The sequence below is a fragment of the Sipha flava genome, unplaced genomic scaffold (assembly GCF_003268045.1).
Source record: "Sipha flava isolate LNK unplaced genomic scaffold, YSA_version1 169_pilon_pilon, whole genome shotgun sequence".
Lineage (NCBI taxonomy): Eukaryota > Metazoa > Arthropoda > Insecta > Hemiptera > Aphididae > Sipha > Sipha flava.
Genome location: NW_020271881.1, coordinates 775,115 through 843,024, shown reverse-complemented (window position 1 = coordinate 843,024; position 67,910 = coordinate 775,115). Strand labels below are relative to the sequence as shown.

Genomic DNA, 67,910 nt, shown 5'->3' with positions numbered 1-67,910 from the left:
ACACACACACACACACACACACACACACACACACACACACACACACAAAGTATTATTATAGTTGTTTATACTCGTATTATACACAATTCTTTTTTAGTAATCTAACCAGGGAACGAATTAATAACATGTTTATCAAAGCTGGGAAAGTTAGTAATTTTTTTCAACTAATTTAAGTTAAGTTACTTTAATATTAAAACTAACTAAGTTAGAATATAAGTTATTTTCTGAAACTGTCTAAATTTTTAACTTAGTTAGAAGTTAGTTTAGTAAAAATACTAATTTAAGTTAGAGTATAAGTTAGAAGTTAGTTTTTTTTTTATAGATTAAAAAACCTTTTTATTGAAATGTAAATAATAAAATAAATAATAAATTATCTAACTTAAATTATTGATTAAAACTGAAAAATTGAATTAAACACATAGAAATTTGATCAAAATGTTCTAATTAGGTAAGTAATAATTTCAATTAATTATTGGTATATCACTTATGAGTTATTAGAACATAAAGGATGAAACAAAATAAAAAATACCTATATATAATAGTATGATAACTTAAAATATTAATATTAAATAAGAATGCATAATATAATCTATATAACTATATTCTAGTATTCTAGTATATTTTATTCAAAATATTTGTTAAATTTCAACAAAAATGACATTTCAAAGTTATCGTCAGACATAGACCCACGCCTTTTATCGAATAATTGTCCTCCTGGCCAATTATTCCATAAAAGTCTCTCGACGTGAGCAATACTTAGTACCTATACAATTTCTGTATTCCTTCAGAAAATGTTGTTAATGGTAGTTTAGGAGAAGAGTTTGAGTATTCATTAAATAAATTTTGAAGTTTATCTGTTTCTGGATTTTCTATAGAATCGAAATGTAAAAAATCATCATATGTGACACATGTGCAAGTGGTGCATGTGTGCGCGATTCTAGAATAATCACACATTGCAACAGTAAATATTACTGATATTGTGATATTATAATATAGTTATTAAATCTTAAATATAGGGAATACTATAATAGTTAAATAGTAATATAGATAAACGGGTAAACGTAAACAACCAATAACACTACCACGAAAATTCGGCATTGTGTCTTCACTAATTGGTCAAGCCACCCGTATAGATATTATTTATATCTAGTAGATATCAACATTCTATAAACTACGCGGAAAAGCCGTTGTTCCTGTGGGTGCATTATTATAAATATTAATAATTAATAATATATATGAGCCAATAATTTATATAGGCATATATGAGCATATAGCCAAAATATCATGATTGAGGAATAGCTTTTGGAATTATGGAATGAAAAAAAAAAAAAATAATAATAACTAGTCAGTTTTTTTTCTAATGAGCTAGATTAGACTATTTTACACATTAAATTTAACTAGTTAAGTCAGAAAGTTACTTAAAAAGTAACTTTCTAACTTAACTTTAACTTTCTAATTAGTTAGTGTCCAGCTTTGATGTATATTAACATATATGGTTTTACTCAGCATTTTGTTGCCAATTTACATGTTAGGCATTGTTAATATTATATTTTAGTGTTTTTAAAATTCATTATAAAGTAAAATGTGTGTGTTGATAACTTTTAAGTAATTGTTACGCAGCGTTTTAGTATTTTTTAATATTTTTAATCCAAAACGAATACAACTGATTAATGATTAAAATCATTGGTTTCAAATAAATATAAATAATTAGAATATCAAACAATATTTATAATTTATACAATTTATCTACATACAAATTATTAAGTCAGAACGCAAATCTTAGTTTAGAGTTTTGATTAATTACTGCTTAAAATTAAAGAAACAATAGTTATTAGTAGTGGCTTGAAATTAAATGGCTCTTATTTACTCTATTTTAATTTTAGAATTGTATTCAAAATATTTTACTACAAAATGATTAAACGATTTTAACTTAGTATATTTATTCTAAATATAAATAGGTTCATTCAATTTTGAGGGAAGAATTCCATTAAAAATAATAATTATTAGAAATTACAAGGAAGTTACAAATATTCTAATAAGAAAATTAAACAAAAAAATACGTTTGTCATAACAGTATATATAGATTCGACTAATTCGAAATTGGTAGGAATTATAAAAAATTTGAATCACCGAGAGATCGAATTGCTGAGTAGTTTGAAATGCAAAAGAACAAAAAAAAAAAAAAAACAATTATAATTACCGAGTTCAAATTGTTTAATAATTATAATGTTTTATCAAATTTGGTAGTATTACAACTATGCAGAGGCTTTCTTAAAGGCTTTCTCAATACATTTGAAATATGTGGTAGTAAATCTATTGAATCTTTAAGAATTTTTTCATTCCAACAATTTTGAATTTAATAATTTGTTTGTCTTTTTTTCTAAATATCGTACCCAGATAAATCTGTTTATCGTTAACTTCAATAGATATGTGTAGAATGTACTAGTGCACATAATACTGTTAAAATCCAGGTATTATGTAAAACCGTTTTACTGTAAATGTAATAAAAATAATATATAAATAAATAAATTATTAGCCTGGAGTATGACCGGTTTCGAATTTTCAATTCATCATCAAGTTTGTACAAAGTCAATAAAATCGCTACTTTTTATTTATTTATTTACCTTAGGTGAAAAATTTTTTTTTACAATTTATTTGAGTTGCGATTTCATTGATTTTATGCGAGGTGAATTCTTAATTCGAAATTGGTTGTACATTATAAATATAATAATACACCAGGCTAAGCATTTATTTATACATTAATTTTCGAGTATTAAACATTTACTAATTTGTATTTTATTTTTTATTATTTTATTAATAAAATTAAGTATTGTACGGAAATAAAAAAAATGAAGCCATGATTGGTGGCAATTGAAATCAAATTAAATTTAGTAAACACATACAATTAATAATTTAATCAAAATACACTTATCAATATCTTTAAAAACAAATTTGTATGACAACGTATTCAAGTGCAGGCTGGAACATTCAACTTGATCTGTTATTATCACATTTCAACTAATAAATATTTTTATTTCATAGCGCTCAATAAATCTTTAAAACCCCATAATAGCATTAATAGTGGCATAGCCAGGAACTTTGTATGGGGGGGGGGGGTTCAGCAAATTTATATATATTTAATCTTATTACTATCATTTTGACTACTATTTGTGTTGATCTCGGTATTTTTAAGTTTGGTTGGTATTAGTTTTTTTGACTCAAGTTAAAAAAAAATAATTAATTTTTCTATCCTGTTTATATGTTAGAGAATTTGCCTTAATAATAAATAATAATAATAATAACAATTTAGGAACTAGGAATTAATTTAGGAACATAAATATTAGATATTAGATTATTTTCTGTCCAATCACTTAAGTATACTAAAAATAGGGGGGGGGGCTTAGCCCCCAAAATCGAAACTTTGTTAGAAATGTTATTCGTTGTTTTATAATCTGTTGGTTTTTTAAAAATCGTAAAATAAGAAATAATAAAAACTGTTTACAATAGCATAAACAATACCAATTAGTTCGGCTACTTACGAAAGAAGTTTCTGTGCAAAGAAAAAATAAAAACTTGGCTAAGGTTCAGCGATCTTTTAATACTATAAATTGAAAATTATGTATTGAAAAATATAAAAAGCGATGATATTTTGAATATTTTTGCTGATACAAATATATATATTTATCATTAAAATAAAATGTTAATTATTTTTAAATATACGTCATTTAGTATTTTTTTTAATACAATTTAAACTTATCTATATTTTTAATAGTAATAAGTCTTACTTGTGTATGAGAAGGGGGTGTAGAGGCGTAGCCCCTGCGGGTTATTTTACATTGAATTATTATAGCCCCCCAAATATTCAACCAAATGTCCGCCTATGATAGGTACAATATAATTAATAAATTACGTTATTTATTTATTTTTTTTAAATTTTTTAATTTGTTTCAAAAAAGTTACTCAGGAGTTAATTTTGTACTATATACAGAATATCGATTAAAGTATTAATTTTTAAAAATAAATTCATTCGATAGTTGCGCCAATGTACGTTTATCGATTTGCATTATACGAAACAGCATTTGGTTCTATTGTATAAGTTTCGTATGAACGGAGGAGGAGGAGGAGGAGTGAAGTAACGAACATACACATTTTGTAAGGACCAATGATTGCTGTGTTTGTGTGTGCACGTGTTAGAAGTGGGTAGAAAGTAATTCCTTCAACGTTAGGGCGAATGTGTAGACTAAAATAATATTGACGATGTAGCTCGACCTTTCATCAATTGGATGCTGACGAAAGCTGCGATGGACAGTGTGATTAAGACGGATCATTTTCGGTTTGCCGATGATGTGGGATCGCAATGGAGAGGGAAAGAACTATACAGCAAAAGAACATACTGTATGAAAAGACCCCTTTTTCCGTATGCAGTCTAACAGGGTCGTTCACAACCCTCGGGCTTTGCGGTGCTTTTACGCAAACGAAAATGCCGGGCTATGCATCTATGCGGGAAACGGTGGCGATGATGTCACCAATCGAAAACCGTTACGCAACAAATATTCCGCATCAGATCGACTAAATTAGAGAAAACGTAATGACCGGAGTGCGTTAGTGATATTTTTCAGCCCGGAAAATATAACTTATAACGGCTAACAACAACCTGTATTTAAATGGAAATTGCGTATACTTCGTATACTCGAAAAAGATAAGAATATAAACAATCGGGAAATTTCCCGGTTTTCCGATTGTCACCCTTGTCGGCCTTCGCGTGATTCTCCCTTCGTATTTTTATTACGTATTCGTGTACGATTATTTGACTTACTTGGCTGAACAACAAATTAATCGGCGAATACATGTTGACGGAAAGTAACGACAGTCGTTGCGGCGGATGATGGCAAAATACATGTGTGCTTCTTACGACGGTCGTGGAACAATGTCGAGCCGCCGGTTGCCGAATCCGGTGACGGTGACGGTTTGGCGATGGCACGAAAAAGCAGTGGGACGCGCTCACGCAACGGAAATGACCGAGTGTCAAGGACTCGGTATGCAAATGTCGCCGTGATGGTTATTGTATAATCGAGTCGATAATTATGTATTTTTTGTACTAACACACACGCACAATTCACGAACATACGATCGACGAATGCCCAAGTAGAGTACTTATATAAGACGGGTACAGTTGTGCGTGAGAGAGAGAGAGAGAAAGTGAGAACAAAAGAGCGATCATAAAATGTTCGAACGGCACGCGAAGGATAAGTGAGGAAAAAAGAAACTTGGAAATAGTTCACTTGCTGAATCGCGCACTTATCATAATCGGTCGGTGTTTATGCTATATTCGCGCGCGTACTAATCATTGATTGTTATTAGTTACCATCTGCTCGTATGCCTCCTAATGATAATACATCGACAATACGTGTCATTTTTTTCACTTTCGATGATTTTTTTTTTCTCACTGCCCACACCGACGAACAACGCGCACAAGAGTCGTTCCCGAATACGTGCACAACGATAAAAAAAATAACAAAGTTTTTGCGCACCGTAGCTGCCGGTCCTAGGGCAAAATATCGACTAGGCAGCGAATGTTACCGATACCTCGGGTTGCATACAGAGGTGTCCGAATCATTATTTAGCTTACCGAAATTAATATCAACTTCTATTCAGGTTTTATATTAGCTATTACTAGGGCCCGGATTTTAATGCAAAGCAGTGGCGCACATAGGATTTTTTTTTTTTTTTTTGGGGGGGGGGGGTCAAGGTAAAAATATAACACATTTTACAATTAACAAAAATTATGCAAATCCTTAACATATTTTGACTTAAATAAATAGCATTGATAATAGAATAGACTATTCTATAATCAATGATACTAGGTATTCAATACTAGCTCTTCATATTTCAAACCTGTAAAATTTGTAAATTTTAACCTAGACATCGGAGAAAATTTCGGGGGGGGGTACAACCCTTTAATCCCCCCCGCGTGCGCCACTGATGTAAAATGCATATTTTTTTGGTTGATCATACATAATGCTTTCTAAGAACATAATTCATTTCATATAACGAGGGTTTCAAAACTACAAATTTTATTTTGTATTTTTTTTTGCATATTTCGACGTTTTTTTTATTTTTAGAGCATTTTTAGTATTATTGGGTCATTTTGTTGGTTTTTAATGCATATTTGTTCAATATACTAAACAAATTTAGACTATTCAAAATAAAATCAAAATATAAATTATTTTCTTGATATTTTAGTAGGTTTATCGGGTTTTTCTATACACATTGTCAATCTTTATTTTTTGATTCAGTTTTTATCTTATCTTAATTTATTAATGACTGTGGAACGTCACCAGTATTCGGTCAAATAAACAGTCAGTTCGTGTACATCGCAGACGTTTTTTCATATTATGTGTGTTTGTGATTTTAATGTATTAAATAGTGTGTTAAATAATGGCCAAAATAAAAAAAAATATGTCATTTTTGTGGTAAAATGCATTTTTTAAAGAAATTTTTGGTTATTTTTTAGAGCATATTTGTATCGTTTTAAGAACATTTAAATCCGGGCCCTAGTTATTACTATTAAATACAAATCATTCTATGTCTCCGAGGGTTAAAAATAAAAATTTGACGTTATTTTTCAATTTTGACCACCTTATTGTCAAAATGTTTGTGATTTTTAATAAGTTTAAAAATATTCGAATTTTTTTTATAATAATTTATTTAAATTTTATTTTGACAAACAATGATAGTTATTGTATAATATTTTTTTATATAATATTAATTTATATTCAACAATCTATAGGTTAACTATTTATACTTATAATTAAATATATTTTATTTAAATATATCTACGTATAATAATTAATAAAAATTAAAATATTTATGCAGTATTTGAATTGGAATTTGCAGTATGTATTATTTCTTTCTGAACGTAAATCAAAAAAATATAATGAATATATATAAATTAAAGTTTTGAAATAATGTGGAATGTATTTTTTTTTTACAGTTAGTTTATTACTTGTAAAGCAGAATAGTGGAATAGATAAAACTAATAAATAACGAAACAAATCTGTATTTGAATGTAATCTTCAATCTTTTCTTGTGCGGTGCTCAATTTAAACCATATTATCTTTGTTTTTAAATGCTTATGCTATTTTCTGATAATTATCTTAAGAATAGTTAATACTTTTAATAGAATACTACCTTTCATTTTTTTTTTTACTTAATTAATTATTTATAGGTATAAGCAGGGGCGTATTTAGGGGGGGGGTGATATGGGTGTTAGAATACCGCCCATCGACCATATTCTATGGTATTTCATTAAATTACAAACTTACAGTATAATTTGAATAAACGTTGTATACAACTTGTCGATTTTACATACACTGTCTTAATATAATCATTTTCATTAGTATAATAATTTATATAAATACACGGTATTTATTTGTGTAACATAGGAGGGAGCAGAGCCGTTCACTTACCATAAGTCTATTACATTTTAAGACACCCCCGTTAAATGAATCCTGGATACGGCACTGGGTATAAGCACATTATTTATTACATCCAATATTACGAAGACAAATTGTATGGACACTTGAAGACATGTCAAACTCAGTAGTTTATATCAGTATATATCAGTATATATCAGTATATAACGAGACATAAAATCTAGCCATTTCAAGACAATATTTTTCAAATTTATCTGATATTTTTCGTTTAATTTAATATATAAATCAGTACGTGTTGGGACACCGAATCGTCTACACATTAATTTCGCGAATCGTTTTTATAGTTTTCCATAGCAGTATCAAACGTTTATGCAGCGCCGCGTTTATCTGGTATGTATAGTAACATTTTAATTAAGTCTAAAGCACGCCAACACGAAACCGTATAGTTAGCAACTGCCACACACGGGCGAAAGCCCGTCAAATATTTATACACAATATATGTAAAAATGGATACAAATCCAAAAGCATCTATATCAAATAGTGATGGGTCGAACTGTTCGAATCTCTAACCGAACCCTTGATGTTCTGTCTGGTTCGAAATTTGAACTCCGCATGAAAAAAAATCGAACTGAACAAAAATCTTTTACTGTTTGAAAATCGAACTTGAAAATATTTTTCGAACCAGATTTACTGGCCACGATAGTTCGAAAACCAAATATTTGTACAATTCTTTAAAAGTTATTTTGGAAAAATAAAAATTGATAATGATTATTTAGAAATAATTAGACTATTGGCAATAGAAAGTGATAATCTGTAAAGGGCACGTTATGCATTATTAATAATAATAATAATAATAATAATAATAATAATGTTATTTTTCCAGTCACATGTTACACATCCAACCTCCGCCGACAAAAACATTAATAAGTTGTTTATCACCAATAGAGACAGTGTATCTACATTCATATATTAGCTATTTTTATTTTTATCATATTTATTGTATAGGTTAAAATCTATTTTGAGTAAATCCATGGTAATATTCCGCCGCGCGATTGTGCTGTTAATAACATGTTTACAACTTACGTATTACATAATAAATTCTACTAATCATTTTATATTTGTGAATTATAGTTATTATTACTATTTTTTTTATATATTATTAAAATATATTGATTGTATTGTCATATTACACTCAATACTCAATACTCAATGAATATTTTATAAGCTATAAGACAACACGAGAGAGCACAATACTGGTTTTGAAAAATAATAATAATAATAAGAAATTTTCTAAAATTTAAATGTATTGTAAATAATACAATTACTTAGACTTAAAAGTTAAAATGTAAAACAGGAAACACGAAAACTTAAAATACAATAGTAATTAATAATTATGGTTGATTTAATTTGTAGGTAGGTACATGATAAAAAGTATTGAGTTCGAGTTCGACTTAAAATCATAATAGATTCGGTTCGGTTTGGTTCGGTAGAAAATATGAAGGTTCGGTTCAGTTCAAGTTCGAAAAAATAATTTAAAGTTCGGTTCAAGTTGGGTTCAATTTAAAAAATCAGGGTTCAACCTATCACTAATATCAAACAATGATAGTTCAACTCAATCAAACAAACAAAATAGTCAAAAAGTTGTATACAAAAAGTCCAGCCTCTTGTCATAAAAAAAAAAAAAAAACAAACTCCTCTCAAATCAAGATGACTCAAACTCACTACCTCCAAATCCCGATGACGAATTTAGATCGCCATGAAAAACTGTTTGGGCACGTGACTCATCACTTGAAAGCTCATCTTTCTTTCCCACACAAAATCGCTTCACGCCATTAGAAATAGAGAATTCGGATCAAGTTAATCCTTTCCCAAAGTTAACCAAGAATAGTGATCCTGAAAGAAACTCTTATCATTCATAATCTAAATCCAAAATGTCACCAATTTACGTCCACAACATTTCGGATTACAAACAATTCCACAAGTCGCTAAACAATATAACAATCGACGATTCCTCCATCACCGACACAAAATCTGCTTTACAGTTGAACCTGTGCTCAATCGTTGATTACAGAGCTACAATGAATTATTTTGACAAATCCAAAATTGACTATCATACATTTCAACTTCCCCAAAAATAAATAGTTATCAATAATTATTAGAAACCTTCCTGTAAATATTACTGAACAGTGCATATTCAATGAGCTATTAGAAATAAAATCGAAGTCATATCTATACACGTCTTCAGAACAAATTCAAAAATCCGTTACCTATTGTAGCCGTACTATTTTCGAAACCATCCACAGGTATTTACTCTCTAAACAGACTTTTCCACTGTGTAGTAGTCGTTGAACCAAGAAGGCCATCAAAGGACATCTCTCAACTAACTGCTAACGTTTCTCATACACGAAAATATTACCAAAAATACCATCCATGTGTGTAAAATACGCAGGTTAATATCTCATAAAAACGCTCTCCTAGCCTTTCTCAGTCATCACAACATCGATATCGCGTGCATAACAGAAACTTATCAAATACAGATAAACAAAAATTCCCGGATATAAAATGTACCGGGCGTGTCACACAAATACCCGATGTGGGCGGAGAAGCTATCTTAGTCTGTAATCAAATTATTCAATAACAAAGACCTACACTAAACCTATTTTGTCTAGAAGCCGTGGCTATGCTAATTAAACTCTATAATCGATTTGTTACTCTAATCAGTGCTTATCAACCACCCAGCCGTCATATGAATATCTCAGATTACGAACAATTATTGAGTAGTAATAACTCAATTATAATAGCCGGTGGTCTAAACTCCAAACATACAAATTGGGGTTGTCGCGTCATAAATCCGAACGGCAGTAAATTACAATCATTCATAGCCAACACGTTCTACACGGTATCCGCCCCAAGTGTACTTTCCTTCGAATATAAATCGACTTCCCGACATCTTAGATATTCTAATACTCAAATCAGTCCCATTCACTTGTGTACATGAACCCCAAGCAGAACTCGACTCTGACCATGTCCCGGTTAAAATAACAATAAATTCATCTCATCAAATATACCAGAAAAACAACTCGTTAATAAAAGGCAAACCAAATAGGATCAAATTTTCTAACCGTGTGCATTCAAGTTTAAAAATATCTAAAACTATTTCTACAATTCAAACTGCTGAACAAACCGCCGATCACTTCACGGAAGTCATTACAGATGCTGCGTGAGCTTGTTCAAGCCCTGCATCGTTAAATCTACCTAGTTTTGGTATCTTACCACCATCCATTTCTTCATTTATATGGCACAAGCATAACATTAGGCGCATTCGATTTCAGAGTTAATCATGAACTGGAACAACCTGACTATTCAGTTAAAAAATCTATTGATTATGAAACACCAAACGAAGTTAAGCAAATTATCAAAAATTTTCCTAATAAAAAAGCACCGGGTCACGACAAAATCACGAATCTCATATTTAAAAAATGACATTTAAAAGGATTCATTCTGTTGTTTATCTTATTTAATTCACTGTTGCGTCTTGGTTATTTCCCACTTAAATAGAAAATTATCCTTAGATATAGATAGCCTACGGCTAAAAATGTCTTATTTTTATATATAATAAAAAAAAAAGTATATATATAATTATTATTTGGACACAATATTTCGGGAATTAAGTTGTTCTCTTTCTCTTATTATGTTGAAAAAATCAAAATTGGAAAAAATAATGTTTTTTCACTATTTATACCTTTATTTTAAATAAAAAATCACTATAAATGCATATGCGATTAAAGGTATATACATTTCATATATTTTAAAAGTTAAATTATAATACTATGTTTTCTATATATTATCAAAGTGTAAAAATGTACATTTTTCGTGATACCACTTTCAACTAAAATTACGTAAAAAAAAAAAAATCATATATATTTTTAAAATAAAAAACATATTACACTGTTACTAACATATATATTATTGTGGGAAATGAATGAATTACTTGCTACTTGATTTTCTATATAAGGAAAAAAATATAAGCAAAAGAAAATAATTGTGAAATAACTGTTCGACTATAAACGTAACTCCGTAATAATTAGTGTTTTTCAACATTCAATTGATAATTTATCATACTCAGATTTATTTCTACAACTCATTACCCACACCGCATTAAGATATGGATCGTACGAAGTTGTTACTTAAATTGATATGTTTTAAATTCTAAAAAATGGACTCTATGCAAAATGAATTAACGATTCGGACCACTGTGTTGCGGTCCGAACGATGTAGGCTACCGTTACGATACAGCAGTCATATCTTCTTCCAGCAGCACTCGTAATAGTATCACGTGACAACGTGTTCGTTATCATTAGGGCTCAGACTTTATAGTATTAAAAAGTATTGAAATATGCGCTGTAATATGACAAAAAAAAATTTAAACTATGCACTATAATATGCATTAAAAACATTAAAATAACAAAATATAACAAAAAAAAAAAAAAATTTGTAAAACAAAATTGTATTAAACTAATTATTTTTAACTGACAGTTTTTTCGTCTATTTAATTAATATAGTATAATCCATGAACTTCTGTTAACAATTAAAAAAAAACTTAACATGGTACAAGTATACATTAAATCAATAATTTTTATGTAACTATTCAAAATTATCTGGATTTAAGAATAAAATTCAAGTGATTATTATTTATTAAATTAATAATATTCTAAATTATCTTACCTGAGTTGCACTGTATGATTAAATGTTTTGCCAAATTTTCAAATTTGAAACTTTATATTAACATATTAATATATAACGAAAATGTGGGGTTTTTTCTTATAGATTCACATTAACGAAAATATTTTTCTATTTTTCATTCAATATAAACGAGATATATGAAAAATACAAACTAAACCATTACATTATGCATATTAGCAAAAAATGGTAACCAAAAACTTAAAAAATATCATTACAAATCTAAAATACTTCAAATGTGCAATAAATATTAATATAAAATTTCTTTTTTGAGTCCTATGTGCATAAAACGAATTTACAACTCACTCTGCTATTTTTATCTATATCCTTTAATAATTAGCAAATGCTATAAAATCCGAGCTTTGGTTATCATCAATATTCGCATTACCGTCATCGTCGTCAATACCGTAAGCTTCTTAACAAGTCACTTTTTAATGATTGGACTTTAGAATTATTTTTTTTTTTTTTTTTATATCAGTCACTTGAACCTTTTTTTTAATCAATTTTATAATTGTATTGTTCCGTCGACTTTGTCATATAGATAACTATTTTTCTCAGGCTAATAATCGATTTTCTTCTCTACTTCGGCCCCTATACATTACATTATACTATACATTATACGTCGGTTGTTTGTACATTAAACGTGTAAATATTCAAACCTTACTGTTTATGTGTACTTTATTTGAAAATTAACCGAATTTTACATCTGTATACTAATTGACCAGCGGCGTCAAAGCAAGTTTTCTAAATAGGATCTTTTAAAGAAATAAAACCCATCATGGTTTACCGACAAGTTTTTCCGGATAGTTGAACTATTAAAATCTATAAGAGTATATCATATTCTAATCAAATTGAAATAAAAAAAAAAATTAAATTATTAAACTGGGACGTGTTATCGATTAAATTGAACAATTTGTTTTCATAAAGTTAAAATTATCTGCCAAAAATTAAAATTAAATTTAACCCAAATTTAACCCTAAGTCTATATGGTTTTCTAAATATTATTTTTAAAATTTGATAACATTGATTTCTTAAATTAGTTACATTATGTTCACTGTATTAATTTATGATATATCTAGGTAAAATATAAATAATTTCAGTCTTTAGTGAAAGACTTAAAATTTGATATTTCTGAGAGTTTAATGATTTGTAATAGATATCAACAAATCTAAAATATGTGATTCTACTTATCATATAATATTTTTATTCTATATTAGTTGAATATTTACTATTTATACATTAATAATACACATCAAAAAAATTCCATAGATTATAATTTTTCATATAAAATATACAAATACATAAATATGTATATTTCAGTAACCATCAGTAATCATACTGTAATATTATATGTTACTTTAAAATGATTTATCCTTGTCACTTATTCAAATTAGATAGATCATGAATTATAATAAATTATTCAATTCTTAGCATAAGCATATTTTCGAAACTATTAATGGTAATTTGATAACTTATACTTGAATAATAAAAATTTGTTTTAATTACTTATGAATAATGGAATGACTGAAAATATTAACAGAGATGTAACTTTTAATTATATATTATAATTTGTATAATTAACAAACATAATTTTCAAACTATGATTGATAAAACGCTCCAACACGATATATGTCCTTTAGAATCAGGTTAACATTTGTTTTAATAACATTTTTTTTTTGGTTTTTTTTTTACGCAGAGCTTTTGTTTGTTAATATTTTTGATTGGCTCGTGTCGTTTTTTTTGTTTTTTGTACAGCTTAGTGACCTAATGTAAATTAGATTCTCTGAATTTATATCAATAATTTGATACTAAGTCGGCATTGTAGTTTTTTATGATCCGTTTATGAATTGCAAAAATATTACAAAAATTGGTGTAGTATAATTTTATTTAATAAAAGTATATGTCCATTTAAAATTAAGTCAATATTATATACAAAAAATGTAAAAAATTAATTTAATGATAATATCATTGTCATGTATCTCATCGTTGTTTGTTTAATTTTATATTAAGGTTTTTTTTTTTGTCCGTTCTATGGTTTTTAAAAAGTAATTTCTACACTTGGTAGATATTTTGAAGTACCTATTTAATCTCTATCAATAATCTCATTATCTATGTATTCATTGTCATTTTCTATAAGTGCTGTTAAATTTAGTTGCGATCAAAATAAAATCATTCCTGTTATCACAGACAATCAGTAAAAAAATATTAACATGTTTATTATTTATTTATTATACATGTTTCATAAAATATCCGTAGAGAAACCCAGCCGTTTATCGGAACCACAGTTGATTAATGAATAATCGTTTTTATCAAATGAAATTTTAAACGTTCTAAGGTTAAGAATTTCGGAGAAATTTAATATAACTACTAAAGATCTGCAAGGGCCATACATTTACGGTCCAGCACAGTCTAACATTTTTTTTTCTAAAGCTCGTACGGACTGGTCCAAAAAATGTTTGTGAAAAAAAGCCCAAGCCTGGCCGGAAAATCATCAAAAGCTCTTAAAAAGACCGTTCTGGTCCAAATATATTTTTTATAAACCCGGTCAAAATATTTTTTGATAAAAAAAGCCCAGGCCCGGCCCGAACATCATCATAAATTCTTAAAAAGCCCGGTCCGATCCAGTCCAAAATATTTTGTAAAAAAAGCTCAAGCCCAGTCCGAAAATAATTCCAAGCTATTAATAAAATTTTGTTCTGTCTGAAATATATTTTTAGCCCTAAAATATCATATTTAACTAATAACTATATAATAAAAATGTTTGCGAGTAATAATTGTTCATGTACAAAAATTTTGATCTATCCCCTCCCTAAATATTATCAAATGATGCCACTGGAGTTTGGTATAAACAAACTAAATCAAACAGAAAGTACTTAAAATTTCTTATTGAAAACCAGACACTCAATTTGAAAAATAACCAGTAACTTTACAAAGTATATCTAAAGATGATTAAAAATGTTTAAAAATTAAAATAGGAAGTCGGTAAATAATATGTCGACTTTTTTCCTGAATGGAAACAATTTTTAATACTTATTAAAACCTATATTTTTTATAAACCATAAATATTAGACTAAGTAATAGGTAGTAAGTACTAGGTAAGAGTTAAATTCAATGTTTGGATTTAAAAACTTATGTGGACACTGGGTGCTGCGCAATAAAATGTTAATAAGATATTAAGTATACGAGTGTCAAGTAGGTACCTATACTTTAAAATGAGTAATATATAATATATTTAATATAATATTTCTAAAAACTATAATATAGGTAATCAAATAAAAAATAATATTTAAAATCAGTCACTGTTTATTATTCATAAATATAATTTAATTACCCATTCGTTATAATTTTAAAAACAAATCGTTGTGATACCTACTACCTAGGTAATTATTTTAACAAATAATTAATATAATAAATTGATTATTATTGTATTTTTAGAAAGGTGAAATAAATCTGCATGTATATTGTATATTTTAGAAAGCAATAGGTTCCTCAACAGTTTTTTCTTTAATGTTATTACTTTTTAATAATAAATACTTGATAAATTATTAAAGTGAAAAAAAAATACAAATAAATATTAAATAAGTAGGTACCATTAAAAAATTTACCTTACAATATTGATTCAAACAAACAAATGTAGGTACACAAAATATGTTCACTGGTACACTAACGTGGAACATTAAAACTAGGCAGCTGAAACCGGCTATACTATAGCTAACTATAGCCGCTATAGTATAGTATCCTATATTAGTGTTAACAATCTCCATAGTGTAGCGAGCCGGCCTGCGAGAGGACGACACAATGCATCGTTGACGAATAAATATTTGAACGGTTCACGTCTGTGATGTAGAGATGTTGGAAGGTGTTGAAATGACAACACACTATCGTTTAATGTTATATAGATATGTATAATAATAAATAAAAATAAAATATACAAAATATGTGATTAATACAAATTAAATAGTAATCGTAATTGGAAGCGTGAGGACAGAGTATTTAAGTTCTGCCCGAGAATAATAAAGGTTGACTCTCAGAGCTGGCAGCGATGTGAGGCGCGCGGACTTCACTGGTCGATGAGCGTCGGTGCAATAAGCGGAGTGAATAAATGAACACTAGTTTAAATCATTCTACTATTCTGAATACATGGGTAAATGGATACCGTATTTATAGGCAGCCATTTAGGATATGAGTAAAATCGATAGGGATTCTGACGGATGTGAACAAGGAAACTTGCTTCTGTGATATCAAAATAGGCCCTCTTCCGTGGGAATTGCGTATCAATACGAATAAGTATTGATATTGGTTTCCGTTGCGGTTTTACTACATTAGTATCCACACATGATATAATGTTAGCGGATGTCCGCTACCCGATGGTTTTCTATAATAGTCAAACTTCAAATTACCGTTTCTATTTAATATTGGTACTTGGTACTATGATATTAGAAATAATAATCTCGCTAATAGACAAGTACCTCAAGTACCTCTACCCCGCTAATAGTATGCCATATATTTTGGTAGTGTTGTTACTTATTAATGACATATTTATGAATTATATATAAATAACTTATTATACCTACAACTCAGTACCCACGTTCCTCGAATTACATAATATTCGTGATTATTCCTACGTCGTAATGTGAATTTATCATTTTTATTTTAAATAACAATTATTTGTCATACAAAAAAAATCCATAAAATGTCCAAGCGTGGCCAGATGTAAAAATCCTTAAGCCCGATCCGGCCCGAAAAGTTTTACAAAAAAAAGCTCGATTTATCCTTGGTTTTATTATTTTGAGAGTCCAGCCACGCTCAGCCCGAAAAGTTCTACCAAAAAAGCTCAGCCCGGCCCGGCCCAGTCTCAGTACGGGCCGGGCTTTTTGAGGATCGGGTTGGGCCGGCCCGGCCCTTGCAGGTCTTTAATAACTACCTAACTAAAGATTAAATGCGTTTTAATTCTTTATAAATATGATAACGGCATTTTTATTATAAATAAATTTGCGTGTGTATTTCAGTGGTGTAGGTATCGGAATACAGAATTTAGTCTGTGTGTTTTGTATGCGCATTGATTCAGTATTATTTGGCGTTAGTTAGTATTTCAAGCGAAATATTATAAAGCTTCAGCTCGTCACGTACAATTTTTTTTTTTTATTAGAAGTATTGCAATAAACCAAACCGATGGGCATTCGATCGTTGGCATGATATTATTGTTTCATAATGCCAATGATGAAATCTTCCGTATTGAACTGAATAAATTTTTTTTATCAATATTAATGTTTGTACTTTATTATACCAGGAAACAACTAAAATAACTTAAATGTTCGACTCTGTCCTGGCTTTGTTTCCATTTGTATAAACCACGCAATTGAAACAACCGTAACTTACATTAAATAGCTAATTATTATCACTGATATTATTTTAGATCCATAGAATCTTTATTTATTAAATTGATTTTTAAAGCATTTTATTATTAAAATATCTGTTGTATTTTATGTTAAAAACTCATATAATTAAAATTATTTGGATTTCAAAAATGTAATAAAAATAATTTAACACTTGTGTACATAATGAACACATACTTAACTTTTGTGAGTTTACAAAGTATCTTCCGGGAGATTTGGATCTATTATGATAACTTCTTGATTGTTATGATAGAAATCCAACCAGTTCTGAATATGATAGTGTATTCTGTATGAAATAACTAGGGATATTAAAAGATCCACAAATATTATTGTCGTGCAAACGCCCAGTGATATTATTCGATCGATTAGGTCATTAAAAATCTAAAAATATATGTTTATTTTTACAATATTGAATTATTAATATTTTTATATTATTTTGTAAATTCAAATATTAAACTATACGAGTATGCATATTACTTGGAAAATTAAGAATCACTTGATCAAGAAAATTAAATAAAAATGTGTAGTATTCTATTTTAAGTTATAGTTATAAATTAAAAATACCAAATTATAGATATACAATATTAAGCAGAAAGACTTAGTGCCGGTATTTCAGTGTCTACTTTGACTTAAGCTAAAGGCTAGATGAAGCTGAGTCATAAATATATGTATTTAATGATAAATAAGTATTAATCCTAACGTTACTTAAGCTCAGTTGGTTTTAAGGAACACCATAGCCATACTTAAATCGGTATGTTCCATAAATTATTATTATTATTATTATTATTATTATTATATTTTTATTATATTTCAAATTTATTGACTATTATTTCTTTTATTTTCAGATGTAGGTTGAAATGTTTCAAGTGAATTTTTGATCGAATAATTTATCTCAATTACATTTTTTTATTCAATCAAATTATGAATATAAAATAGTTTCTTCGAGTGATGATGAAAAAATAATTCTAATTTATAAAGAGGCTTAATACATTGAAAAAGTTATATGGTACCTATATTCAAGCCTGGGCATTAACGAGTTAATAAGTTAAAAGTTATGTTAATTTAATTTATTAACTTAACTCATTTTTTTATGGATTAACTTGAAATGAGTGCAATATTTTTTCATTTATCCCAAATAAATTAATTTTGATTTTCAAGATCAGAAAAATATTTTTGTAAAATACTGCGTTCCATAAAAAGTTCATGGAATTTAGAAAAATATAAAAATAAAAATTTTGGCAGCTTTACAATTTTTACAGCTGCAGTAATTATTATTAGTTTTCATACAGTTATTGAACATTAAAAAGAATATTTTTTTTCAATTATATTTATAAGAAAAATTAATAAAAAAAAAAAAACCATACATAAATTACCACAAATCTGACATTTGAGTGTTTACAAACAATCCCAATGAAGAAATGTATATTTTTCTACTCTAATTAGGGTTAAATAGAAAATATTCTAAAATAAGTTTTTTATGCATTTTCATTATCATTAATGTTAATTGAGATCTGTTGTAAATTGTTATTATATATATATCACTTAAATCAGTCCTTAATGTAAATAATTTTTTTTTGTAATTAACTTAACTTATTAATTGAAGTTAAGTTAAGTTAACGATATTTTTTAACCTAATATTTAACTTAATTGAACATGAACTCAATTATTATTTACTTGCCCAGCCTTGCCTACATTGTAACCACGTAAGTATTATGTTCATTCATATGTTTTAAATTGTTTTTGTTTAATAAAAATATATTTCAATATTGGTATTTTAGTTGTACTAAGTACATTTAAAATTAATTTACTCCTTAATCGGTAAGAGAAATAAAATTGATAAAATTCTTGTTTAAAACACATTTAATATTAAATGATCTATTGCAAAACAATTTTTTTTTTCAATATTTAGTGGGTATATCTTTTATTTTAAACTAGTAATTAACGGGTATTATTATAACTAAAAAGCAGTACAGTTTAATAGATAAATGTTTCAATGATTATAAAATTAATAAGTGCTTGTTTGAATACCGGGTAAAAACCAGATTCTTACGGAATATACGATGGAACTTATTTATTGCTTATAGCTGAGCGTCGCATATAAATCCGTCGAAATACCGATGTTTCAGGTCCATTCTTAGTCAGTGGCGGATTAACCATTAGGCTCGTGAGGCTCGAGCCTAGGGCGGCAATTTGTAGGGGGTGGCAAATTTTTTATGTATTATTTTTTTTCTCTCGAACAAAAATGAAAAAAAAAATTAATGACATTCAAAAACTCATTAATTTTGGTATCAGAAAATTCATAATTTAATAATTTAAACCCCTGGAGGGAGCCTATTCTTGAAACGTCGATTTGGGTGAACGATCGCGGTAGTTCGAAAACACGTAATGACAAACCGCCCGATGAGAAATGATTGGCTACTTTTTTTTAGTTATAACTTGCATTATTATGCATTATGCGTAACGCATGAGAAATACGCAGCCATTAAATAAGAATAAGCCAAAATCGTCGAGTTTTTCTCACTAATAATACGACTGAGAATATTAAACATTATTGACAGTAATATTGTTGGCGAGTTCGCGGTAAATATAAATCAATTTATCGGCGAAAATGTTTTAATATTCAACGAAAAGATAATTATTTTCAACCCATATTATACAATATACGTATTTAATAATTGACACAGTGACGGTCGTAATCGTAATGATATTATTTGGGTTTATTATTATGACTACAAATTGATTGTGTTTAAACACATAAGTACCCATCATAATATTATTATTTTTCAATTTATTTTGCTGTGAACATCTGAACACATTGGTCACCCTTGCCTTTTGTAATTTTGTATACCTACTAAAGACAGTGGTTGTTTCTCTGCAGCGTAGTTCGAACAATCACAAGTACAACTTTATTTCTTGGAGATCTATTAAATTATTCATAAGTATATATTATGATTTTATTGTAATCAACCTATATTATATTATACTTATTAGGTGCCTATAAGTACTTTTACTTATTAAAATAAAATATGTGTTATAAAAATAATAATGTATATAATATATTTTACTGCATATTTTTACGTAGGTAGTGGCGTATAAATGAGGGAGGGGTTCGGGATAATTCCCCCCCCTCCAGGACAAAAAAAGATATTGTCCAGTTTTGAAATTATTAGAATAATAAAATGAAAAATATACACGTCATGAAAATAACGCATAACATGTATATAAAATCTAGTAGTCATCAATTCATGGGCGTATTTTAGGGGGGGGGGCGAAAGGGCGATCACATTCCTGAATCCGTATTCAAGGAAATGATTATATGTGAGATACACATTTCAAATTTTTTTAATGTGGATCATTTTATAACGAAATCAAATTACGCGTGGCTATGAATACTGAATTAGGCTTTTTTTCGGATCCATATTTGGTAAAAAATCAAATGAAACACAAGCGTAACATTCTAAACACAGGTGTTAAAAAAAAACTATAAAAAAGTCGATTTTAAGTGGATCCGGCATTAGATTAAAAACAAAAAGTCACAAATATTAAGGATTCACCTGATTTAAATATTGTCGAACATTTTACTTGTACATTTTGAGCCTGAATTAAAGAAAAAATTTGATTCACCCTCCCCCCTAAAAGTAAGTCTATATACGCCTCTGCATCCTGTGTTTATTTCAGACCTATCCGGGGGGGGGGTATCGTAAATTTCCAAGGGGGTATGCCTTAGAAGTAAATAATTAAGGGAAATAAAAGTATCGTTTTAAGCTCAATTTATAGGTATTAGATAGATACCTACGAATTCGTAGATTATTAAAAATCTAACTTTGGTTTATTATATGTATACAAAATTTGAATTAAAATGTGGAGTAATAATTATTCAACCATAATACCTTTGAACCATTTCTCACTCCCAGGACGGCTATACCCGATTACCGATTTTTGGGTTGTTACCAATCTTAAATGTAGTGGTGCAAAGATATGTTTTCGCACAACCAGAAAATTATTGAAATTTGTATAGGTATCTATAATATTATTTTCAAGAGCCAAGGAAATCAGCGTACTAAAAAAAAAAAATTGATTGTTTTTTTATTAATATTATTAGGTTTTACTGCTAAAATAATTCAAAATTTATTTATTATTTAAAGAAATATATGGGAAAATATTTAGTTTATTGGAAAGGATTTTACTTAGGAAATTGGAAAATTGGTGTGATGGAAATTATAAGTTGATAATATGTCCCTGCACCACCAGAAATTGGATCTAATTTACGCCACTGGTTGTTACAGTACTTAGAAAAAAGGGCGGTAATCATTAAGCGTGCCTAAGGGCGCCGAGAAGGTTAATCCGCCACTGTTCCTAGTGACGTGCGTATATCAACTAACTTAATTCTTACTCGAGTGACCATTGAAATGCCGGCCCCAAAAGTCGGCAAATACCGTATAACAGTCAATCGCACTCAAAAATGATGTCGGTGAACCTTTGCAGATTGCTCAATTATACGATTTTCGCCAACCTGTCTTTCCGCTCCACGTTGTATAGTATTGCTATTATTATCGTCGTTATATTTCTCAAGCAGTGATTATTGTCCGTCACGTGCGCATCGATCGCACAACGTTTGGGATATTTTTCCGCGCGTAACGTAACAACTGTATTGTTTTTAAATGTTTTACGGATTGTTTTCGAATTAATCGCATCGCAGAAGAACATAGGCGTCACTAAGGGGTATCGAGGGGTGTTTTTGCTACCTCAGACATTGTTGTGGGAATTGCAAGGGTATCTTTTTGCTACTCCAAATAAGTTATAGATTTTAAAAATATATTCGAAGTTAATTATTCAAGTGTGTACGAGGATAAACAATCTATTATTGTGATTGTATCCAAAATCATAGGCGTGCGCAGACTTTAATTGCAGATGCAGTATGTAAAATTAAACAGCCCATTTTTAACAATCGGCCAAATTAATATTGAGACAGTTAAAATTATTGATCAATTTTTACATAGGCTGTGTTATTGTTACCAAAGTGGCTATAATAGTGTAATAATTTTTTTTTAACAAATGACGAATGTAAATATATTTCCTTACATTTATTCACTGCTTTTGAAAATGCCAAATTACAATTACTATCAGATTTTAATAGTTGTATAACATAAAATCATAGAATAATTAGTCACTACGTTGACACCCACGAATACGCGGCTTCACGAAGAACACAGTCACGGTTGTCTGAAACTCTGAACAAAAACAATATAATTCATAATTCGAATACTATCACGCCATGATGGCTATATAGTTAATAACTCAGTCTGAGATTAAATTAATGTTAAACATTATTATCACTTATCAAATAGAAATTTAATATTTTAATTATTGAGATTATTCAATCGATTACTGAATTATTTTTAGAACGTACGTAGGGTTTTCCAGCGGAAGCGGCCAACGCGCCGGCTAGGTTAGAGCTAACTTGCTAACAGTAATAACACTTCTAACCACTACAACTATCACAATAACATAAAACTGATAGCTTTATCTACACTCTACTGTAAAAATAATTATTTATTGATTCACATCAATTTTATTTACTTATAATTTATATTAAATTATTAAATAATGAATTGGCCAGACCGGCCCACAGACCAATCAATTGGTCCAAAAAATGTGGCTGATGCAGCACATAAACCTTCTGCTGTACCCGTGCGCACGCCTATGTCTAAAATAATTATATTTTGTGATAAATCCAATACGAACAATAAGACATTGTACAAACTATACGTCATACCAAGATTTATGAAGTAGAGTTAACCCACAGATATATACAATAACTAGCACAACATTTGGAAGTCAACCGCAATATGTGTGGTAGTCAATATTTACATTAATTATTGTTATTATTTCTTATCATTATAAAATATAATTTAAATTAAAGTGTTATAGTAATTTAATATATTTATTATAAAATTATAAAATATACAATATAATTTTTAATTACATATGACTAATGTGTATAACTATGTAATATAATAATATATAAATGTATATATGTTTGGAAGCTCCTAATAAATGTACAGTTGATTGAATCTTCTACACAGTGGCCTCTCGTAAGTGAGGCAAACCCACAGTACTAAAATCCTGGGTTCGCCACTGGAACCATACCAAAGAAATGAAACAAGTATAACCAGGTAAAAACAATTAGTATTTGAAACTTAAAAAACATATTATTTACTATTTAATATGATAACAAATTCAAACTGATAAAGTGATAACAAACAAAAACGTTGACTACCATGCACATGGCTTTCGGCTTCTTAATCATAATACGTCAGACATAATCAGTTACCATAATCTAGTTATTGTACATATCTGTGAGTTAACCAGTATGCCAGTTATCATGTTAAACCTTTAAAAATGTATTTCTTAACTTTCTAAAAATAAACTTTGCCACCCCGAAATTCGGGCTTTAGTGACGCCCACGCAGGAGGATAATAAACACGAATCAATTGAATTTCACGGATCAGAAGAGACGTGTGTTGCGTCAGTACGGAAACGCCTTGCACGGCACAACCGAAAAATCCGCGAAATCGTTATTCGTTTCGCGATAAACGCGTTGTGCGCGCGCACGAGGCGGGGCTTAGATACGCTCGTAGTGCGTTCGTGTCTACTAACCTGTATTTTTGCAATAAAAATATGATTGGCTATGTACATCCCGGCGAACGACAGGAGCAGTATGAACGGCGCAGTTTTGAGTAGCAGCCATCCGTCGTTCACCATTTCCCCGATTTCGTGTTGGTTCTCGCGGTTGCAGTACCATTCTTTAACCGAGCCCAGCAATGAGTACCTAGCGTGTCAAACGGATAATGTAGGCGCCGTCGAGCATTCGTTTCCGCTGATTCCTCGTAAACAGTTTTAAGCAAATCATTTAAAACCGTCACACTTTCGCTGCATTTATTTAAACATCCTTGTGCACCTGCACGAGCAAGACCGGCGAAAGCTATGGGCGACCCGGGCGATTGCCTAAAATTGTTTTCATCTAATTCATCTTTTAACACGCATTAACGATCTACAGGAAGTAAGAATATAACAGTTGTGCTTTCTACTTCAGCGCTGCTTTTGATGTAAAAATAATGCATGGAAATATACCACCGCATTTGTCTGTGTAAATAAATAGACAATCATAATATTTATTTTTATAAAATATTTACCCGTTCACAAATAAATTCATATAACTAGATGATTACGTAAGTAACGCGGCGGTAAAACCGTTCGGACCTTACGGCGAAAATACCGCGGTGTGTGGCGTGAATCAAAAAGAAACAGTTGCCTGACACACACGCACAATTTATTGTTTTTGACGAGCTCTCGCTACGTACGATCTGCTGTGTAATGTCAAATGTTTAAACTAACAAGTTACAGTTAACAAGAAATCAATGTTCATATTTTTTTTGTTAATTTCTATATAATATTTTGGTTCCTTATTAGTTATTTACAATGAACTCCGTTCTTTGGTTGTCTTAATAAATGAGTTGTTAGTGAAACACAGTATTCCTATATTGCAGGCAGTGGCGGAAATAATATGTTCCCGGAAAAAACTTTCAAAAAGTAAAAAAACGCCAAGCTCAAAATTAGAACTATTATATTCTTGCAACGAAAAAACAAAAACCTGTCCAAAAAATGCGTTGATATAATACTAAGTTATTATAGTAAATATGTACTAATTTTATTTAAATTCACTAAAAAGTTTTATTTTATTACTACTCAAATTAAGTTAGTTGGAGAGAGGGGGTTCAAGGGCGCCAAAACATGGTTTCACCCAAGGTGCCAATACTTCTAGCGCCGGACCTGTCTGCAAGACCTGGAAGTTATGTGATAAGTGTTCTCACGTATCTTGTACGCAGTGGCACCCACAGGTTTTCCATGAATCAGTGCAATTATAATTATAAGGCATAAATATAATTTATTTTGGTTTACATCCATATGACCATATTTGTTTGACTGAAATATTTTTTTTATACAATAATTCCTGTACAACTTTTTTTAATAGAGGTTCGAACTTAAAATTTTACAAAAAAAAAAAAATCTTCACCGGTTGGTATTGTTCAGGAAAGTTTTTCAAATACAATAGCTTATTAATTATTGAAAATTTCAAAGTTAATATTACAACATACATAATAATTTTGATCAGTGATTTAATTTAAGAAATTAAATATGTGGTGACTTGCTTTAAAAAATGTATCTATTACTTCATCATAATTTATTTCTATATAGTAGTTACATAACATATTAACATAATATCATATAAATATTGGGGTGGCTTCCTGAGCCCTGACACCAACACAATCAACATTATTATAGTTGTCTGTATTAATTATTATATATCTATATTTATTTGCATATTTGGCACTACCAACTATTTACGCTTTATTCAACGATCTAAAGATCCAGATAAATAGTTATGTATTTATAGTATTTACTCCAGAGACCAGGGTGGGGCTCCAAAATGTATGTAGGTCCCGATACTCATGAGAAACCAAAAATTTGGTACCTTACGCCGTGGGTGCCACTGCTTGTACATCTTAACAAATGATAATTTTGTATCTTTGCACGTTCGCGTACACGACACTACGTAACGTTTTGTTGAGAAAATTAATTAATTTACCTCGGTGCAAAAAAAATATTTAACAGTTCGTCGGAACATATTCGTCGAAGATTTCTTTTCGATTTCACGCGCGTGAAAATAATCAATAAATAATATTATTACTTGTTATTCCGTTTGGTTTTGTATTGAAAATTACAAATTTCACAACCGTTTGTGTCAGAACGTACAAGCCATTTTTCTAAGCACTCTTTATGCACTTTTCCAATACTTCCTCGGCAATGGCAATGCGTAATGAATTTATTTAGTTCATTTGAACCGGATTCTAAACATATTCTACAGATATCAGTGATGACTAATAGTTGTAAGGAATAAACATCAGATCAGTTAAAATAATGATTAACAATTTAATGTGCAAATTTACGTGGAGTCTGCTGGGGTTCTTCGCAATTACACGTAGATTTAGACTTGCTTTCTTGTGTTTCCATCAAATTCCAAAATTTTTTTTTTTGTGTATTTAATAACTTGATGTGTTTCGAACTTCTAATTAACATTTTTTCGCTTGGTACATTAATAAATATTATTTAATTAAATAGAAATTATAATACCTGTGTTAAAGTGTGTTTTAGTAATTTTATAAATTTCTGTATTCAATTAAGAATTTGTATTTTTAAAATTGTTTATTTGTTTATTTTAATTTCAAGCAGATGATTTTTATTAGTTGTTGGCATAGAAAGATTAACAAGCCCCAGATTTTCCTAAAAATTTAAATGAAGCATTTCTTAAACAATTATGTATTATTACCGCTATAATTTAATGTTTAACAACATTTTGATTTATCTTGATATTGAAAAGTTTTTACTGAAGATAATATTGTTATCATTTATCAGTTATTTATCTAATAGAAAACGTACAATAAATGTTTATGTCGTTTATGTACATTTTCATAATAATATAATCTATATACCAATTTTACTATATAAAAACATATTTAATATCATTTTCCTGAAATTCGGGAGGGGTTTGAACCCTTAAAACCCCGCCTTGTGTACGCGCCTGGTTACAATGCATAATATGCATGTTAATACCGACTATTTTGCTATTGTTTATTTATCTGGACATGGCTTATAATAATTATTATGTGTGTTTATGTAATAATATTTATATTTTGTGTTCTTATAAGTAAATTATTTTTAAGAATATTTTGCCACGTTATAAGTAAATTAATATTTTTATCGGTAAGTTGGAGGTACGATTATGATAACATAAAAGTGTAATTTATATTTTATAAATACACTATGTAATTTTAAAAACATAGTTGTTAAACTATTATTTTCTACTATACGCTTACATATTTTAAGGTTTTTATCGTGGTCTGCGATGTATTAAATTTTATTGTAATTTTTTGTCCGATGGTTGGTTAGGCGGCTGTTTATGATGTATGTATTGACTGATTTCCTTCCGTGATTGTTAATCATGTAGAATTTGTAGTGTATAAAATAATTTATAAACATTATACAATGATGGTTTTATTTCTATTAAAATTCACAAAAAATACGAGTATAACACGTCCTACCATAACATATTATTCTGCTTTTGTACTGTCGTCGTCTTTTAGTAGGTATACTGATAAAATCTATGGCATAACAAATAGGATAACGCCGCGACGTAAAAAAAAAAAAGATTAAAATATTACTAATTATAGTTTCAGTTAAATCATGTATATTGATTTTTTTTCAAAACAATAATATCGATTGAAAAATTGATAGAAAAATGAATTAAAAATAATTTATGCATCGGATTTAAAATAGAAAACTAGATATTTCCATAGAAATAATAACTGTTTGAAATCGCATTAATTTTAACCTTTCTTTACCAATCAGTTAGTAGTACTCAATAGTCATCATCGTAAATTTGTATAGTTAAATTTTACAATCGAAAGTATTGTACCATCAATTTTGAATCAATAATAATTTTTTTTTAAATAAAATATGGCTCGACAACACCAAAATGAAGTACGCAGAAGTGACGCGGTTGTAAACAAAACATTACAAAATTTTAAAACTAAGATAGGCAAAGAATATTCGACCAAAGGTACTAGTGCAAAATAATATTTTCGACGATAACAATACTACCTACATTAGAACATTAATAATTTCATCTTGACAGTGGCGCCAAAAATGTACTTTTATGAGGATGTTCACTCCTGTATTTAACTTTGAGTGATGGTTGCATTTATTATAAAATCATTCATTAATCTGCTTTAACCTAATGGTTGGTGGTGGTAACAGTGACGGCGCTAGAGTTTGCGAGGCCCTGGGCAAAATAAATGTTGAGTCTTATAATTTATATTAATAAAATATTTTAAGTTCAGTTAAATCAGAACCGCGGGGCCTTAATTATAATTTAAGGCGCGGGGTCCCGGGAAACTGCCCCTACTGCCTACCCCTTGCGCCGTCTCCGGGTGGTAACTCATTTGTATAATTTGCTTCACTAAATTAAATACAATTGGACACTACTGCATCTCGAAATTCTGTAAATCAGTGCTATTTTTATGTTTGCAGATGTCATTAAAACATGGGATTGCATTTCCAAATGGATTGAAAATAATTTAAACCAAAATAAAGTAAATGTTTTCATCGCAACACTTGCATGTTACTATTATTTTTTTCCCCGGTTACAAATGTATATTTTTTATTGTCCTTACCATCTCTGCTTTTACATATTAAACATGGTAATTTAATGCGTGTTCTACGTGTAGCGTGTGGAGCAATCTTATGATATGAAAACAAATTATATTTTGTCATTAAGTCTGCTATTTATATAAAGTTTCTGTCATCACATTTAGTTATTATTTTTCAACTAAAATTACTTCAATGAAGTACCCGATCTCAAATAGACCTCATGGTATTTTCAAAATCATTATTACATCGTAAGATCAATGTTTACGTTATAAATATATAATAAGCCTAAATTATTCTGTGATGCACGTAATTAATTTAGCATCAAATTATCGTTTCTAATCCTATTAAATACATTTTTTCGGATTATATGGTCGACAAATATTTATTTACGATTTGATTTTATTTATAATTTAAAAATAATTTTCGAGGAAAAGGAACCGTAAATTAATTTCGTATAATTTATTTTATTAAAAAACTAAATTTGAAATAGTTACTGTGACTTTAGACTTGTGACTAATATTATAGTGAATTAGAATTGTATTAATTGATTGTATTAGGGAATATTATTAAAAGGGATTGGATATTTTTCTATTGTACATTGGGACATAAATATGAGAAAGCCGATATTCGTCATTGATGAAAAACTAGCAAAAGACTATAACCTTCAAAGAAGAAGAGACTTTAATTCAGGAAATGTGAGTGTATAATAATAATTAAATATGAATAACAATAATTTTTATAGACATTTAAATCAAATTTTTATCATCCAATTTTTTTTTTTTTTTTTTTTTATAATTGTAAACTCATAATAGATACAAGAACGATATTTGAATTTAATATCAGTGGCCCATGATTATCAACTAAATATAAATATGGCCACCCACTGTTTCAATGAAGTTGTAACTGCGTTTAGAAAATTATTGTTTGAAGAAAAAAGATTGTGAACTTCCCTTTCCGAAAATTGGAAAATTACAAGTAAAAAATAAAACTGTAGTAATGAAATTTTACCAGGAGTTTTTAGAAAGACAAAATCAATACTTGAAACATCGTACAGAGGAAGAGAAAAAAAAGCTTCAATCTGCAAATTATAATCCCAATTGGAATGCTGACCAATTTAAAAATCAAGTACATAACTGTATATTATGGTTGAATTATTCGTTTTGTTTTCAGAATGTAATACCTATACATAATTTCTACCGGTAACGACTAGAGAACGTTCATTGCATCGCTCGAATTTCGTGTTTCAACGGACTGCACTATTTATTGCGTAACATCATTTCGGGCATTATTATCATTGAATTTGATTTGTTTACAGTTAGATATAAACTTCCTCTTTCATAGATTATTCTCGTTACCATCATAGTGTGCTAAGTTCATTTTCATCGGTATTTTTTAAGTTTAAGTTATTTATTTAAGTTTTTATTTTATTTTTAGTTATCTTTTAAGTTGTTGGGATTGCTTTCTGGACCTCTAATTTGTCTAATTTGATCTGAACTATAACTTAACCAGGCCACTCCAAAAACCATTTCGTAATGCAAATTATTTAGGTTTTAAATATTTTTTTAAAATGGGAAAAAGCGCTAAGTGTGCAATTTATTGCTAACGGAAATTTTGAAAAATTAAATTAATAATGTTCGTAGCAACGACCATGTTCAGCAATGTCGGTTATTTCTCGACCAGCGTCTTCGTTATCACAATACAAACCAGGGACCGGTTACGAAAGCGTGCTGCCCTGGGACGAAGAAAATATAAACAGACCCCAATCCAGTTTATCTCAGAACAGACCCATATCTAGGATGTCTGTTAGACCTGGATCAAGAATGTCCGATAAACCCAATGATCAGACTAGACCGGGATCGAGAATGTCTATTCGATCTTACGAGCAGAATAGACCCGAATCGAGATCATCAATAAATTCAAACGGTCAGATAAGACCAATATCGAGAAACTCCATCAAATCTCGACCAGCGTCTTCGTTGTCACAATACAGGCCCGAGTCAGAGTATGAAGGCGTACTTCCCGATGTTAATGACAATTCGGACAGACCTCAGTCCAATTCATCCAATCGATCGCATAATAAACCCACGTCTAGGATGTCTTCTAGACCCGGATCGAGAACGTCCGTTCAATCTAATGATCAGGTTAGACCAGTTTCGAGAACGTCCATTCAATCCGGTGAACAAATTAGACCTATGTCAAGAAAGTCCGACCAGCTGGACAGTGAAACTAGACCAGGGACGAAATTATCTGTCCAGTCGAATAAACAAAATACGACGACATCTAGAATTTCTGTATGCTCTAACAAGCCAAACCAAAATTCAGTTTGCTCAGCGAATCGACCGAATTCTAAGCATTCAATATCGAAGACATTTGAAAACTTTGGTAGGCCACAAAATTGTATTGATTGATTAAGATAAAGTCAATTTTGATTTGATTTCAGATATAACTTTGTGTTGTTCGTGTAATATTAGGAAAAATCGTCTGGAACAAATAAATCTATTAAAACCAAATTTATCTTCTCTAGAAAACAAAGACAATTTTATGAAGGGAGATAATCCAATTAATAGACTGTTAAACTCGGTACAAATATAATAAACTAATTTAATACATTACTGTAATACATTGTAGTAATAAAAATATCTTTTCTTTTAAAGGAAAACATGAGTAAACGAAATAATTTACAAAAAGAAATAGCCAAGTTTAATTATATTAGTGCACAAGAACTAGAGAATAAAATTATCAATGAAAAAACCAAAGTTCGCAATGAAAAAAATTGTGAAAATGGTCTATTTAACAATGTAAAGTATATATAACTAGCAATACTATACAATTATGCAATAGTTGGAAAAATTAATTTAATATTTGATACTTATATTAGAGACCTTCGAGTAATCGGAGTGAAAAAATAACGAATTTCAAACATTCATTGTTAGATCAAATAAATCATAATAATGCTAAAAAAGAAAATGACAAGATAGTGTCTTTAAAAAATGAAAAGTTGATACAAAAAGAATTATTAAAAAGGTAACATGATGATATATGATTGTGGTGTGCTCGGACAAAATGTTATTATTATTAATCTTTTAACTATATTTAGTTTACATGACGAGAGAATTAAAAATATAGAAGCAAAAATTAGGTCAAAAAAAAATTTCTGCATCATTCTTGATGAATGCGCGAAAAAAAAAAAGAAAATCAATAATGAGATTACTAGTGACTTTAATAGAGAACCGGCATTTAATGCCATAATGAGCAATAATGAAGATCAACGTCAGAGCGATGCTAAATTAAAGAAACAGTAAGGCGTAATAATTATAAAATTGATAGTTAAACTAATTTTTTACCGTGTTTTTCGTACATTATTAGCATTAATACTATCTGTTCTTTAATACCATATTTACTTCTTAACTTGATAGTTTTATAACTGTACAATATATAATACCAACAAACGATTTGCATTTAAATCAAAGTATGGTTTAGGTGATTATTCAATTACATAAAAGTTTTAAGTAAAATAATACTTTTAGCGAAAATGGCTTGTATGAAAATCATATTCTATTACTGACACAAATATAATTATTTACATTTGTATTACTTTTGTACATATTTATATTATTACAGCAAACTAGCTGAATACCATTTAAAGCAACAAACCGCACGCAATATGGTAAATCAGAAACAAAAGGAAGGAAATATTGATTTTGAAAGAAACTTATTGAATAAGCTCAGAGAAGAGTAATGCGTTGTGATATAATTCATTTTAGTGTTTTATATTTCATTCCTATGACTGCATTTATATAGGGACGACATATTACGGAAAAACATGTTGCAAAAAAAGTTGTGCCGAAAGAAACTCTTAGCCGAAGATTTGAACAAATTATTAACCATGGAAGAAAACGAACGTCGTAAAAATGAAATACCCGGTGCTTATGTAAGTTAAAAAAAAGTTAAGTCAATTATAATTCCACTACAATAATTAATTTGAAAAATTAATGTTTACATAATAAGCTTATCATATTAAGTAATCATTAACGTATGAATGGCGGGACAGAGATACTGGATCCCCTTGAACCAAAAAAAAAACTAAAAATATTAAGATATTTGCAGATCCTAAATGTTAAAATCGGCCCGTGAAATTCAAAATAACTTTTTCCTATTCTTATAATCTATGAAGGAATATTTTTTTTTTTACATTAGTATTTATATCATGTCGGAATAATTGAACAAGAATAAAATTTAAAATACGCCCTGTATGTAATTAATCCGTTTGTGCATATTACAAATTTTTTATATTTTGTAAATTTTGCGAAATTTATTAAAATATTATTTTCAATTGTGAATTATATTCGGCATCTTTCTGCAAAACTGTTGAATACAATCACATAATATGACAGAATTTTGCATACATTTAAAGTTCAATCATTTATCATTTATTAAATTGAAATTCCTATTAAATTTTTCTTTACAACCATTGTACGATTTGTACACATAACGATTTGTAATATACCAACATTCTTAAACTTATAACTTCTAATATCTGTCTAATAATATTCTATACTACTTATCGATGATTTAAACTTGTGAATATTTAATATTTACAAGATAAATTAACATGACAAATGACCCCAGTTCGATTTTGTTTATTTTTGCAGCCTATGAAATTTCCATTGAACAAAATAGGAGAACGATGTCGACTATGCAAGAAGAACAGACCAGGATTTCTAGTGGAAAAAAATCACCGATTTACCTTGTTGAAATAAAACTTTCAAATGTGATAATATTACTTTATAGAAATAAAGTTTACACATTCCAATAAACTCTACTTGAACTTGTTGACGATGTTGGACATTTATTAAAAATATTGGAGAAGTATAAAAAAAGGTAAAACTATAACATAGATATACGGTAAAAATATAAAAACTTTTTATGTTAGTAACTTATACTACAACTTATTTTTAACGTGAAGCTTGTAATTTTTACTGTAAATTATTTTATATATACGTTAAATCCAATGGAAGAACATTCTTTTTTTTTTTTGATTTATAAAAATTTTATATATAATTTGACTTGCAGCAAGTGCATTTTACCCAGTGCCGCATTGAACATTTGTGTGCCCTTAGGCAATTCATATTTTTGGCCCTACAAAATTATTTTTTACTTACATTTTTAACATTACTATCCAAAAATTAAAATAAACAGCTTTAATAATCACCAACTATTATTAATAAAAAAAAATTACGTTTATTACATTTTTTTATTTGCAAGAAAAATTAATTAATTATTATATTATTTCTATTTCTTCAAAATAATTTTATTATCATTACTGCATATAACACCTACAATTTAATAAATATTATATTTCAGAATGACTTTTGTCCCCTAAATTTGTAAATAAAATACGAGTATTATTAAATAAATAAAAATATTGTTTTCCGTTTTCACAAGGCCCCTTAAATGAGTGAGGCCCTAAGGCGGTCGCTTACTTCATCTAATGAGTAATTCGGCACTGATTTCTCCTAAAACATCATACGGTGTTTATTGTTTATTACCATGCGGAATTCTAGGTTTAGAAATTGAAAAGTTATTCAATAGATCCGTACCAACAGCCTCGTTTTTTGGGCACAAGTAAGTCATGCGTTGCTTTAGTGCGGTGTATAATTTTTATGAGATTCGATAAATATCGACAGTAAACGACAATAATTACTGTTACGTGTATTTATCAAGCCTGGGCAATAACAAGTTAATAAGTTAAAAGTTATAAGTTATAGGTTTAACTTATTAACTTAACTTATTTTATTACTGATAAATTAACTTAACTTATTAACTTTACTCAGTTCCTTACAAATTAACTTGAAATTAACGTATTATTTTTTCATTTACCTCAATTAATTTAATTTTTATTTCAAGACCAGAAAAATGTTTTTGTAATATACCGCATTCGATAAAAAGTTCATGAGATTTAGAAAAATATAAAAATAAAAATTTCGAAGAATTTTTAGATGAGACCATTATATTAATCTTGGTATTAACTATTAATAGGGGTCCTACCGGTATCGGAAAAAGTACTCAACCGTCTTCAGACTATTGAGTAAAAATAGCCACCCATGAATTACATTACCATTGTCATGAAAAGTATCCATAAAACTATATTAGAAAAATAGGTACATATTATCATTAACTAAATAATTCTTAATAATAATTGTACTCTATTATTATAATTATTCCATAATCTATGATATTATTAAATATTATTGAATAAGAGAAGACATTTAATAGCTGGTCAACATTTTGAGACGACTCTTTTATTGAGATTCAATAGGTATTTTGATTAACCTGTCCATTTTATTGTTTTATTTGTTTGGATTTTAATAAAATTAAATAATATTATCATTTTATTATATATTTATTTTAATGTTTTCTACCAGCTGTATACATCTATTTCCTGTATAATTTTATAGTAACACTTTCAGCTGCAGTAATTATTTTTAGTTTTCATACTGTTATTGAACATTAAAAAGAATACTTTATTTTTAAATTATATTTATCATATGTGATTTGTATGAATAATGAATAAAAAAAACAATACCTAAATTACCATAAATTTGTCATTTGAGTGCTTAAAGACAATCCCAATAAAGAAATATATATTTTTCTACTCTAATAAGATTTTTCTGCGTTTTCATTATCGTTAATGTTAAATAAAATCTGTTGTAAAAGGAGTTGGTAAATTGGGTCCTAAATAACCTTTTCTCGGTAAGTTGGGTACCGGGAAAATAAAGGCAGTAGGTAAGTTGGGTTCCGGGAAAAGTAGTATGTAAGTTGAATCTCGGGGAAAAGACGCTGCAATTCGTTTGCGCACATTCAACATTTTTTACCTGAAAATCGACGACCCGTTTGCGCAGGACGAAATCGGTCATTTACCTGGAAATAAATGACACGTAAAGTTTCAGTAGGTATGGACTATGGATTTGCACGGTACAGTGGTGACTAGTGTGTTGACGACGTAAACTTTAATATGATGTAAAAATTTCTAATATTTTTGAAACTCGGTGAGGAAAACAATGTTTTAATATTGATAATTATAAATTTAGTGAATACCGTGTTTTAATGAGTGGATGTTCAAATTTTAGATGCATTAAGAAAAAATGTCCTGCAAAGGTTATTGTTAATAACTCAAACAAAATAATAAAAGTAACCAACTCTTATAATCATGAGGAATATAATAATCAACGATAATAAGCAAACGAGTTCTGACACTAGGGATTTTCGTCACAGGTATCCAAAATATATGTGCACAATCGAGTTGTGCATTTTTTGTGCAAAGGAGTTGTAAAAAAGTCAAATGTGCGCAAACGAGTTGTAGCCGGGAAAAAAAGGTAGTAGGTTAAGTTCAAGGTAAACAATTTTTTTTTAAATATCTAATAAATTTTATTAGAAGTCCATTTTAATATTATTGTGTTTTTTATTACATTTTCGGTAAAAACTTAAAAGATACGAATTTAACACACTCAAATCGACGTACAGTACGCAATGCACGCTACGAAAAATATAGTGAAAATGCTCAGATTTTGTACACTCGTGTCTGTGTGTAATCATAAAAACTATCATCGATATTGGTGTTAACTGATAAGTAACACACGATATACAACTCACTAATGTACGTATATGCCTATATACGTATCTTAATTAGACGTAATCAAAGTTACGACGTTACGAAGTTATTTGATCATAATGGAATCGATAACCGATAGAAACAGTGTGAATTGTCATTTGTAAAACGACTACGGCGAGGTAGTATAGTTAGTAATTGGTACTCAATTTACCTACCACTTTTTTTCACGGGACCCAACTTACCTAATATATTTTTTTTCCAGGACTCAATTTACCTATTAATTGAAGTTAAATTAACGATATCTTTTAACTTAGTTTTTAACTTAATTGATGTAATTCTCATGTATGTTAACTTAATTGAACATGAACTCGATTAACTTAACTTAGTTAAAAAAATATTATTAACTTGCCCAGTCATGGTATTTACTAATAATATAGTACTAGTAGCTAGCTCCACTAGCTTGCTGAGACTACGAATGATTACACGTATTGTGATCGCGATTTGTAATGTCCTGAATAAACAGTGGAAATACAATTTTCGCTTTAGGACGGGGATTATTAAATTATTAAATGTTAACGATGGGCCTATATACTGAATTGTACTACAGATCAAACGAGAAATTCGTCGAAACATCGAAATGACGATGAAGCCAATTTGTATTGTTTTATTACGAACCAAAAACAATAAGACGGTGACGACGTGAAAGATAATTATTATCATCGTTGAAAACGGTTTGTTTTTTGGACAACTCGCGGGATTCGGCGCGTACACGTAACTTTTTTGGCGGGAAGTAAGATACCGAGGACATCGAAGAAAAAGGGATTTCCTAATCGGCCGTCACGGGCCAACGTTGTTTTAGTCGACCAACGTTATAAATTATAATTAGCGCGCGGCCGTCAATGGACGGGCTCGTCACGATTCGCATCGCGTATCGCAACATCGCTTTGGCAGGCTGCGGAGAGACGCGAACGAGTTAATAATAATACCGCGTTTGCGAAACCGCCGACCCGCGCGTCGATGTCCCAGATGTTTTCTGCTACCGTTTTTCTGCCAGCACCGTCGGCATTGACATTAGAATATTTATTTTTTTTCCCTTACATTTCTATTTAGGTTGGAATTTTCGACAGTTTTTTCGTACTCGACCTGAACCACATCGAAACCGTCCACCGGTAGTTCACCGTCGTGTGCCGATCGAACGACAGCCGCCGTCCCGAGTACGTTCGTCAGTCCCGTCGGTTTCTCGTTCGTTTCCCCATCACCGGTACTCGTCTCCCGTTCGCAGTCACTTCCATTCACTCGATTCAACTCGCTCCGTCGGCCATCATGCGGTCGTCCCAGACAATCGTGCAGTCACCCGTGGTGTTCCCGGCCCCGGACTTTAGGTCCACGTCAACGATGGCTGCGGCCATCTCCGAAGGTATGCGCCACGTCCACGCGTTTTCTCATCACGTTGTATTGTTGACGATGATTACAGTCCACCGTACCGTTGTCTGAAACGTGTAACCTTAAGCAGCGGCGGAACTAGGGCGTGGAAGGCGGGAATTCATCCCTGGGCGAAACGTTTTAGAGGGTGTAATTTTTGTAATTATTAACAACTAATTTGATATTTTTAACTTTGTTAAATACTGTTATTAGATTAAAACTCAATAGGTATGATTGTACATTAATTATTAGAAAAAAATTCTCGAGAAGAGTTTTTGATTATTGGTCTATGATAGAGCGTAATTTTAACATTTTCCCCGGGCATAAAAAATTCCTAGTTCCACCTTTGACCCTAAGGCCTTTTTCATGCAGTCTATTTCTTTGACGGCAATATAGGCGGACATCGGGGGAGGAAGACCTCCCCAAATATTTTAATAGTCTCCCCAAAATCGAAACTTTATTAGAAATGTTATTCGTTGTTTTTATAATTATCTGTTCGTTTTTTTTTAAAAATCGTGAAATAAGAAATAATAAAAAACTATTTACAATAGCATTAACAATACCAATTATAAAGTTTGGCTACTTGCGAACAAAGTTTCAGTGCAATGAAAAAAAATAAAAACTTGGCTAAGGACATTGTTGGTTCAATATAGGTTCAGCGATTTTTCAATACTATATATTAAAAAGATATATCGAAAAATATAAAAAGCGATGATATTTTGAATATTATTGCTGATACAAATAGATATCTGTCATTAAAATAAAATATTAATTATTTTTAAATATACGTTATTTAGTGTTTTTTAATACAATTTAAACATATCTATATTTTTAATGGTAATAAATTTTACTTGTGCATGGGAAGGGAGTGTGGATGCGAAGCCCCTGCGGGTTATTTTACATTGAATTAATATAGCTCCCCCTCAAAAATTCAACCAAATGTCCGTCTATGGACGGCAATGGAAACGGATCGCATAAAAACAGAAGACGGACTAGATAACAAACATGGACTTTTTATACTAGTTATTCGCACTATCCATTTCAACGGACGAATAACCCGACGGCTTGTTATTAGATGACTTGACGGATTGCCTTGATATTTTTCCGTTGTTAGAACGTTTTTAAAACGGACCGTTTATCAAGACTATATCAATAGATATAGCCTTTCGCACTTTCCGATTTCGTATCTTTAATCCGGTATCTGTTTTAAGTTTTGTTTATTAATTACAATTATTGTTTAAGTTTAGTTGTCAATTCGTATACTGATTGGAATTGGATGATATCTAGTTGTAAATAATAAAAGTAATAAAAGTCCATGTTGCCGTTAATTAAACGGACTGTGCGAAAATATTGTCCGTTTTCTATTTTTCGTTTCCGTTACCGTTAAAGAAACGAACCGTGTGAAAGAGGCCTAAGGGTGCGTGACGTAAAAAAAATTTAAAATTCGGGGTGACCGTGGAGAGATTTGAAATTTTATTTTTACGCTGTTAAACCCCCGAAGTATGTATGCATATAAGTTTTTTAACTTATCGTTGTAGCGATAAATGATTTTTATGAATGGAACCACTTTTTTTTTTTTTATTCTTTTTCTTTTTTTTCGTAATTCTTACAATATAAGATGATAAGTCCTGACAATAATATTGTCAGTAATAGAATTAACAAAAGAAAAAAAAAAAATGCTTAATGAAATTGTTTAAAGGTCACTTATTTGAAGCACCGATAAACGGTCAAAGAAAATGTTTTATTTATTAATTTTTTTTCCGTAAGCTGCTTTAAGTAACTATATTTTGATGACGACTATGTGTACATAACACGTGAGAAAAATATATTCAACAAATATTGTATGTCCGTGTCAAAAGGTACGTGAATGAAAAAATCGTCGGGATATTCCGTTCCGCCTGATTGACGAATCGGTGTACTTAAACAAAACTTACGAAATCATATTCATACATCAGGTATTAATATAATTCCGTTCAGTTTTTCACGACACCAAAATTAGACTACTACTTTAATTCCTGGCAATCACCTTTTAACTGACCTCTAAACGTACTTACGTAATTCATTTGAACATACTTACGTTATGTGCCAAATTAATTATTCCGATGCGAAATGCGAGAAATTATTCTTATATTTCTTACCATACGTGTTAATGACAAAGTCGTAAATATTATATCTATTATACAATATATTCGTTTGGTTGGGCATACTTGTTAATTTATCGTTTGTACTTACAACTATAGTGTTGCACAACTGGCCGTCTTGAAATGTGCAAAAAAAAAATGTTTATTAAATAACATGGTTCTACAGTTCTTAATAAAACGTATTTATCGCGATATTTTTCATTTGTAAGGATATGATTGAAAACTGCTAATCAATTATTTTTTGTAAAAAATTAATAGGATTATTTTGTTTTTGACAATAGTTGGCTGCTATTTTATTATTATTTATTAGTTTATATTTGGTAGGAAAAATATGGGATTGTAATCAGCGTATGCATAAGCTGGATTTCGTTTAGCTTATCATTTTGCCCGGCTGTGCATGAACGCACTAATAATAGTATTTTAAAACAACTATCGAGTAAACCATATTATCATCATCTCTATTCAAGTTAGATTTATAGTGGGCATAAATATATTTTTAATCATATTTTTAACTATGAAGAGTTAATATTATACATTGATTTCCTTAAATTTTCTTAAACAATAGATTTAATCCGGAAATCAGAAAAAATAAATATTTTTTAAGAAAACTAACATCTATTACTATTCAATGCGATGAAATATAATATTATTTTTTTTTAAATAAATAATGTATTTATATACTAAAAAATGTTACAACAAAAAATTAATTCTTACGTAATATTTTAATGCATATTAAAATAAGTTCTTTGAATTCTTTGAATGAAAGATGGACGTGATTAAAATTATATGCGATCAAAAGTTATATTATGGAAGTTCGTCATATTGTCTACATTATTTGAAACTTAAAGATTATATTAGTGTATATTAATCAGCATTAATTAATTTTAGTTAATGTACATTTTTATGATTTTACTGAATTCATAATCAATTTCAAATTTTTTTATTTCTGACCTGTACAAAACACACATGTACATGATATTTAAAATCGATCTAAAAATTATTGATATTAGTGAAATCATAGGTTTTGACCACGGTGAACTTATAAACGAACAGAACAATTATCTGATCTATACAATTTGTACGAAGTTTATTTAATTATAGAACTCTTCATATATAAGTACTGAATATCAGCCTAATGACAATATTTTGTCAATATGGAACTACAGTTTTTTTTTATCTTCAGCTGAAGCAAAAATAATTTATCATGATATGAACAAGTCATAGGAATAAATTATATAACTCCATACAACTATAAAATACTTTGTATTTTTCTTTTAAAATTTTTTAATATAATGTTACATTATATAAATAATAATATATTTATATAAATATTAATTAATAATAAATAAATACATTATAGTTATTAATATAATTTTTTTCAACATAAATAAAAAAATCGAATATTAACAATATTGGGACGTGTATTTATTTTGCTCGAACAGAAATATCTTCAGATTCTTTTTTTTTTTAAAAAAAAAAAATAACCTTACAAAATAAATAGAACATGTGTATAATATATTTGTACGAATCGTGTACATTGTATTGGTTTCCAATCGATTATTCATTACAACAACCGTGAATAAATCTATGAATGTATTATTTGGAATACACGTGTACAAAGAGCGTAAAGAATGATTTTATGAATATTCACTATGCAAAACAAAATGATTTTTAGATTACATTGAACAATACAACAAACACGACGTCCACTTGCACAACATTTTAGCGAAATTATCTTTGTAGAATATTATGATCAGGGTTCGGGACTTAAAGCATTTGCATACTTTTGTTATTTAATGTAAAATGTAGCGGTTTACGAAATACATTTACCTGTCGATATCAAATATAAAATTTGAATGTGTATATTTTTATATATTTCATAGGCTTTAGAGGAAAGTGCTTATTTGTACTTTTTTTGTGCTTATTTTGCATATTTTTACAAATTATTCAAATTTCAACCAATCAAAAAAATAAGATATCAATGCAATCGAATGTACCTTCTCACTGACAATATTGATAATATTATATACGCATTTATCTACATTCGATTGAAAACTGAGTTAATAAAAAGTTCCAAACGGACCATCGTGGATTTACCGTTCCATAAATTTTTTAATTCAATGGCTAGATTTAATGACGTATAGGGAAAACATAATTGTTGATGGACCGTTTTTATATTTTCGATTGCAGAAGTATCGATAAAACCTTCGAAAGCCTTCGATAAAATCAAAAAACACCCACTCGCTATGAAAATGTACAGAAAACGGAACATCCATAATTCGTACAAATATCTTCCGCGTACAACCACTATTGAGATATAGGCTCCAATTGAATATTTTCCAAGGAGTATACTTTATAAACTACCCTTATCAGCTTCAACATAATGCTCACAATACATGTTTATGTTCTATTTTTTATAACATTTGTTCAAAGTAATAATAATATGATTTAATTTTTAATCGTAAATATATCTTAACTTGAAACCCTTTAAAATGCATAAAATATGTTTATCGTGTTATTATACCTACAATAATACTACAAAGTATAAAGTAATAATTTTTTATTAAGTCTTATCAATTATCGAACAAAAAAAGAGAACGTCTCTGATCAAGAATTTCTAGTATTTGCATACTCGTATTTGGTAAGCTTATGAAAAGCTATGGTTAATATTTATACGAGTATATTTATTTGTATAATATTATTTTGATTATTATGTAAGAATTCCTAAAATTATTTGGCGATCGTTTTTATGTCATTTATTTTTTGTAATAAGTTTCCCGGATGAATTGTAATCTTAAGAAAATTCAATCTTTAAATGTATTACTTCTGAATATAACGAGTTAAATAATAGTAGAAGTGAACAATAATAGAACTAATATAATACAAATTCTTTTATTTATATTTTTCGCCTCATTATTGTTTCATGCGGCAATGACAATAATATGGGTTTACCGACTTCTGAGTACAGACGTAATAATAATGTATAAAAATATCTAAAACTATTCACATTGCACAACTGTTACGAAGAAAATTATGCTCCAAAACTATAACTTATAGTATATAGCTTTAAGTAGTGGGCAAGTATTTTCTTTTCTATCTCTAGCCTCTGTGCAGTATGGACTATATTAAAACGGGTCATCCTAGCGTCTGTACTGTTTTGCAAACATTGCAAATACAAATTAAAAGTAAGTAAAATTAAAATAAATGGGTAATTTAAATTATAACAAATTTATATACAATTAAATTATTTAATATTTATTGAAATTCATTTTACAATATTATTAATGTTATTAGGTTTGTACCTAACTACGTTGTTGCGCATAATACCTAATTTACATAATTAAATCTTACTCGGAGTTTTACAAATTTTTTCTTTACATCGATTAGATTTTATGTATGTAAAGTCTGTTTTTATTAGTCAATTGCGATGTACGCTTCTTATGTATGTTGTTTTAATAGAATAACGCTATATATACATTTTAAATTTAAATTAAAAAAAATAATTATTCAAGTAAAAATTTGTAAATACAATTTTTTTTTTTATATAGTTCCCCGAGTTAAAAGCTTTAAATCCCAAGCCCTAGTTATCCGTCAATTATATAGTATTTAAGAGATGGTAGTATTAAAAGATGATATAAAATATGCTTATTTAAAGAGTAAAAAATTACTTATCCTCTCAAAAAAAAAAGAATAAAAAAAGACCTATAGTTTAAGTTAAAACCGATACTTATGTTTATTATTTATAAGAACCGAAACTAAAATTTATTTTTTTCTGACCGGAACGGAAACCGAAACCGATAAAATCGTAAAGGTTCCAATCACTGGTTAGTAAATCAGTTTTAAATTTCATAATAAATATTCGTATAAGTCTAAAAATACTATTCCCTAATAAACTGTTTAAAATATCGAAATTTATTTTTGAATACGTGTTTTTCATCTGTTAAAAATTTGTCAAAGTAGAAAAATTATTTTTCTCATTAAATTAATCCATATTGAAATATTATTAATTCGACTCGATGCAAGACGATCAAAGATCGTGATGACACAATAACGGAATATTATGTTTGGCAAATCAATGGGTATCTCAATTTAGAAAAATAATTATCTATGATGTATATTTATTGAGTTGTCATTCGATCGAACTCCTAGATTAAGCCTGAAAACTATATCAATAAAGTTGATCGACCCTGTTAAAAATAGTCAGAACTCAGTAAGGGGAACATGATATATACTATCCACATGGCCAACGATGTTGACAGTTTTATTTTATTTTTATTTTTAAATATTTTTTTATTTGACCGTGAACTGACACGTGGTTTCGATCGTGTTCATTCAAAATGTTTTAAAATAACAAATTTTTCACGACACCGACTACAAAAAAAATTAGAAAAAAAAACCGTTTAGTAGCACTTGTAATAATTAATTACACGTAGTCACGAATTATGCGGTGTAGGACCTGAAAAAAAAAAAACGAATCCTTAAAAACCAACATTATTTCATTTGTGCAGACAGTTGTGCGTTCGGATCAACGAAATACTTTTTGCTGTGCGGCCTCGGCGGTTTCTTGTCGTGCGGTATAACTCACACGATGGTCACTCCTCTGGACTTAGTCAAATGCCGTCTGCAAGTCGACCAGGCCAAGTACAAGAACGTCGTTCACGGTTTCAAAGTAAGGGCAGCCGCTAGACCACCGGAAAAATCGTTTCTGACAGTGGTGGTGGTGGCGAGAAATTGAGGGATTGATTTTTGTACACTTATTTTTTGAGATGTCGTCTGTACACTGGGTCATAAATAGACAGATGTGGTTTGCAATACTAAATCTGAAAAAATTTCAATTTACTAAATGAGGGTTGCTCTTTAAGATCCTGAAATTTGTTTTGCGATTCATTAAAAATTACATTTTTTATAACATTGTAAAAGAGTGACGAAATTGCAAAAAAAATGCATTTTCGAAATTCGGTTGTGTCATAAAATATCCGGTGTACAGACGAAGGGTTACATCTCACACACCAGACGTGATATATTGGACATTGTTGTAAAAATGTTTATATTGTATGTTCGCGCGCAGTTAACGTTGAAAGAAGACGGTTTCAAGGGCTTGGCCAAAGGATGGGCACCGACGTTCTGGGGATATGCCGCCCAAGTAAGTCGAAAACAACGCGTGACCGCGCGTATCCAGCCGCGTTAATCGCAACGGCTTGTTCCAGGGCATGTGCAAGTTTGGGCTGTACGAAGTGTTCAAAGTTCATTACGCGAACGCGATTGGCGAGGAAAACGCGTACGTGTATAGGACGGGACTGTATCTGGCTGCGTCCGCGACTGCTGAATTCTTCGCCGACGTAGCTCTCAGCCCGATGGAAGCGGCCAAAGTGAGTTGGCGCAAATAACCCGGCTAAACAACTTGAATAACCAGGGTTTTTTTATATACATTTTTTTTTATTGATTGAAAAGAAAAAATATACATAAATTAATATGAAGAACATTTTCGATTAGCTATCTCCTTAAAGAAAAACTTGTATTGGAGATAGAGAATTATTAAATTATATAATATAATTATTGAGGAAAAAAAAAACAAAAAAATTAATTACATTAAATTAAAATATTAAAGATTTAAAGTAAGATTCTAAATACACATACAACTAAATAAACAAATATTAATGTAATATTTTTAATCCATTGTATATGATAAAAAGAAAACTATAAGAATAACATTATATTCAAACATACACGAATAAAACAAATATAGATTAAAATTATTTACATAACTTTAAATATAAAAATACATTTTTTTAAGGTAAATTGCACAATAACCATTCTTATATATATTTTTTTTTGATTTTCGGTTTTGTAGTATAGCAATTTCTGTTTCATATCATAATCCAAATGAAAAATCCAATCTAAGGGGTGATACGTTTTTTTTTTTTTTTTGAGAGTACAGAATGTCATTATGGACCAAAACACGGACTTCTAATATAAAACAAATAATTATCTTTTAATCTATTAAGTACCTGCACAGATAAAAATAAATAAATCGAAATCGAATTGTTTTAAATATTTTTTTAATCATTTATTAAAATTAATCCATTAAAATTATATATATTGCTAATTATGACTATATTAATAAAAAACAATATCAATCCCTTAATGCAACTAAGTATACAATATTTTTTGTTATCCCATCTTTCGTCAACACAAACAAACTGGATGGTTCGAGAGAACGCCACGTATTATTGTCCGTGTGAAAAACATGATGTGCTTAAATCTAAGCCACAGACAGACATCGTTTGGCCTTGAGACTTATTGATAGTCATTGTAAATACCAATCTAATTGGAAATTGAAGGCGTTTAAATTGTATTGGCACATCAAGTTATCAAATCTCCTGGTGACAAATGTTATATCTTGAGATTCAATTCGTTGACGTCCACATTTTTCGCTGCTAAAATTACTCTTTCTGTCAGCCACTCATGATTTGTGTATTGTCTGTGTATTTTGGAAAATATTTGGTCAATGAGAGCAACTTGCGAATCAATGATTGTGCAGAAATCGGTGGGTAATTTTATTCATCCCGTTTCATCTGTAGTAACTTTCCCATCACCAATATCTAACAATTGTTTTGAGAATCTTCCGCACGCAGCTTATTTTGATTGAATCGCAAGTATCGTAATCGTCTGCTCTCTATCTTTACTTATATGTCGACCATGAATTGTTGACAAAGCTCATGATATCGTAGAATAACGTTGTTCTGATCGCGTCTAATTATGAATCGATATGCATAATAATCCTTCGAACTAACATTCTTGTTTGATTTGGCATCTGTTGTGGGATCTTGTTGTTTAATATTTATGCAATACACGTTATTTAATACCAAAAATAAAATTAATAGTTTTTAATAGTTTTTTAATAATTCATTTTCAATTGCGCAGTTATCGACCGGGTCAACAATTATTAAATTACGATTTATTAAACAATAGCACTTTTCCAAAATTGTTTTTCGTAAAAATCTTTTACTGGCAATTACGAACAATTAAAAAAATTTTAAGCCAAATCGGTTCAGCCGCTCTCAACTGATGAAATGTTACATAATACATTTTTGGCCCATTTTATATATATATATATAGAGAAAAATAATTATATTAGTAATAATAACAAAGAACTATTCAATTGGTATTGGATAACAAACCAGTGTACATATCTTCTTTGTATTCTTCAAATAATACCCATGCAGTAGAAAGAGAAATAAAAGATGAGAAGGGAGTACTACCACGATTCCATATACCACGAATATTTGTAAGACAAAGTCACAGTTCATTTCCATAGATAGATCGATAGGTGTATACACACGTTGTTATATACTTATTAAATTTTGGGGATTAAAATATTTATTGTTTATCTGATTGCATTATTGCTCCGCCATGTATATTGTAATATAAATAGTATTTTATCGAACAATTTATTGAAGTGAGTGGTGATGTCTACGGGATAGCAGATAGTACTTTAGACTTTAGTAGTGCAGTAGCCAGGGGATTTATATCAGTATCATATTTCATAATATTGTGTTATTTGATTTCCATGTTTTATTGGAACAAATATTTTATTTTTAAAACAATCACCAACTATCGATAAGCTATTCTTCTGAACAAGTAATAGTAAACACATCAATGATAAATGATAATAGGTACTGAAATAAACACTATTTTTGATAATATTATATTATATATCACGAATTATATAGATTAGCGAATAGTGATTACTGTATAAAACAAATGTAATAATAATGAACAATTATGTCTACTGTCTAGCACTAGTATGGAAAATTTTTGGAAATCTGAAAAATATCTTTACAATCATGAATAATTGATTTAATCATCTAGATGAGTGATTCCTTTATCTCGGATAATTTTTTCAATAATTTTTAACGGTTCATTTTTTATTATCTAGATAAAATAAAAATAACAAACATTTTTATCTAGATAATCCCAACACTGCATATTGCGTGAGTTATAATTATATTTTAATACTGATCGTAACTAAAATTACCACGCACAATTTAGGAATTTAATCTAATAAAGTTTTCAATTATTTTAAGGAAGTATAGACTCAACGTTGCCCAAGGATTTCAAAGCCTTCTGTGCTTTGGAGCCCCGGGCCATTGCCCCACTTTGCCCAGGCTACCCCGCTGGTTACGGGTAACAGTATACGTTTGACTTCGATGAAACTCATCTCGATGAACGGTTTAAATGTATTAATGTACAATGTATAACACAATATTGCACTATGTACACCATATTTAAAAAAATTTTATAATATTACAATAACACAATATATTAATTCATTGTAAAATAATCGCTTTTTTATGTGCGTAGGTAATCATTTTCATTTTTTTTTTTTAAAGTAAACACATACATTCGTCCCTAAACCTCATTTTCATAGTTATTTCACTTTTTAAGTGATATATCAACTTAGACTTGTTTAATATAACAAATGTTTAAATTTGAAAAATTATACAATAACATATTATTTAAATAATTCAGTTAAACTGAAAACTTTCAATCGAAAATAGAGGGTTTCATGCTTGCCGCGAAGATTGAATACTGATCAATTATTTCAAACAAAAAAATTTTGAAAAAACTGTTTTTAAGTCGAGATGGGAAACTCAACACTTGTAGATCATCTCGTTCATGTTTTCTTAATGAATGAATTATTTCTTCAAATTATAAACTTTGTGTGAAAAAATGACCTAAACTTTAAGTACTTGTGAAAGTTCCGTCACGACTTATTATGCAATAAATATAAACTATTTGAAAAAGTTTGTAGAAACTCTTCTTAAAGCATTTAAGTGTTGGTCATACGTAAAAAGAGAAAAGATTTTACCTCGTAAGTTAGGTTAAAAATGTCTACACTTCTACTTTTCGTTTTATTAGGCTTGTAGGATACTATATACATACATGTATGTATATATATATATATATATATATATGATGTACAAAAGAAAAAGTTTTTTTATTTTAATTTTTTACTTTACTCGTTTGTATTTTTTCCTTGACAACCCCTTTTGAAATGTGTTTATTTCACACCATGAGAAAAATAACACGTGCTGCGTTGTATCAATGGTGTGTTCACGCACTGCTACATTTGTTTTTTAACATGATTATAAATACCTATACATACAAAAGCGCGTGTGTTTGTGCATTACATTTTTAATTCTTCTTATATTTATATATATAGGTTCGTATCCAGACCCAACCGGGTTTCGCTAATACCTTGAGAGAAGCTATACCAAAAATTCACCAATCTGAAGGATTCAACGGATTTTACAAAAGCTTAGTGCCGCTGTGGATGAGACAAATCCCATATACGATGATGAAATTCGCGTGCTTTGAGAAGACCATTGAATTGCTGTACAAGTACGAAATTATTTTTATTGATCAGGTGTACCGTAGTTGCACATTTTACAGAATGAATACTGTTAATATGTATAGTATGAAGACTTATAATATCATTCTTTATTGGTTTTACAAACATGCACACAAAAAAGGGCACCGTTTACCTGGTATTGTGATCTTTGATTGAAACCATCGACTGCTTGTTCATATGGTCAAATGGTATAATCTCACGGAAATAATTTTGTTATATTTTATTTATTGTTATTATCATCGTTTGGCAAGTGTAATCAAGTTATATGGTGGACTCACAATACAAATTATGACTTACGTTGTTATATTTTTAGAAATGTAAAATTTAAATTATTCCATGTATTGATTTTAAATTAATTAAAAAAAATCACTAATTAAATGAATAAAATATTAAAATAAAAATTCGTATTTAAAATGTAAAAAAATATTTGGATCGATGTAGTGAAACAGAACAATATACTAAAGTATACTTGCAAAAATATGCATTTGACTCAAAAAAAGTAAGGAATATTTTTTATTGGGTACAAATAATTTATGCTTATTTATTTATATCTTAAATTATTAACTGTAATATTCATTTTATAATTATTTCATAATTCTGAGCATAAGCAATTTACAAAAAATAAGAGCTTTATATTCTATTGAAAGAGAATAAAAACTGTGATCGAATACAAGGCATATTATCATAACAGTTAAGAATTTAGTAAATTAACAGTATAAATATCACTAATATAACCTATTATTAAACATATCTTTATTTTTAAAAATGGAAATTAAAAGTGATTAAAGGCTATGCATAGAAGCTTAGTATCGTATTTAGAATCCACGTTTCATATACCCGTCAGGTTTACGATTTGACTTTAAAATACTGTAGTTAATTTGAAAATCGTATTATACGTAGAGATATTCTTTGACCGATAACATTACTTTTATACTTTCGGCCACAAGTTTTTTTCTCATTGAAATTCAACCGAAAATATTTGTACTTAGGTACGTTGTGCCCAAGCCTAGGATCGAATGCTCTAAGGGCGAACAGTTGATAGTGACATTCGGCGCTGGTTACATTGCTGGTGTATTCTGTGCCGTTGTATCACATCCTGCTGACACGTTAGTGTCCAAATTGAACCAAGCCAAGGGTGCATCTATCGGAGACATCATTAAAAAAATTGGATTAATGGGTAAGTACTTTAATCCTAATGTAATTTATAAACAACGCATGTTTACAGTGTGAATTTACTTTTTTTTTTTTAAATAAATCACATAAAAAACATAAAAAAAAAAACATTGAAATAAACAACAATCTACTAGTTATTAAAACCATTTGTATTTATGTAATTTATTTGATTACCGCGAACAATGCTTCTAAAATTAGTGAAAACAACTTAAAAAATTATAATGATACTTATGATTGGAAATCATAAACGTTACATTTTACTGTGTAGGTTTGTGGCAAGGATTGGGACCTAGGATTGTAATGGTCGGTACTTTGACGGCGGCTCAATGGTTTATCTATGACGGAGTTAAGGTTGCCTTCAGGTTACCCAGACCACCACCACCGGAAATGCCCGAATCTCTCAAGAAGAAGTTAGCCGCACAATAATTACGAAAACCAATATTATTATTATTATAGAAAATTTTAAAATATTTTAAACAAGAATAAATAAAATTTGTATGAACATAGTTTTTTTTATTTATTTTTTTATTAGCTTTTTGTTAATAAAATTATAGCTCGACAATTATTAGGTGGTAACAATTACATTAAATCGAGAAAGAATACAAAAAAATACAATATTACATGGATTAGATTCTAAAGCCAGCTTCCAGTATAAAGACTATTATTAAGTTAATGACAATTTCAGATTTAGAATTGAGAATAGAATATAGGTTAGAGGAGATATTAAGAGATTTTAAGGATTTAAACAAAGTAGTGCGTTTTATGTACAGAGAAGGACAGCCGAAAAGAATTTGGGAAAGATCACAGGACTTTTCTGTTATGTATAAGGTGCAGAATGGAGAGTCATTTAGGTCCAGTTTGTAGGGATGAGCAAGAAAGAGTGTGTGACCTGAACTTAAGCGATTGAATTGGACGATAGTAGCTCTGAAAAGATGGAGGTTATTGAGCCAGGTTTTATGAGGAATAATGGAAACAATATGTTTATATCTGGTGGCAAATTCTGCTGGGAGATTTGACCATTGGGAAAACCAGAGGTGTTTAATGTGGTGACGTATAGAGATATTATCGAGACCGGATGCGGTAGATTTACATGATAAAATAGCGTAATTTAATTTGGACATACTGAAATTGTTTGTTAAGATATGAGTAGGAAATATATCGTGATCGTAACGATAAAGAGATTTAGTTTCGGATAGAACATATTAAGGGGCGAGTTGGAACAGAATTCTTCGAATCAATCTTGGTTGTCGGGGCGAGATGGAGGAGTTACACAATGTTTAAGTCTTCTAGCTACAGATCAGAGGTGCTGAATAGTATTGGATGGTATTAGATTTGAACAAAAATGTTTCCAATTATTTCTCTTTTCATTTTTAAAGGTTCGAGTTGTTAGGTAGCAAGCGTTTTGATATGAAAGAAAGTCGGTATTAGAACCGGAGCGTCTGAATGTTCTGAAAAGTAGGGCCCTGTTGTTGACCAATTCCATGCAGGTGAAATTCCACCATGGAGAGGAGGGTGGAAATATTTTTGGGTTTGGTATTTGGATGGGTATTATTGAATTGGCAGAATTAGTTATAATATTATTGAAAGAGGAATATAACATTGTTGAGGATATATTATCTGGTAGGGTGTAAAATGAATTTTGTATTTTTTTTTTTGTTTGTCATAAGATTTGTAAATTATGAAGGAATTGTAGAAGAAAGACTTATTGCACTAGAAATAACACCGGACGCCACAGGCTATGGCATGTTTTAACTATTTTTGCGAAAAAACATGGATTGGATTGAAAAAATAATTTATATGCCCAAGCATATGATGGAACTGCATCAATACAAGGGCAATATTCTGGATTAAGAACACTTTTACAACAACAATGTCCCCATGCTAAATATATTTGGTGTTGTGATCATATTATAAACTCGGTTATAGTAGGTATGTGTGATTCATGTTTGGATACTCGTAATTTTTTTGGAAAAATTCAAGCATTGGTTGAGTATTTTGGAGCAAGAAAACGTACAGCTTGTTTTATTAACCATCAGAAACTGCTGTATCATGGTCAAGTATGGCGAAGATTGAAATATCTATATTCTACACGTTGGACGTCACACGATAGAGCTATAGATGTTATTTATGAAAATTTTACTGCTATTGTTGAAAGTTTGGAGGAGTTAACATTATCAAATGATCTTACTACTTCATTACAGGCTATTAGTCAGCTTAAAAATGTAACTTCCTACAAATTTATTTAAATGATATAATTTATGAAAAAGGTATTTAAAATTACAACTCTAGTTTCATTACACATGCAGTCTCCTAAATTAGATATCATTGAAGCAATGAATTTAGTCGATTCAGCTACAAAACGACTTGAGGAATTACGAAAAGATCATAAATACAACGAATTAACTGATGAAGTAAAACAGTTTATAATACATGAAAAGCTCGAGGAACAAGATTTTCAAGTTGTCAGAATTAGGAGAAAAAAAAGAATGGATGGAGAGAATTTGCATGATGAAATTAATGAAGTTGCCAACACACCATCTTTATTATTAGTAAAAAGTTTACTTTTTTTGTGTTAGACACAGTCAGTACTGTTTTGAATTCTAGATACTCTAAAACATGAGAAGTATTAAAGGATTTGAGTCTTTTATCTGTCGAAAGAATTCAGTCTTTTAGTTCAATACAGGATTTTCCTTGTAATATTTTTGATGCTCTACAAAACTTACACATGTTAGATAGGTTGGTAGGTAAAAAGGAAAAAAACATTCATCCTACATTATAAAATTTCGTAAAAATGTTGAAGAAGGTAAGAAATTTAGTACGTAAGCTGTATTTAAAAATTGAATAAAAATTAAAAAAAAAATTTTTTTTTCAAAATTTACCAATTTACTGAATTGTACGTAAATTTACGTGAATTTTACGTAAATTTACGTAAATTTTACCGGTAAATTTACCAAAAATTTTTTACTGGTAAATTTTACATTTCTTCTGATGATGTACTAAAATTTGAGAAATTATTATAAGTTATAACTAGGGCCCGGATTTCAATGCACTTAAAACCATACAAATATGTTTTAAAAAATAGCAAAAAAAAAAAAGATGCATTCTATCACAAAATGAATTTAAAAATAAAAAAAATGACCTTAAAAATGACATATTTTTTTTATTTTGGGCATTATTTAATACACTTTTTAATACATTAAAATCACACTCGCACGTAATACGAGCAACGTCTGCAAGGTAATACGAACTATAGTTGATTATTTGTTATTTGACCGAATACTGGTGACATTCCATAGTTAATAATAAATTAAGATAAGATAAAAACTGAATCGAAAAATAAAGATTGACAATGTGTATGGAAAAACCCGATAAACCTACTTAAATATCAATAAAATAATTACTTTTGATTTTATTTTGAATAGGCTAAATTTGTTTAGTATATCGAACAAATATGCATTAAAAACCGACAAAATGACCCAATAATACTAAAAATGCTCTAAAAATGAAAAAAACGTCGAAATATGCAATAAAATGCAAAATAAAATTTGTCGTTTTGATACCCCCGTTACATGAAATAAATTATGCATTAACGTGCATACTGTATTACTGAATATTTTTTATTCCTTGTTTCACTTGACACAAAATAAATTATCTTATTCAAAATGTTCTAGATAATTTATCTCAAATAACCATTATACTTATAAAAATATAGATGAAAAAGAACTTCGAATTATTATTATCTAGATAAAAATATAAATGTTTTTATCTAGATAATACTGCTTATGATTAGTAATGAATACATATTTTACAGCATTTTAAAGATACTTTTAAAAAGTATTTAAAGATACTTTCAAATACTTTTTTTTTTAAATTTTTTATGTTTTACCTTTTTACCTCGAACTTATAGATAAACTTAATTATTAGTAAACTGAATTCATTTTTTATTTCAGCACTCTATTTATACTTAAACTAATTAGGTAGAATAAGAATGCAGCACTTTTGGTCCTTGGTGTATGTTGTAAGTACCATAAAATACTATAGATTGAACAACAATGTAACTAATGTACAACACACACTAAACAGTCATAAGTATTTTAAAATTTACTAATTTTATAAATGTGGCATAGTACTTATTGTTATTTAATATCAAAAAAAACAGCTATATTTTTTTTAAATATTTTTTTTAATAGAATTTAGTATTTACAGTTGATATATGTATCAATGTATTAATCTGTAATAAATAATTTATTGCACTTCAGTAGCATAACTTCTTCAAAGTTTTCATTAGTTATCTGACCTCTTTTTTTGTTAGGACTGCTCCACCCACACTAAAAACTTTTTGACTGACCAAATTTAATTGAATTTATTATTATTCTTTAATTATTTATAATTTATAGGTATTAGGTATGTAAATTACTTAGGTAACAGGAAAGAAAATAAATTATAAAATATGATTAACTAATCGTTATTGATTCAATGATATTCAAAAAGTAAAACAACTTATTATGATTTCCTATTCTTATTATTTTAACTTAGAAAATATATGTTAGTTCATATACCTAATATTGCAAGATTTATATATTATTCATAAAAAATACAGTTTCTAATTTATTTTACAGATAGAAAATAATCAAAAAACTTACCCTCAGATGTTTTATAATATTTGAGCTGGATCTGCTATCTAAAGTCATACGGTTATTTGATATACATACTTTACTAATTACTTCAAATTTTTCATATCTTAATATATTTTCAATTATTTTTGAAAGTTTAAAAAACTTTGTGTATTTAGGAAATAGCAATTCCAATTTATCCTGTAAAAAATGCAGTTATATAATTTTGTATACACAAATCGTACATTGTAATATGATTGTGTGTGCTAATTATAAATAATAATACAATATTCTTCATAAGTCGTAACAATACCTAAGTACTAAAATTATTTTTTAAATAGCTCTTTTAAACTTGAATGTGAAAAGTTATTTAACTGATTTATTCCTTTCATGTAGGTACATAATTAATAAAAGATATTTAAAAAAAAATTTGGTACCTATGTAGAAATATTTTGTAGGTCCATACTTTATGACATGTATATAAATAACACTATATAGTATAAAATAATATTATTTATTTAGATTAGAATATTTTACTGGCGAAAAGTTGTCCATTTGTACTTTCTTTAGGTATTATAAAATATAATATAATCCTAACTATTCATAATTTTTAATAAATAATAATTAAATGAATACATACAATAAATAGGCATCGGGAATTGGATAAATCGTTTATAATTATTAATACAGAATGATACATGATATTAAAAAAATAAATGTAAAAGGTACCCTAATAACTAAGGTTAATTAATATTTATTATTTAATAATGGTGGAAGTATTATGTCTATTTCATATTTACCATTGGTTTTGAATTAGAACAGTGCGTTCCATCACTTTCATCCACGATTTTCTCCAATACCTTATTCATTATTATTTATAATTGATTAATAACGATAATTTTTGAATTAAATTAAATATTGTATTAAAAAATATAATAAAACCAGTAGGTATGAAAAAAATTACGTATTCAGTTATTAAGTTAATATTTTATTAACTTTTAAGTTAGTTCACACACAGTAGTACAGTACACGTCGATACACAAATGACAAATGCCAATTAATGTGAATGTTCAAATTGTAATACGGTTAATACATAATACTAAAACGGTTACAGAGTTATTCAAACATATCCTGCGAAAACGCGAAGATGGTTTTGAGCAGGAATATCCGAATGCTGGTTGGGTGTATAGTGTATAGATATAATATATTAGCTTTCGTCCTATCGACTATCAGTATGCTTTATTTTTATATGTACATAATTATTAGAGTAAGGGTATTTCCATTTTTATTAGGAAATCGACGGACTGTATTAGTTAATTTGTATGCCTCTATAAATATTACAATATACTAATATACAACGGCGATGAACAATCCATAAATGAAAATGTTGAACAGTTTGTATTATTTTATTTAAATTTGGTGTCCGGTTCATAAAGTAAAACGAAAAAAAGTAATTAGAATACGTATTTGAGTACTTACTTTTTAAGTACTCAAATACTTATTCTTTTACTCAAGTACTTTAAAAGACTGATATTTTACAAGCCGGCAAATGGTAACGTGAGAATATATTACTAAGCAAAACCAAGTGCAAAATAATAGGATCGATAAATTCCCTTTAAAATATAACATAATATAACTAGCTTCTATGTGCCTCATTTTGGGTGAAATTCCCTAAATATTTTTATTAGTAATTAATTATTAATATTAATAATATAAATTAATAATATTCAAAACATTTTTATGTACAATTTATCGTGCAATACTACCACGGTAACCATTTGTGATAATTATTTCCAGGGCTCGGAAGTTCTAGCAAATGCATATTTTTCTTGGTTCATCCTAGAACATCCAAAATAAGAAACAAATATGTTTCTCACTGCTCGGATATCATACACAAAATTTAATTTTGCTATTTTTTGCATATTTACGGGTTTTATTGCTATTTTGCTAATTTAGGGTTTATATTGCTATTTTCGGGTATATTTTCACATAATGTAGGAAATAATCAAATTTTATTGATCATAATTGTATTTACTTGGTTATGTTTTTAAAAATATTTTAATTATTGGAAATAAATAACTTCATCAAATATTATTTTATGTTTTCATTGATGATTTGTTGTATCAATAGTTAGTGAGGTCATTGTTATTCCTTTATTATATCATTGCATTAGATTATCAAACATATTAATAATCTAGGATAATTATCAAGATAAATATATAAAGTAATTTAATAATAAGTACATTTTTACAAATATATTTAAGTAATTTAACATTTTTGTTAACATTTTATAATTCAATCAGTCCAGACTGTGTCTAATGAGCCTAACAATTTGTAAAATTAAATTTTTTTCAAGTTAAATGCATATTTTTTTGATTTTTCGTGCTATTTATAGCGCATATGTTAGAGTTTTTAAGTGCATATTTAAGAGCTAAAAAGTAATATTTTTAGTGCTATAACTTCCGAGCCCTGATTATTACTATTGATAATATACGGGTGGAAAACTGAGACGCCAAAGGCGTTCGCTATCTAGCAGACCTCCACCTAATTGTTTTTTTAAAAGTACTACGGTACTATACTTACAATTGATATGTGGTGTCAAACATATAAAAACCAATATTTATATATTATGTATAAAAAAATCAAATAGCAGAGGGCAAACTGCAGTGTATTTTAAAATAATCAAGCATAACAATAGTACTCGTAGATTCGTAGAACGAATATAATAGATTTTTAAATTGAATTATTATGCTATTTTTAGCTTCCCGCGTTGTTGTATTCAATTTTTGTATCTTAAATTTAATTTTATTTGATTAAAAGTAAAAGTGTGTATCTGACATTCTAAAAATGTTTTTGAAATCTTCCGGATTTCAATTTCGTAATTCACGGGAAATAAACGTAGAGCTACCATTATTATTTCGTCTTTGAATCCACTGCCTTGCCCACAATCTTCTTTACCATCTTATTTTTAACTTCAATTTGTCAATTTCTGTTAATCGTTGTTTTAGTCGTTTAGCATACGCTTTCGTCACTAAAGATTCCATCTTACTGAGTGATGATTGCGTTCACGTGTAAACACCTTCACGATTCGTGTAATGCTTTTTGAAACTGCGCTCGTAAGCCACAACTCGCAAGATCGTGAAACACGATCGTGGCTCACGTCTCGTGTAAGCCCGCCTTAACACACGTTCTAACTTAAACCGTTGCAACTAACAATCGTGTGTAAAAATCGTTGATTGTTAAATGCATTCGTGTGTCGGTTGGAACAAAGTATTGCCCGAATGCTTCCCAAAAAAACTCTACGCACCTATATAAATAGATATTTAAAAATCTGCATACATAACTTCGAGATTAAAACATAAATTAAATTTTGAATATTAATTTTTTAACAAAAAATACAAATATCTACGAATATGTATGTTTATTATTCGATAAAAAAAAAAAATACTAATGATATATAATAACCATTATTTAAACCGTGAATGGTAAGAAGTTGTTAAAAAAATGTTGGACCAATATAGTATATTATCAGTGATAACATTTCGGACTTGGGATGTATCAAAATGATTAATGATATCACCGCGGACACACTTTGACAATTAAAAAGGTACGATATAATGAGCACTTGAGCGACGCCCGATCGAACGTATACGTTTGCTTCAACATAAATCGGTACAGAATATTTTTTTGTAAAAAAAAAAGTATGATTTTTGTCATAGAAATGTTACATATATGAGGCATATTTGAAAAGTAATCTCTGAACGTAAAAAGAAATAATATAAAAAAATACTAGGTTATAGAAAAGTCCTACGTCAGAAAGTAATCAATAAGTAAACGCTAACATTGATCAACATATTCATGGTCATATTTCGTAATATCAATCAATCCTCGTGGGTTGAACGTATGCTTCCTTAAAAAAGATTTAAAGGTGTGGTCAGCTAAAGAATAGTGGCTTACAAAATGGCAAGGCATCGCCATTGACACATAATGAAAACAAATTCGGTGATAAACCCGCCTTAAGGGGCCCGTCTTTTCGGTACATCAGATAGAGCCGAGTGTACGATTGACTTGACACGAAAATCCAATGGTCACAGCTGTGGGTGACAGATTTCAATGAAATATTACATATTCATAGACTCTTACGCATAAAAATATTTAGAAGAAAAAAAACGGTCTCATCTAAAATAAATTGTCTATTGGTGCGAACCAATGTAATACATTTTCGTTTTAAAACATATAACTAGAATAAATTTGATTGAATTTCTTATAATTAATTTTTGTATATTTATATTGTTCATAATTTATTTTTTATAACTGTATTTTCAATGTAAATGTAATCATCCTTTTTTTTTTTACGTAACATTATATCAAGATCGAATAAGTTATTCGTTTAAATGAAATTCAAACATAAAAACTGTTTGAAATTTAAAATTAAATTATTGATATTATTTAATACCTATGATAAACTTAAATATATTAAAATATAAGTGTTAAAATTATAAGAAAAACTCTTTACTAAATGATACAATCCTACAAAACAAAATAAAAAAAATAAAATAAAAAACAAACTTTTTTAAATCGATAACTATTCAAACGGTGAAATTAAACTAAATTAATGTATATTTTCGATGTGTTTTCATAATTGTTATGTAGGTATACCAACGGCAGAAATTATTCTAGTTAAAAAGGATAATAATTTATAAGTACCGAAACATTTATTAAAAAAATTGTATTCTCAACTCCTCCGGCGGAAAAATGTTTTTGATATTTTTACATCGGTAAATAGACGATCAATTTGACTAATTAAACAAGAACTAAGTTTTATATACTAAAATGGATCGTGCATGGTTCAGACGCGATTGAGCAAATAATTTGCATTAAAAGTATTTCCAACTGGTACTCAAACGACTAATGATGATAATATTAGGTTCGAGCGGGTTTTATAATCCATTAAGGGAGGGTAGGTGAATTGAGATTCCATGGCACATTTAAACTAATTATTATAGGTACTTGGTTTCATTATTAATACTTAATCATACGAGTATACACACATACATTATAAATATATACGTATAAGTAATGACAGAAATTAACTGTTCATTTTCATTTTTTTTGTTAAAAAAAAAAAGAACTAATTCCAAGTGTCTTTTTTTGACTTCTTAAAGTTTTTCAATGATAATATCTATGGATAATTTTTTATCTCTATGGATATGGAGTGAAGTTAAACCATTTAATCTCTCTTGATCAGTGGTGGACGCAGGGAGCGGTTTTGGGGGTTCACCCCCCTCCCTAATGAATGAATGATTAATTTCAAACGTAATTATCCTACCTTATGTACCTTAAAAACAATTAATTGTTCAAAATATAATTAAAATATGCTAGAAAAAAAATGTTTTGTTAAGAAAAGTGAATTTGTAGTAATTTGTAATTTTCCAAACGTTCTAAAAGGTATTGGTACTTAAAACTCAAATTTTTGAAATTCTATGATGGCAATACTTCGTAAAAATAGTGCGTGTTTGTAAGTCACTTATTATCAGTAAATAAAAATAAGTAAATATACTTAATCGATATAATATTATTTACAATGGTATCTACATTACGATTGACAGTTTCCCTAAATTTTGTGTTGTATGGTTATGTGATAACGATCGACAATAATCAATCTATAGTCAATAGTCAATTATTTCAAAATAACGGTAATCAGGCCCGTATTTATAGGGGGCACTGGTAGGCACATTTCCGGGGGCGTCAAGTCTCATGGGTGGCAAAATTAATTTTAAAAATGATGTACCTAATGAAAAAAATAAAACAATAAAAAAATAAAATAGTATGTTTTATTATGTTATAATTTGTTTGATTTGTTAATTAAAAAAAGTATGGACGAAATAATATGTGTTATACTATTATTATTTATTTTTTCTTTTTTTTGGTTGGGAGGGAGCATAAATAATATGCCCGGGAGTGCCAAATTTTTAAATACGGGCCCTACGGTAGTTATTCTTATTTCTTAACTCCCCCCCCCCGAAATTTTTTTCTGCGTCCGCCCCTGTTCTTGACACATTCATGATCTCAATCAATCTTTTAATCTAGAACTTTTAAGTGAAAATGTATAGGATATTATTATAATATTTTTATACATATATATAATTTATATATTATAAGCATAATAATATGCACTATAGACGTGATGGCGACGTCAACAAACATGAAAACAATCCAAGAATAGCTTTAAATTCAAGTATTCAATTTATAGTGTAAATAATCTTCGACTACGATTCGACATTACAGTTAAATTTTATAAGAATTATTGCAGATTGTAAGTGTTATATTTGATTTATTTATAGAAATAAGTAAGCTTGGCTCCAAGAGGAGGGCGATTGACCCCTTCAGCCCCCTCCCTGAAACTTGCCACTGAATTCATTTTTTAATATATCAACTGGATATATTAAAGTATAAGTTTCTAAATATTAAAGGTAGTTACTATGTTTCTATACATAATTTTACACTTTGATTTTTAAATATATTATAACAATTAACATCTACCTAGGCAGTATTTTAAAAAAGTATTTAAAATTATTCTAAATTAATTTACCAAAAATACTATTTAATTATATAAAGGTACTATATTGTTTTTGTATTAAATTTAATATTCTATTTTAATTAATTAATGCACCTAATAAGTAATAAGTACAATTGGTGATTAATCACTAATCAAAATAACCACAGTAACCAATATATGTAAAAATAAAACTAAAATGTTAATTTAGTATTTAAGTACCTAGCTATGTTTCTATATTATATTTAATAATTATATAATGATATAAATAAACTAAAAATTAAAATTTTACATCATATCCATTATTTTTCTTAATATGTGCTTTACTACTGTAGCTAGCATAATATAAACTATAAAAGTAGGTACAACTTGCTTTTAATAAAATATAGGTACAATTATTTATTCTGTCTTACCAAGATTTTAAAATTTAAATTTTAACTATAATTCAAAAATATGAATGTTACATACTTTAAATTTTTTAATTTTATTAGTATTAATATTTATTTTTAATATATATCTAACAGATATAATATGTTAATAATACAATAGCTTTAATTTGTATTAAGTAATAGTATATTTACATTTGTGTTTTACATTTTTTTTAAGGTTCCATATACAAGAGTAAAATTAAAAAAAGGAGCTGTGCCCAGTGTTTTTCCAGGTCCTAATTATTTATCAAAGAAAAAAAACTGAAAGAAAATATCCAGTAAAACGTCAAATTTTTGAAAATTAAAATATAGCTAGCAATTCATTATGCCTTGATAAAAACATATTAACAATTCATTCTAGTAATAAAGATGGGACATTTACTAATTCCAATAATTTATTTCAGCAGTTAGCAGCTTTTGAAAATATTCAACATCTAGTTAAATGGCCTCTATGTTCACCAGTTTGTAAAAATTATGACAAACCGAATTTATGTTTTGTATCTTTGTGTTCAGGAACTTGAATTCCTGCTATTGAAAAATACATAAAAGTTGATAGATATGGTGATGTACAATTTGGTACTTTTGGTCAAGAAGTGAGTAGTGCATTGATTTAAATTACTCCTGCATTAAATATTGAAGACTTTGTAAAAAATATTGAAGATTTTGAAAAAATACAAGTTTTTCATGGTGGTCCAAATTTAGAGGAATTTCAAAATGTCTTAACTTCATTGTGTAGTGTATCAATTATTGGACAATAACAATAAATTGTTAAACAATAAAACAATAAAACAATAAATTGTTTTTGATTCATTATTTTGAAAATATCAAAAGTACCACCACTTTAAACGCAATAACTCAAACGCTAATGAACATATTGTCATACAATTTTAACAGCTGTCTTCTGTAAGTTCCTACCATCTGAAAATTAGGTGAACTCCTCAATTATAGCGCCATCTATGTTTTAGGCCTGGAACTTTTTAGTCCATGTGTTACTATACCAATTAAGGAATTCTTATGCTAAAGGGATCATCTGAAACAGCTAAATTTGTTGAATATTGGAACAACTTGTTTGATAATTTTAATCGAAATTTGCCTTATCAAGGAATAAAGCTAAGTGACAATCAAGCATTTCAAGTACTTATATTAAACATATTAAACATATAAACATATTTCTTATCATCCTCGTGATATATTATAATAGTTTATATTTATAATTTAGAACTTCAAAGATGCAATAGACTACATAGATAGTTGGAAAAATCAGAAACTTGCAGGGAAAATTGATGAAAAGGATTTTTAAACAAAACAAACTTCTAAAGGCTTGAGAATAACATTATATTCTATTAACCAAATATTTACTTGACTCGTGTAAATTTAACTATGTTCTTACTGGTAAAATGTATCAAGACCCTCTTGAAGTAAGAACAATGTAAAATCAAATATACTAGTACATTTTAATTATAATTTTTTTTTTAAAACCAACTGCTATTTTTCATTAGTTCAAAAACGAATATTTGAAATTGGATAAATTATTAATTCTAGTTAAGCTGTATATTTATTGGTTAATTAACAGTTTATAACTAACCTACTTACATTTGTTATTATTTCTTTTTTTTAGAAATTCTTTGACATCATTAGACAATCAGCAGGTCCTAACGACAATCCCACCACACCAACATTTTTACATTTATACAAGCTTCTGTCAGTGTACTCAATATTAAAACCCCCAAATATGGGAACTGTACAATAAATGAAACGGATATTGTGAGAATATCATAGTCTGATATAAAAAATATTTCACAGTACTTCTGAAAGATGGAAAATAATAGAACATTTCAAAAATAAGCTTGACCAACTTATAGAAAATGGACTATGGGAAGCAAGTGAAGTTCTTCCAAGTATAAATGACAGTTATTCAGATACAGAATCTTGTGTCAGAGATTGTATCATTTATTATGTTTGCGTGTATGTATCAAGAAAGATTTTAAAGGGAAAATCTTGTAAAACGTGTATTAGTTTCTTAGAGCAGCGGTCGCCAACCTTTTGGACCTCACGTACCACTAAATACATACTCTAAATTCTGGGGACCACTTTTAGCTTAAAATAGCTTTTTACATAAATACCGTTAAATAAATCGATGAGATATTTTTTTTTTGGTCATATTTAACTTGTTATTTTAATTTTTTGTTACAAATGTATCTATTATCCACATAATGCCATGTCTAGGGTTTTATTTTTTGGGGGGAATAACGATAAAAAGATTCAATAAGTAAAGTTTAAATTTTTCTGCGGACTATCTAAATTTTCTCGCGGACCACCAGTAGAAAAAACTATGATTAACTATGATTAAAAATTATTACTGACATTGTAATAAAATGTATAATCATATGGCGATGGGGTAGAGTGTATCGTACTGTATATTAAAAAATGTGTAGTGTGAATTTTTATGAAAAATAGGGGTTTTGTAAACCCTACGTTCCATTATCACGACTCGAGCGGTTTTTTTTTTTTAAGATATTGTTTTATCCTCACCAGCTTAGGTGAACCCAAACTGTGCCAATTCGTTGTAAAACACGTTTACGAATGTTTTGTTTCCATAGCCGAGGGTGGCATGCATATGGACGTAAATAACTGAAATCAAATGACGAATCCGACGATCCGTGTGATCATAATATTTTATAGGGCAATGTCGCTTGACGACTTATTAATTTCGAGTTTACGTGAATAATTTACATTTATTTGCATGCGAATAGTTTGATAAATTAATCAGCTCGTGTTTGCGTTACTTGTTTGTCGAACGAAAACTGTACGGAATTAAATGTTAATCCTTCGGGAGCCCAATGATTTATTAAACCGTGTCGGTTTTTGATTAAAGCATAAATTGATATTGAATTGTAATTTAAAAAAAACCTTAAAATAATATCTACCGGGAAAAAATAACACCTCGATAGAATGATTCGTTTAGTTTCGAATTATAACATTACAATACTCATAGGCGTGCGAAAACTTTGTCCACAGAGGGGGCCCTTGAAAAAGTGGACCAAAGATTCTTGTACTAAAGACTACTAGTATAATTAAATATTTTAAATTTAAAAATTATTTATTTAATTCAATATGCAAGTATAAAAATAAATACTATTTATACTTGCACAATTTATATCCAAGAAATCCTTATTTACATATTATTATACTATTTACAACTCCATCCTTCTGTCCACGGGGGTAAGGTTTTTGAATGTATCAATTACATCTTCAATTTTTATATTATATGCAAGTTCTGATTAGTTTGATTAATAACTAATAACTTTATTACATTTATTCACAGATATCAATTCTATACTATAAGATTAAAACTGACTTTACTTTATTCATGTAAAATGTAAAAACGTTCGCTGTCTTGTATAGTATAGATATACATTTTTTAAAGAAAAAGCCAAAGTCCGCAGGGGGGGGGCTGCGGCCCACCCGGCCACCCCCGTGCGCACGTCTATGACCATACTTAACGGTTGATAACATATTCCCTTTATTTATTTGTATGATAACATAAATTACACAAATGCTGTTTGCAGCGCACTACATTTTTAAATAAAATACTTACTAATTAAAATACTAAATAATTACTAAGCTAATAATTTATAAACACACATGAATACTCATACCTTACTGTATCAAATTTTAATAAAAGAAAAACCAATTATTATTTATTATTATTATATTTGATTTTTATAAATTAGATTAACATTAGTATTTTATTAATTCCAACGTACTATTTTTTATAACTCTGTTAGATTTTTACTTAGTTGATTTTGTTTAATATAATAGAGTTAAGTGTGAACATTATTACGATAGACCATGTCCATTTTGGTTGACTGCATATTTTTGAGGTAGACTGCATATTGGGAGATAGCCAAATTGATTATTCTTTCATATTGAATAAGCCAATACCGATAGAAATTTCAAAGCTAATATAAACAATATAATATGCTCAGCGGCCCGTAGGCCGAGAGAACGCAAGTCACAGGCCAAATTATTTTTACCGTACTATTACAGCAGTAACAACCCACCACTAGCTACTAGTATCATTCGTAGTTTTACTTTCAAAATAGTCCGCAAATAAATTATTATTATTATTATATTTATGTTATTCGAAATCGATGTTTATTGAGAAGTCAAGTGGCCAACTTGGTGACCGTGCAAAGTTTGGTGTCCGTCATAATTTCCCTTCTTTTTAGAATTCGAAAGTCGACATGTAGTCTTACTCGTATTGAGGATATTTTTTTTTTACAAATTTTTTAGTACAGAATCGTTTTGTATTCAATTGAACACGCTGTGCACTTGGATAAAAGCCACAGTATAAGCAGCTGGTTTTACAATAGGATATTAGTAAGCAAAAATGTCTCATATTATGGATACTACTTTAAAAGTTTCAACTGTAAACAATAAAAAATATCAATAAGAAGTAATTTATAATTTAATTAAACAACAATTTCTTGTGAGAAATTGAAATAAATGCATTTATCATTTACATAAATAAATATTCTGTCCAATTTAACTGTGATCCGTTTATATTTTTAACAAAACATTTTTAAATTGTGTCTCGGAAGACAATGAGGTAAATAAAAAATAAACATTGCTTGCCGTTCCTTCACGTTAATTTTGTAAAATTTCGTCATTGGTAAGTGTATAATAAGCTAGACAGGTCTTGTGTAGGTACAACCAATTAAAACACAGTTGAAGTATAACAAAAATGATTTAAATACGTGGTAGGAACAAGTAAGTCTCGTGTAAAATAGTACATTTTAACGGATTCTTATTGACTTGTCTTTGTTCCCATTGTTTGTAGCACGTCGAGTATTAGTTATCCAGGAATCGGATGTAAATAATTATCTAAATCATTATTACGATTAAAAAATCATATCACGGTACGCATCGATACGTTCTATCAGAACTATATTTATCCATCCTAAAGGTATCGTTCTGTCTAGTGTGTATAAATGAACGCAAATGTTTCTAAATTTTTTTGCTTAGCCAAGAGACCTACTAAACATTAGATGTTTTTAACATCTCAGCAATGTCGATTTTAAGTTATATTTGTAACATATGTGACAGGTACAACGCTTGTTATAAGATAACGATATTTATTTATAACACTCAACTATATTATAGCCGCCGCGGGCGTCGGCAGTGTCAGTGTTTAAAATAATGAAAAAGGAGATAAGATTCTACTAATTTGTCATCCAAATATACTAGATTAGGTTATTTATAAATACTTAATTTTATAATTTTGTACGAATTCATTCTAATTTTAGCGTGTTCTGAAACTTGTCAAAAATATAATGATAAAGCATCACAGTTTCTTAAAAAATTTGTTACTGATTATGGTTTTTTATATGGTTCACAATTTTTTACGTATAACGTTCACAGTTTAATCAATTTTCAATCATTTTCCTATGTTTGAAACTACTCATGGCCCATTAGATAATATCAGCTCTTTTAGATAAAAATCATATAATTCAAGTCTTTAAAATTTGGTAGGATAAATTATTAGATTTTATAAAGAAGGTATCTAAAAAAAATATTAAAATACCTAATTGTTATTATTATAGGTTTGTTAATATTATTGCTAATGATTTATAAATATTAATTGTATATATTTATAATAGTATTTATAATAGATGCTATTATTCATACATTTTTAAATGATTGG

General features: G+C 28.7%; 4 protein-coding genes across 5 annotated transcripts in view; 2 read left to right on the top strand and 2 right to left on the bottom strand.

Moving 5' to 3' along the window:
• The window catches only part of LOC112679844 (serine palmitoyltransferase 1), a 13,500-nt gene extending 8,519 nt beyond the window's left edge, over positions 1-4,981 (bottom strand). The window contains exon 1 of one of the 2 annotated variants that reach the window (XM_025549774.1): positions 4,817-4,981. In XM_025549774.1, coding sequence (XP_025405559.1) covers positions 4,817-4,849 — 33 coding nt within the window. In that variant the 5' untranslated portion in view covers positions 4,850-4,981. The remainder of the gene's footprint in view (positions 1-4,816) is intronic. The other variant, XM_025549775.1, reaches the window with a different exon arrangement.
• Positions 4,982-17,764: 12,783 nt separating this feature from the next.
• Positions 17,765-26,713, bottom strand: LOC112679860 (E3 ubiquitin-protein ligase MARCH2-like). Its single transcript, XM_025549792.1, has 4 exons — positions 26,584-26,713; positions 26,325-26,514; positions 24,233-24,404; positions 17,765-17,953 (listed from the first exon to the last, which is right to left on the bottom strand). Exons 1-4 carry the CDS (start codon positions 26,711-26,713, stop codon positions 17,765-17,767), a joined length of 681 nt encoding a protein of 226 aa, XP_025405577.1.
• Positions 26,714-30,501: 3,788 nt separating this feature from the next.
• Positions 30,502-33,603, top strand: LOC112679859 (uncharacterized protein PF14_0093-like). The gene is made up of 8 exons (XM_025549791.1): positions 30,502-31,225; positions 31,284-31,413; positions 31,473-31,641; positions 31,722-31,867; positions 31,941-32,141; positions 32,465-32,578; positions 32,645-32,774; positions 33,496-33,603. The coding sequence occupies exons 1-8, from the start codon at positions 30,502-30,504 to the stop codon at positions 33,601-33,603; spliced, it is 1,722 nt and encodes a 573-aa protein (XP_025405576.1).
• A 4,175-nt stretch (positions 33,604-37,778) lies between these two features.
• On the top strand, positions 37,779-51,112 carry LOC112679865 (phosphate carrier protein, mitochondrial-like). Its single transcript, XM_025549798.1, has 7 exons — positions 37,779-37,872; positions 44,527-44,687; positions 45,087-45,161; positions 45,226-45,387; positions 49,245-49,423; positions 50,423-50,610; positions 50,875-51,112. Exons 1-7 carry the CDS (start codon positions 37,779-37,781, stop codon positions 51,030-51,032), a joined length of 1,017 nt encoding a protein of 338 aa, XP_025405583.1. The 3' UTR covers positions 51,033-51,112.
• The last annotated feature ends 16,798 nt before the right edge of the window (positions 51,113-67,910 follow it).

What these genes read in the sequence shown, in the direction of transcription:
- LOC112679860 (XM_025549792.1), bottom strand. Translation starts at nt 26,713, where the DNA reads ATGTTAATTAGAAGTTCGAAACACATCAAGTTATTAAATACACAAAAA. An exon ending in AGAACCCCAGCAGACTCCAC is followed by an intron (nt 26,515 to 26,583) that starts GTAAATTTGCAC and finishes TACAACTATTAG; the next exon opens with TCATCACTGATATCTGTAGA. An exon ending in TTTTTATTGCAAAAATACAG is followed by an intron (nt 17,954 to 24,232) that starts GTTAGTAGACAC and finishes ATATATTTTTAG; the next exon opens with ATTTTTAATGACCTAATCGA.
- LOC112679865 (XM_025549798.1), top strand. Translation starts at nt 37,779, where the DNA reads ATGCGGTCGTCCCAGACAATCGTGCAGTCACCCGTGGTGTTCCCGGCC. An exon ending in GGCTGCGGCCATCTCCGAAG is followed by an intron (nt 37,873 to 44,526) that starts GTATGCGCCACG and finishes TCATTTGTGCAG; the next exon opens with ACAGTTGTGCGTTCGGATCA. An exon ending in ACGTCGTTCACGGTTTCAAA is followed by an intron (nt 44,688 to 45,086) that starts GTAAGGGCAGCC and finishes GTTCGCGCGCAG; the next exon opens with TTAACGTTGAAAGAAGACGG.
- LOC112679859 (XM_025549791.1), top strand. Translation starts at nt 30,502, where the DNA reads ATGTCGGTTATTTCTCGACCAGCGTCTTCGTTATCACAATACAAACCA. An exon ending in GAAGACATTTGAAAACTTTG is followed by an intron (nt 31,226 to 31,283) that starts GTAGGCCACAAA and finishes ATTTGATTTCAG; the next exon opens with ATATAACTTTGTGTTGTTCG. An exon ending in GATGCTAAATTAAAGAAACA is followed by an intron (nt 32,142 to 32,464) that starts GTAAGGCGTAAT and finishes ATATTATTACAG; the next exon opens with CAAACTAGCTGAATACCATT.